The 72,089-nt window shown below is 38.5% G+C and overlaps 4 protein-coding genes and 4 pseudogenes across 5 annotated transcripts; 6 read left to right on the top strand and 2 right to left on the bottom strand.

Moving 5' to 3' along the window:
- Positions 1-5,158: 5,158 nt before the first annotated feature.
- Positions 5,159-7,655, top strand: LOC149042980 (uncharacterized). The gene is made up of 2 exons (XM_089211397.1): positions 5,159-5,509; positions 6,090-7,655. The coding sequence occupies exons 1-2, from the start codon at positions 5,159-5,161 to the stop codon at positions 6,909-6,911; spliced, it is 1,173 nt and encodes a 390-aa protein (XP_089067523.1). The 3' UTR covers positions 6,912-7,655.
- A 7,893-nt stretch (positions 7,656-15,548) lies between these two features.
- Positions 15,549-20,076, top strand: LOC149042979 (uncharacterized). Its single transcript, XM_089211584.1, has 2 exons — positions 15,549-15,922; positions 17,567-20,076. Exons 1-2 carry the CDS (start codon positions 15,572-15,574, stop codon positions 18,386-18,388), a joined length of 1,173 nt encoding a protein of 390 aa, XP_089067710.1. The 5' UTR covers positions 15,549-15,571; the 3' UTR covers positions 18,389-20,076.
- A 6,830-nt stretch (positions 20,077-26,906) lies between these two features.
- On the top strand, positions 26,907-30,030 carry LOC149042978 (uncharacterized). Its single transcript, XM_089211392.1, has 2 exons — positions 26,907-27,582; positions 28,163-30,030. The coding sequence occupies exons 1-2, from the start codon at positions 27,121-27,123 to the stop codon at positions 28,982-28,984; spliced, it is 1,284 nt and encodes a 427-aa protein (XP_089067518.1). The 5' UTR covers positions 26,907-27,120; the 3' UTR covers positions 28,985-30,030.
- Positions 30,031-33,842: 3,812 nt separating this feature from the next.
- Positions 33,843-36,001, bottom strand: LOC149042977 (uncharacterized). Its single transcript, XM_089211074.1, has 2 exons — positions 35,711-36,001; positions 33,843-34,470 (listed from the first exon to the last, which is right to left on the bottom strand). The coding sequence occupies exons 1-2, from the start codon at positions 35,849-35,851 to the stop codon at positions 33,946-33,948; spliced, it is 666 nt and encodes a 221-aa protein (XP_089067200.1). The 5' UTR covers positions 35,852-36,001; the 3' UTR covers positions 33,843-33,945.
- Positions 36,002-39,240: 3,239 nt separating this feature from the next.
- Positions 39,241-41,352, top strand: LOC149042976 (uncharacterized; annotated as a pseudogene).
- A 4,140-nt stretch (positions 41,353-45,492) lies between these two features.
- On the top strand, positions 45,493-48,428 carry LOC149042975 (protocadherin-like wing polarity protein stan; annotated as a pseudogene). The gene is made up of 2 exons (XR_016188853.1): positions 45,493-45,843; positions 46,423-48,428. The product of XR_016188853.1 is annotated as a protocadherin-like wing polarity protein stan (transcript).
- Positions 48,429-55,700: 7,272 nt separating this feature from the next.
- LOC149042974 (uncharacterized) lies at positions 55,701-59,076 on the top strand (annotated as a pseudogene).
- A 3,455-nt stretch (positions 59,077-62,531) lies between these two features.
- LOC149042973 (uncharacterized) lies at positions 62,532-63,559 on the bottom strand (annotated as a pseudogene).
- Positions 63,560-72,089: the final 8,530 nt, after the last annotated feature.

The raw sequence follows: 72,089 nt of genomic DNA, 5'->3' as shown, positions 1-72,089 counted from the left end.
CGCTGTTTACACTGCGTTCTACCATAATACGATCACGTACCTATTCATGATTTTTTACCTTTTCCCTACGTGTACTCTGATTGCTACGAACTCAGTTTTAAATGTCTAAGTATAATTGTTAAGATACCCAACTAATTTGTACGTTTTTAAGGTCCACCATGAGTGTTCTTCGCTACATGTGATGTTGCTAGTATCTCAGCTTACTCACACCAAAGAGGCGCGGCCAACAGTAAATTGTCAAAAGTTCAAGTTTGTTATTGATGAAGATGTCGTCCATAATCATATTCTTGAGGGTCACGTGTTTCAAAGATAGACAGTCCACAGCGCCATCCAGTGTCAAGTGAAGTACAAAGATGACTATCTGTGTGTATCCATGAATTATTTCCCTCTGTCCAAAGAAAATAACTGTGAGCTCAACGACGCTAACAAAGACGCGGAACAAGCCGCAATGAAATGGAGTCAAGGAGGAAATTATTATGATTTGGTGAGAAGCTACACTGTGAAGGTGAGAGATAGAATCGTTTGCTATTGATAGAGTTAACTTATTTATTTATTTTTTTACTTACATTTTTATCATAACATGGCGCGTGCGCAAGGCCTACCTATCTCCTAAGGGAGCTATCATGATAAAAATCCATTATCTTACGTTTTGCTCCGTTTTTTGAATAGTTGATATCAGTTTTAAGTGTTCATATATATCCTAAAAGTATCGTTAAATAGCAGATTTTAATTTTAAAAACCATACAATTTCACAATCTTCAAAATCTGCAACATAAACCTACGCAATTTCTGGCTTTGAATTCTGGAAAACAACGATTCAAGCATATTGAATCTATTACACGCTCTCGTACATGCTGAAATTTGGTGGTTTTTTCAGAATCTGGCTCTGTATGGGCATTGATACAGTCGTTATCCTTTGCCAATAAGGCCACATAAAAGGATAATGGGGTTTGGTACGGATTTTCCTGTAAATGACAATAACAATGAACCGGACTGGAACTCTTACCGCTTTTCCTTATCACATATGCAGTCTCTCTCAAACCACTTCACATATCTAAGAGTAACATGCAACTTACCTGCAGATGGCCTGTAGTGTACGGACTACGTATGCGCTGTTCTGGCAGGTCAGGACATACTCGGTGACTGGGGTGGAGACCGCAAACTGTTTGATTATATTAACATCCGTGGAATTAACTGTTCTGATTGCACCGCCTACACAAGAATGGATCTTAATAGTGCTTAGTTCGTTAACAGTTTAAAAAGCAAGGAGAAAGAATGCGACTTGATGGATCAGTAGGAGCAGTTGATAGCTATTGGAAGGGGCAGCATCATACTTTATTTAATTGCCTGAATGCTGTTTCGTCAATTTACATACTCTCAAATTTGCTGTTTTTATTTAGAGAGAAGGAGACATTTGTGGTAATATAACTCGAAAACCGATCTTTTCTCCAGCCTTGTAGATACGCCTTAGGAGTCAGCAAGATGACAGAAGTCCGCTTTCATTTTTTTGCACAAAGAAATCTTTACATCTTTGGAGTCGAAAACGGCTCGCTTTGTATCTGTTGTCAAGAGGTCGAAGGATTTGAAGAGTGGTTTAATAATAAAAATGCCCTCTCTTTCTCGCCAACCGGCTTCAGCCAAAATTTTCATTTAGGAAAGCCCCTTTTGAGACTGATCTAATTACAAAAACTTTGAATTTCTCCTTCTTCTTTGGCTAATTACTATCAAGCCAAGCTTGACCGTCCAGTTTTGTGTAACATTAGTGTACAGGTTTGCTTGTGAATATTATGAAAATAAAGGAAACTTCATATAACGAAACTATAAAGGATTACTCAGTTATTAGATGATTTCGAAATTTTTACTTTGTCATTGTGAGTTTGTACGTTTTGTTTTTGTCAAAACTTGAAGTTATAGGAAGTTATTTTATTATTTCTTTGGTATTTTTAGGATAAAATAAGTTGCTATCCGCCTTCGAATGTACAATGGTAACTTATCTAAGATAATTATAATTTTTGTTGGGGAAACAACCATTGTTTTCGCTACAATTTTGAAACTTTCCTAATTATCAACCAGAAGGCCCCCTTAAAGCTAAAAAATGACACAGTCTCTATCATTTTCTGTTAATGAAGTGGCTACATCCCTCACCGACAAAAAATTGATCTAATTCAACTATTTACGATTATTTCTGGCCTCTAAATCAAGCATACTTACATAATAAGTTAGAGAGAAGCAACGAAAATTAACAATTTAACCACGTAACATTTGTGAAGGTTTTTCATTGCAAAACGATCCCATTACACTAATTTCCATAACAAATTACGATGTTTGATTCACACTGTTGAATTTCTGCCTTATATAGATTATTTTTCATGAAGTTTTTCAAACGGGTAAGTACTGGTTATTATCGGTTTGGCACAGACGATCATTTTAAGGCCTGGGGTGAATGACTACAGAAAAAAAAAAAAGACATCAACAATAATGCCTGGAGAAACAGTAAAATTGCTTCGGGTTGTATTCTATTTCAGCGTTATTATTATTATTACTTCTAGTTTTGATCCCTAGTAGACTCCTCAATGGTGAAGTCTGACCTTAATCTCTCCTTCTCTAGTTGACGCTTTTAAACTGTGAATGGATGACATGCGTTCTTGGATAATTCATATCATTCGGCTCTTGTTCAAAATATACATAATGTGAAGGAGTATCAGTGATAACAAGTGTCTAATGTTATCATCTATGTTTCTTATTTGAACATCTTTCTAGAGAAGGGTCAGCGTTTGAGAAAGATTTTGTGATATTTTACCATTTTTTCATGCAAATTTTTAAATTTAAGAGTGAAACTTTACACATCGTTGGGCCATTGAAACTTCGAATGAAATGTCCGCGGCAAACTGTGTTGATTAAAACAAGTTGGACAAATAACAACCGGGTCAATTATTCGTTCTTGCTTGAAAATATAGATAAGTTGAGTGTGTAACGAACGTAAAACTTTCCATCACTTATCAATTACAAGGCGGAAAAATAGCCTCGGGGGCCCATTTCCACATGCAAGCTTGCGTTCTGGGCGTTAACTTATCTTAGGTTTTTCCAAGCAGCAGTTAACTGATGCAACAATTATGTTAGTGTATTCACCTCGGGTTAACTCGAACTGGCACCTTAATAACTTCAACAGCTTTCCCTGGTTAAACTCTGATTCATGGCCAAGAGATAATTGTGTAGATAATTATGACAATTACAGATAATTAGGGAGCTATGCGCCTTATTTTGCTACCATTCGTTTGTTACATGTGATGTGTAAGGATGACTGCTTGTTGATATAGTTATATTTCCCTCGGTTCAAATCAAGCAACTGAGAGCTCAATGATGCCAATCAAGATATGAAGCCGTTAGGGATGAAATTAAGAGAAGGAAGAAATTACCATAATCAGGTGAGGAGCTACACTGTGCCAAAGATGTGGTAAACTTAAGTTGTTTAGTCTATTTTATTCAATTTACTGGGCAGACGAATATCCTGAAGTGATCTAATCTGTCAAAAGTGGAATGCCTATCATGAAAACCAAATAAAAAAGGCTACAGTAAATTGCTGCCCCTCGCTTTCAAGCTCTTTTATGTAGGTAGCTTTTCTTCTTAACTCGTCAAAATATCGGTTCTCTTAGCAAAATGAGGCAAAAATTGACGCCCTCTTACCATTAATTTTAAAAATTAAAAAGTTTCGGAACATTACACATTAATAGTCACCGCGACAGAAGGGCTGCCACGTTCGAAAGTCGAACTTGACGGGGGGTCTTCATATTTTGAAAAACATTGCGATTCTTATTTAAAACATCTTATAAAGCTGCACTTATGAACCTAAATAATTCATTTCAGTTTTTCTAGTTTTTTGGTTTATTGACTGCAATATATAAATTTTTTCCACTTCGGTAAATAATTACTAACTGGCTCTACAGACAGAACTTATGTGTTTTTACAGTCTACGGATACAGCATAAGATCAGAGTTTGTTAGCTGACTGGTCTGTATTCTATTCCTTTTATTAAAGCTGGAAAAGAAACCAGCCACACGGTTGCGAAATTTATAGGTGTGGTGAAACTCGAGATATTATCATTCATCGATGGAAGGAAAGCTTACATTAATATTTTATATCCTATACTCCTATGGTAAAAAAATAAAATGGGACCCTTTTTAAATATGTAAGTGTGAATAATACATTCCAAATCGTTCTTAGAGTTGACTTTGTAGAGCACAGAGATTCATAAGTGCATCGCTGAAAGAGGATCTTTTAACAACTGATGGTGGGTAGAGTTTCCCTTTTTTGGTTTTGTAACACAAAACGTTCTGAGACGTCTCTTATTTTCAAAACGCTTTTTTTAATATATGACACACACGAAACTTTTGAAATTCTACGTTTCAAGAAACACTCCTTAAACTTGGGCGATTTGATACATTAACGTCAGTCTTTGATAAAGTTCATCGCAGCGGCTGTTTCACTGAGATTTCATATACTTCGACATTTAGATTTGCACTCAACTAACTGTAACCGACATACTTTTAATCAGCAATTACTTGTTGGTATTTTTTTTATATCAGTTCCATTTGCCAATATATCTCCCTCCATTGCAACCTGGGCAATGAAGAGAAATCAGCTTAGCATTTGAGCTGACAATCAGTTATTTGTAAACTGTGTTCAGCTTAGGCTAAACTGCAGGGAACGTTTACGACTCCTTTTGTAGAGCATTCCCAACAAAAATCGTCGAGGAGCAATTTCGTTTGGGCTTTGGTCTTCTTTTAAAAATTCCGCAAATAAGTGATTCTGTAGTGAAGATCGACTTCACAGCGAGAGGAATACACTCTTAACAGTCTTTCAAAACGTTTACTGACTCAGAAGAAAGTCTCAATATGGTAATCACTCTTACGGCTAACGACTAAAATTTTGGCAATTTTACTGCTAACGATTATTTTTTTTCCGTCGCAATTAAGATAAATGTTACGGTTCTTGATTTAAGGAAAACAATTTCGTAGTTAATTTAAAAAAAATGCGTCAATATAGGTCGCTTTTAAGCAAGAGACCCAAATATCTATATGTTTCGTCCTTGATTACCCAATGCTTGTCCGATGAAATAATCATGTATCTTTTTTTTCTTCACATTAGTAGTGCTATTGCTATGGGCATCGTACAATATCTCCAAGTCGTGCTGTTTGTATTCAATTTGACCCTCTCCACTGAGGCACAGAAAAAAGTAACTTGTCAAAACTTCAAGTTTGCTATCGATGACGATGTCATCCGTAACCAAATTCTTGAGGGTCACGTGTTTGAAAGATTGACAGTCCCAAACGCCATCCAGTGTCACTTGAAGTGCAAAGATGACTGCCTGTGTGTATCCATGAACTATTTCCCTCTTTCCAAAGAAAACAATTGTGAGCTAAACGACGCTAACAAAGACATGGAGCCAGCGGCGATGAAATGGAGGCAAGGGGGAAATTATTATGATTTGGTGAGAAGCTACACGGTGAAGGTGAGATAAGATTATTTATCTAATTCCTTATTCATTTATTTTTGAACTTTCTTAAATAAAGTAAATATCCCAAGATGTTCAAGTTCGTAAATAAAATAAATATTTCTACATGATCAAGTTTTGCGGTACTCCTTAAAAAACAGTTGTATTATATGTCAGTCCGGGCCAAAGACAATTTTGTGCATACCGATCATTCTGCGATATGATTGATCTAGACAAAACTAAAACAAACTGATTTGGCTAAGAGAGGATTGGGTTCATTCTCTTCCTCGCAAATTTTTCTCTCACAGGCCGTGTTGTAATGCGAAGGGAACGGCAGAATAGATGTGACTACAAATTTCATAAAGACATCATTGACTTAATCATTGTTGTATTACTGCATTTCAAATCTAATTTTGATGGACATTTCATCTCCATTCTGGCGCCCCGCTATGTGTTGTAGGCACACGTACTTTTCTCGCACTGTTTGTTATCGATTTGATTCGTTTCCGATGAGATTTGTCGATGGTTGCTAAAACGCACATGCCAACCCAATTCTATGAGCATGGTGAGCTAAAACATCCTTTGAATGTTGCTGTAGGGTGGAGATAAATACGCGCCAGAGAAGCATCATTGCATCAACAGATGCTGCCGCACCAATCCTTGTCTCAATGGAGGGGTATGTCAGGAGATTTGTGACACTCACAGCATCAGGTTTAACTGTACCTGTCCCAATACATACTCTGGTCAGCGGTGTGAGAAGATGAAACATTCGAGAAGCTGCAAAGACGTAGCTAAGAACGGTGCCTCGACGTCAGGAAAATACGACATCTCAAATTCAGACAATGAACGGTTTTCTGTTTACTGTGACTTGCAGTCTGAACCTGGCTTTGTATGGACGTTAATACAATCGTTTTCCTTTTCCAAGAAAAAAGCCTTCAATTCTGCAGGGTTTGGCAAAAACGTTGAGATTGATATTGAAGAGGGGGAAGTAAATTGGAACCAGTTCCGACTATCCTTATCACAGATGCAGTATCTTGCTAATCACTCCACGCATCTGAGAGCAACTTGTAACTTTTCTACGGATGGTCTGCAGTATACGGACTACGCACGCGCTAAGCTGGCAGGTCATGGCATTTTTGGTACCTGGAACACCTGCAAGATGTACGAATATGTCAATATCCGAGGAATCAATTGTTCTGATTGCACCGCCCTGACAAAACAGCAGGAAGATGTGTCCTGGCACATAAGGAGTTACAATAGCACAGGAGAGGGATGTGAATTTGATGGAAAACCAGGTGGAGTCCCCGGTGAAAAAAATTTCGGACAATTTAGCAAGCTTTTTATGAGTCAGGATCACCGGTGCTCGTTTTCTCCTGCTTCTACAACGCAGCATTGGTTTGGAGCTAAATGTGACGTGTAACTTTTTGCGAATTCATTTCCTTTCACAGAAAAGGAAACGCAGCCAACTGAAAGCAAGAGAACATCTCAGGAAGGCTAAGAACTAACAATGACATCATGTGCCTCCAAGTTTGGCCCAATTAGGAGTTGAACTTGAACTAAACGTTTAATATCTCAGATGGTTACACTGACCCTTTATCACAGAAGAATGTAGACATGCACAAGAGCGACGTCATAAGCAACCTTAGCAACCTCATATTTTAATAGTTGAAGTAAGTAGGCGGTCTCTGTACAAACACTTTTTACCCGCACTTTCATCTTATGTAATGTTCAATAGATAGCACACTTACATCTTAAAAGTCAAAGGTCGATAAAATTGGCCTTTTTTCGTATTCGTCTTTGAAAACGCATTCAGAGATCACCATTAGTTGATTTATGCAAATTCTTTTCGAGAAAGTGACTAATCGTAAGTTGAAATGCTTGTGTTTAGATTCAGAGATGTTTAAATAACTCCGTATGCTGTTAATCTACATTTAATCGACATTTTCTTGACTCGGTCAATCAACCGTTTTCTCTTTACTGATAATTGAAAATTAGCTTCAGCCTCGTTAGTTTGATCATTAGTAAAACTAAGCTTTAAGTTTAGGTTTCTTGATTTCGCTTTAAAAAATCCTTACTGTGAGGAGAAATGATATTTACTTAGTGGCAGGGGGATGTTAGCAATTTCTCCTAAGTGATAAATATGTACAGCTTTGCTAGATTTTAATATTAGGAACTCGATGCATAACTGTGAGAAGCCCTCAACAGCCTCTCTTTCACAAGGACTAAGGTACTTAAGTGCTTCGTTAGGATCACTGCTTACTTTATAACATTGCACGTTTGTTCTTAAAACAATTTTCGAAATGTTCAAAATGTAGGAGATGAAGTAGGTATAGTAGTTGGAGCAGGTGTTTGTCAAGAAAAGCACCAGTGAAGTGTAAAGGTCATTCAGGATTGTTGTACATAATGTGAGACATCATCTTATTATATTATCATATTAGTTGTGAACGATTGTTGCTCATCGTAATGTTACGAACTTGTGTTCGTCTTTTTCAAAGTCGCATTCCAGACTTTTACTTTAAGCTTGTGGATTTACAGAGACATTACACTGTTGGACGCGCTGTCAATACGTTATTAAATACAAATCCAAGTGACCATGAAGTTATATTGTAGTTATGAAGTTTATCATTTGAAATCTACTTTTCCGAAGTTTGAAAGTTCAAAGATAAAATTGACAATTTTGGAAGCTTTTAAAGTTATGCCACTTTCCCCTCAAAAATGGTATTCGCATTGCGCAGCCAAAGTACCATTTGACCAAAAACCGCTGACGTCACTTTCGTGACATTAAATCGAATTCAGTATGGCGAATAGTTTGAAAGATACGCGACAACGAGGGCGATATTGTGTTGCTGGTGCCCCGGCTCTGACCAGCAAAGCTGTCAGAATAGATCGTTCCGGCACCGGGCATACAATGCTTCAGTTCCCGAACGATCCCGACTGTGAGAGGAAAATGGGTGAAATTTGTCCGCAGACAAAGACACGATTTTAATATTCCAACTAGGCAGTAAACGTCGCTTCGTTGGGCAAATTTTGAAAAATTATGTTATGAGCGAAACTTGTCCATATTAAACAGCATGGTGAGGCCCAAGGGATGAAGATGAAGCGCTTTTTGAGAAATGACACTGTGCCAACCAGGGACATTAGTTTTGTGGTGTGGTGTTAGTGTTTCTGCACCGTATCCTTAAATTGTTTTCTATTTTTTCTCTTTGCATACTAATACTTTTTTAAAAAGTCATTGCAAACATTCAGCTCCTTTAATGTACGAATAACTTAAAAGAAACCCAATTGAAATATCATCAAAGGCGGCAGATACAAAAGTAAGGAGGGTTGAGTGAGGTAATTTCCAATTAGACTGTTTCTCAGTTTTTGAACCTTTGCTTTTGTGGATCCCTTTACAAAGAGCTCAGCCAAAAATAAAGAACTGGAGCCGGATCGACCATCATTCATAATTCATGTTAATTTTTTAACTGCATCTTTTAACTGTTACAAAGTCAATTCCTCTATGGAAACGAAGGAAACTGTGGTTTATTTCATTCCTTTCAATAGGGAGACAAGGAGTTTTGACACCCAGCTGTAAGTATCTATTTTTCTGAATGAAAGACAGTTGAAAGATTAAAAGGTATTGGCGATCTTCTTTGTCTGTCGCTGGTGTCTACCGCTACTTGTTGTGAAATTACTTGATTTGTTTGTGATCACTCTTCCAAAGATAATTTAAAGACACATTGCGACGTATATCCTCCCACGAATGTAAAAAAAAAAAAAGAAAAAAGAAAAAAAAATTGAAACTCCTTTTTTTAGCTATTAAGACACTTCTGTGAAGGACTAAAAGAAAAAAAGGGCTATTCAACTGAATCACACTCAACTCCTCTTTGGAAACGTATCAAAATACAATTTTTTACCCTTCTAATTGTGGAGACAACAAGTTTTGACACCCAGCTGTAAGTATTGATTTTTCTTGATGAAAAACAAATTATGGCGAGCTCTTTTCATTGTTTCTGGTCTCTTCCAGTTTAATTGCTTTTAGTGATATTGAAGAGCAAGGAAAACATTGGAAATGTCGGAGGAGGCATCCTGGCACATATGGAGTTACAATAGCATTGAGAGGGGATTTAAATTTGATAGAAGACCAGGAGGACTCATCAACAAGGAAGACAATTTCGGAGAATATAGCTGCAACGATATAAATCAGGATCACAGTTGCTCGTTCTCAACTGCTTCCACAACCCAGCACTGGTTTGGAGCTAAATATGACGTGTAACTTTTTGTGGATTCATTTTCTTCTTAAAAAAGGAAACTCAGCCAACAAAATACGACTCTGAGAAACCATTGGAGCAAGGCTAAGAACAAGCAATGACATCATATGTATGCTTTCAAGTGTGGTCCACCTTAGGGGTTGAACTTGAACTAAACGTTTAACATTTCAGATAGTTACACTGACTCTTTATCAAAGAGCAATGTAGACAAACACGAGAGCTACGTCGTAGGCAACCTTAAATACTCAGCATCCATATTTTAATAGTTGAATTTTGCGTTTTTAGGCGGTCTTTCCACAAACACTTTTACTTTGACTTTCACTATTCATGTGTTCCATAGATAATACGCTTACAATTTAAAAGTCAAAAGCTCGATAAAATCGTCTTTTTCACATTCTTCGTTTAAAAGTCGTTTACTTCCAATCTTTGAAATTTTTTGTTCAGTGAGAAAAAAATCTAAGTAAGAATGAAATAAAAACTTCATATCATGGAAAACGCGATTCATCGAAAAACTTTTTTGTTCGCTGCGCTCACTGGTTTTTTTTTTATGGTTTATCGCAACCCGTGAATAAAAATCGTTCGTACGCACTTTCCAAGGAATCATCTCTATGTATCTGAGATAGTTCTCGTTTTCAAAGCTTAATTCAACGTGCTAGTAATCATTGGAACGAAACCTTTTAACTTAGACTCGCATTTAATTCATTTTTGCATTTTAGCGGTGACAATGTAATAATGACCATGAATTTCTATAGTAATTGTAGTCTTGAAAGCAACTGAGACAATCAGACGTTTGTACTGCTTGGATCAAATCAACTCGGGGACATGTGTTCTCTGGTAGAGCACTTTTAATGAAGACTTTCGTTGATATGCATTGACTGAAGTTGGTGCAAGTTAAAATTGACGGTCATTGATATTTAACGCCATTTTTTCCGTTATGTGGTTGGAAAGACAAAACACTGTGGATCTTGTCACATATCCTTTTACAACATTGCTCACTGATCGCCCTCCTGGGCTTTCTTCAAGTATAATTTGTTCCTGTTTTGTGTGTTCATAAAAACACCCCGTGATAGAAGAAGGTGTTGTATGACATACACTCTCGGGAAATAGACAAGAGGAGAGATTCAAACTGCCGTGTTAGTTAAACCAATGTCGAAATTCTGCACAAACCCTAATAAAATCTTTTGTTATATTGTAAATTCTATGAGTGACATCTACAATCATACACCAGTTTGCTGTTAATGTAACCAAAAGACTAATTAACTCGTGGGTGAACATGCACAATCGTAATCCTATTCTGACTCGTATTGTTCTCTATTGAAGAAGAGCTGCCAGATTTCGGTCTAAAAACACGGTAACTCCATATTCTGAATGGCTACATTGTACATGAATAAAGGGGGTAAGTTTCTGAGGAAACTGTGGTGCTGCGTCGGTGGGAGAGTATAACAGGTAATTTAGAATTAACAATTGAGTTGAAAACGTTAATTAGCCACCATAAAGGGTAAAAAAGCTGACGTTTCGAGCATTAGCCCTTCGTCAGAGCGATCGGAGGAATTGTGGGTTGTGTGTGGGTTTATATGCAAGTGAAGCTACGCCATTGGTGGGAATTTCCTCACCATATTCCCACCAATGAACAACTCAGTAGTTAACACTAAATTACATTGTACATGTGTGGGTGGCCGATTAAAATGCACAGAATTATTTGGTATCCAGTTCAAACGCACGCAACGTTGACATGTTACGCATCAATAATGGCGAAATAGAAGATGAAAGTCTCTGAATTGGCTGAAAACCTTAATAAACGTAGGGCTCGACAGGTTGACGTGAACCAATCCGCAAATAAGGACTTTAGGGACGACGACGGATGTCTACGACGGCGAGCGGAAGTTTAAAATATTTGCCTGCGCATTTCCGGTAGCCGGCGCGCTAAGTTTCCCGCCGTAACTGTGTTGTCTGCGACGTCAAAACGAAGTGTTTGTCTTTTGTCTAAAACGTAAGTAAGTAAACATAAGTAACTTATCGTATATTTTCAATATATGATGAACTGTCAACATTTTTCCATACGTGTGACAAAAGTAAATGGTTCTAGAGCTAATTTTAAGGCGAAAACTGACCGAAGTTTCTTTCTCCCTCTAAACAGCTTCAAAAGTTCGTGACTGAAATAGGCCTAAATGGAGACGAGTTCAAATAAGACAGTTCAGCAAGTTGTTTTCAGTTCATATTGTTAATGAATATTAAAACTAAACCAGGAATCTAATCTAGATAATTTACCCGAGTTTGTTTAAGGAAAAAATTGCTGAAGCTAGATATTATTGTGGTTTTTCAGATCAAACAGGGAGTGGACCAAGGGACATGACAACTGCTTGTGACAAGAAATTCTAGAACTTGAACCCTTTAAGTACAAAAAAGGAAGCATTTCTAAAGGCAAAATCAGGGAAAAGATTGCAAACAATCTGAACGGCCTCAAGCTTCCCCGATTCAAAGTCAGTAGGCGTGCTGTTAGAGAAAGATACATACTGCTGAGCGAAAATTTAAAACAAAGATGAAAGACGAAGAGAGGCAAGTGTGAATGTCATTTGAGTGAGTTGGAAAAGGCTCTGGAATAAATAGTCGCAGCTGCAGTTGAAGACACCGTAGAAAACGATCATACAACGGAAAACGAAAAAGCAGCGGAAATGAGAAACAGAGGCTATAGAAAACCTGAGAAGAACTCAGAAAAGGCAGCGGAATGAAGAGGAGGAGGAAGTGAATCCAAAGCAAAAAAAGTTGTAGAAGTGGGGGTGACACAATTGCATATTTGCGTGAAAAAAAATGATCACGTTCAGAAGTGGAAAGAAGGAGAATTGCAGCTGCAAAAGCAACGAGTTGAAGTTGAGGGTAAACAGGAAGATCAACCAAGAAAACATCATCAGGATATGCTAAAGGTATTGGTGGAACAAACTAAGCAGCAACTTGAGCAGATGCAAAGTTTTCAGCAGATGTTTACCTCAGAAAAATAAGATTAACTCGGCTTAATTTTGCATAAATATATTCATAATATCTTTGATTTTGCTATGAATGCTTGTTTCAGCATTTAAATCATTTATCAGGCAAGTTTATATTTGACGTTGTTGTTTGTTTTTATACCTAAAATCTTACATTGTATAACAAACTTTTAGACTCTTTGTTGTACAACTCTATTTGTGGTGCTATTTTGGCACCTCTTTAAGGGACCTGGAGGTGGACACGTAGGAGATAGGCGGAGTCACCATACGCGGCCATTGGTTCTCTTGTTGTAGAGAAGCCATGCCGCCCCAGATCGTGAGGAACCCTCTTAAAGAGGAAAAAAATTAGTGTTTTAGTTAGCCGAGGGTAGGGTGTACAGTTTAAAATCTCAACCTCAAGAAAAAAAAAAAAAAAGGAAGAGCAACGAATCAGATTAAATCAATTACATACTGGGCCGTACATGTTGGTTATCATACCATTAGATAAGACAACAGAATGGCACTTGAGACTATGCACTTGTTATGTCTATTATAAACGACCCCCTGATTTTCATCGGGTCGACAAATGGGCTTTATTGCTCCGTCTATAAAACCAAAGCAATTGAGTAATGCACTTCCTTTAAATTTATCGCACGGGCATAGTTTTCAAGAAGTGGAGGGTTCAGCAGTGTATTGTTCCACTGAGTTATTATGTGATTGTGTTCTTGATAGAATGTATCGATCACTAGGTTGGAAATTTCTATATTTTCACTTATAAACCAAAGCCTGTTATGGAACAGACTGCGCCTTCCATGAGTATTCTTAATGTTATTTTTCGCGCCTTACGACGGCGACCTCTCTCCATTCCCCCCAGTTCACGACCTCGCCGTCGTCGGATCTTATGGTCCCTTATAAAAAAACCACGACGGCGACGGAAACGAGGACGAAGTGCAACATAAGATCTAGTGAGCAAAACAATAGCGAAACACGTGCGTTTTAAAACTTTGTACATTTCTTAGCCGTCCCATACAGAACAAAAGGGACCTTAAGCAGTCAGGACGGCAACGCCGAGGAAAACATCGATTAAAAAATGAATTTTTGCCTTTAATTAGAATTTCAAAAATGGCTGCATGTGTTTACTGCCTCATACGGCGCCACACGTCAACTTCAGCAAAACAGAAACAGTTAACGCATCGAGCTATTGGTGAGAAACTTAAAAGAAAATAAATAAGGTTTTCTTCAGGAACGTTTTACCACACGTCGCCGTACTGACATCTTAAACTCCCGAATAGCCTTTCGCCATGCAGTTGCATGATTCTGCCACATTTTCCAAGAACATTGCTTCTAATAAGACTCGAATAAATACAGGAAACAATTTTATTGTAGAATCTTTTTTTGTCGTGGTCCTGCCGGTCAAATGATGAAATACGTATTGACTCATTGAGTCTGATGGGGTCGGACGAGAAAAAATATAATTTGAATGAAAACGAACTCGATATCGAAGAAAGATTGCTTTGGTTATGGATACTCTGCGAAGAATAAATTTGTAACGGAGAAAAATGATCGCGATTATCACACAGTTTCGTTTTTTCATTAAGCATGCAAACCAGCTGTGCGATGGTTTGACGGCAGTTTTAGTTTCAGTTATGTCTTTCTGAACTTACGCCACTACTGCTGTCTTAGTTATTGTTGTCTGTATCAATAAGTGTTTTTGCGGTACGTTTAAGCTCAGGAGGTCACTGGTAGTTTGAATTGTTTCTACAATTTGATGTTGGACAGCTCTCATTTCTACTTGTTTAGGAAACGGTGGATGGCAATAAACAACCTTTGTTCCACCAACATTGTTTTTTATGGCTTGCTGTGGTGGTCCTCGTGTGTGGTTAATGACTTCAGAAAACAAACATTGTTAATATGAGCCGAAAGAAAGCTAATGTTGAGAGGGACACTGTGTTGACTTTTCCAGAAAAGTTGGGGTCTTTTGACATAAAAAATGTTAAAAGATCCCGACATTTAAAAAGGGAAATCAGATTTTGATCACCGCTGTAAATGTGACGGATTTCAGTTATTAGATGCAAATTTTTAGTTGTGAGGCACTCTGTGTCAACAGTATTGCAATATCGTATCCATTGTTTATTTCGGGTGTCTTCTAGATAACATCGTAAACAGAGCCAATGATCTTAATTGATTCATTATTGTGTTTTTTTTTATTATTTTTCAAGTATAAAGGTGCATCGATATTACCAGACATACATAAAGTTTCAACAACATCTGTTCGCCTGCAAACCTTTCTCGAAGGATTTTACTGAAGCCATAAAACGAATCGACATTTTGAGGTAAGTGCAGAGAGATGGTACTCAGTTAAAACCGAAAGTTTGTTACTGAACTACTGAAGGGAGACAACATGTAATCTATTTCTACTCCGTTGATTGAATAAAATTAAACTCATGCGGCATGACCTTTTCGATAAGTTTAAAGTTAATTTTTTCTACTATCGACACAGCAAAATATATCTAGTGCGCCATGCACACTGTACCTCAGATTCTCATTTCAATTTCGGCTAATTTTCAATATTAGTTACTTAATCAGTCACCGAGATATTCGATCCCGGAGAACGATGCTCCCTTTCTCAATAAGCATTACCTAATCGCTTATGCGTCAAAAGAAGAGACAACTTTAAGGCGCTTGTTAAGATCTTGATCGTAACCTGAGGTCGAGTCGCGTTTACACCATAGTACGATCACGTACCTATTTACTATTTTTTGCCTTTTTTTTCTTAGTAGACTCTGCTTGCTACTAACTAAATTTTAAATGCCTCGGTATAATTATGGAATGAAGATATCCATCTCATTTGTACGTTTCTAAGGTTCACCATGAGTGTTCTTCGCTATCTACATGCGATGTTGTTGATATCTCAGCTCACTCACACCAAAGAGGCGCAGCCAACAGTAAGTTGTCAAAACTTCAAGTTTGTTATCGATGAGGATGTCGTCTATAATCACATTCTTGAGGGTCAAGTCTTTCAAAGATTGACAGTCCACAGCGCCACCCAGTGTCACATGAAGTGCAAAGATGACTGCCTGTGTGTATCCATGAATTATTTCCCTCTGTCCAAAGAAAATAACTGCGAGCTCAACGATGCTAACAAAGACATGGAGGCAGCGGCGATGAAATGGAGTGAAAGAGGAAATTATTATGATTTGATGAGAAGCTACACGGTGAAGGTGGGAGATAGAATCGTTTGTTGTTGATAGAATTGTCTTAGTTTTTCTTCTCACTTACATTTTTATCACAACATAGCACGCGTGCAAGGCCTACCTATATCCTAAGGGAGGTACCGTAATAAAAATCCTTGTTATCTACCTAGACTTTCACTCAACAAACGAGGACTGTAATTGGTTAATTCTTAGTCACATGCCCCTGATAAAATTCAAATGTATCCCGACCGGGATACAATTGCGCAGTTGTTGCCCGCGCGCCGAATACAACAGCATGTTTTTGCCAAATGATTGTCTGATGGAAAGTCTAATTATATAACAAAATACTTAATGTATATTTAGTGCTCGTCATTGCATCCATAACATGAAGTGTGAAGTTTCACTTCGGCTAAAAATCCCGTCTAGTTTAGCCCTGGCGAGAATTCAAAACTATCACTGAAGATTGTTTTTCCGTTCTATCCCGATTGAGATAGACCTTTGTAGCTCAAAAGGAAAACAAAATATGCTGAATAAGACTCGTTTCGAAAAAAACAATGAGCAAGTAGCTCTTCGAGCGACGTAATTAGTTTCAGAGTTGACAATATTTTATTTACAAACGCGATGAGAATTATGGCTGGAAGCAGAACTGAGTTTTCTGACTTCAACTGAGACTTTGCGACGCTGGGGACTCTTCTTTAGAGCGGAAAATATTATTGTGAAGCATTGACATGTACCAAAGTTTTGTTCAATGGAATATTTTGTTTTAGAAATCGTACGATTTTCAGAGTTTTTAGTTCAAAGCTAAGCAATTTTCGGGTAGTAAATTTTAGTAAACAGCGGCATCTCAAGCAGCGTAAATCTACCACACGTATCTCGTAAATTCGAGAAATTTAAAGGCTTTTACTTCGTGTTTTGAACGGTTGATATCAGTTGTAAGTGTTGATATATCCTAAAAGTATTGTTAAATAGCAGATTTTAATTTTAAAACCGTACAATTTCAGAATTTTCAAAATCTCTAACAGAAACATGCGCAAATTTCTGGCGTTGAATTCTAGTAAACAACGATTGAAGCATGTTGAATGCAAGAAATTCGTTCGTTTCTGCTTTTGAGCAGAAAATTTACAATTCTTTGAATAAAGATTTGGTCTCAAAATATTTCTTGGTCCATGACAGGACGGAAAACGCGTGCACTGTAAGTACCTCCCGCTGTCCCATACAAAGCCTTAGAAAACTCTTCTAAGGCTTTGTATGGGACAACGAGAGGTACTTACAGTGCACGCATTATCCGTCCTGTCATGTTTTTACCTTGTCATTTATTCATAGTTTTTGGGTAGAAAACGATTACAAAGTTAATCAGACAAAGTTGTAATGAACTCTTTTTTTTCGAGCACAACTTGCATGCTATGTTATAACCAAATTTGTTCACGCTTTAACTATACCTCGAGTTTTGGATGCACTTGGGAGTTTGAAGAGCACTCAAGCAACCCTTACGCTTCTCTCGTGCTCTTAAAACTTAGTTCCCGCGTGCATCCATAATTTGATATACGCAAACTAAGACCAATTCTTTTTTGTACGTCCCCCTCCCATATATTTATTTCCGAATATCTGCACCACTTGACTTTACCTTAAGCAAGGAATAGTTTGAGGGAAAAAAGGTTCATTTTTAATTAGGGTGGAGGAAGCTACATTCCAGGGATACATCGCTGCGTTAATAGATGCTGCAACCAGAATCCCTGCCTCAACGGGGGGGTATGTCAGGAGATTTGTGACAATCGCAGCCCCAGGTTTAACTGCACCTGTTCTTACAAATACACCGGTAAGCGTTGTGGTCAGACTACACATCCAAGAAACTGCAAAGACATCGCTGACAACGGAGCCTCACAATCAGGAAAATACAATATTTTTGATTCAGCCAATAAACCGTTTTCTGTTTACTGTGACTTGCAGTCAGAACCTGGCTTTGTATGGGCATTGATACAGTCGTTCTCCATCGCCAATAAGGCCACATATAAGGATAAGGGGTTTGGTACGGATTTTCCTGTGAATGACAATAACAATGAACCGGAATGGAACTCTTATCGCCTTTCCTTATCACATATGCAGTCTCTCTCAAATCACTCCACACATCTGAGAGTAACATGCAACTTACCTGCAGATGGCCTGCAGTATACGGACTACGCACGCGCAGCTCTGGCAGGTCATGACGTATTCGGTGACTGGGGTGGAGATTGCATACTGTTTGAGTATATTAACATCCGTGGAATTAACTGTTCTGGTTGCACCGCCTACACGAGAATGGATCTTAATGGTGCTTGGTTCGTGAACAGTTTCAAAAGCAAGGAAAACGGATGCGATTTTGATGGGTCACCAGGAGCAGTTGACAACGAAAATAATTTTGGACGGTATCGTTCCGGAGCAATAAATACGAATCACCGCTGCTCCTCTTCGGATCCTTCTACAACGCAATACTGGTTTGGGGTTAAACATGAATAGTTTATTCGAAGTTCCAATAATCTGCTAAAACTAGAATGAGTTCTGAGTAATAGATAAGGTTTTTTTTTTCTTTTCTTTAAGGATTCTGTCTTTTATTGGTTGTGATTGCTTTTTGATTTGTTTTATTTTTATCAACATAGACCTTTGGTTTCTCGGAAACCTTTTTTTTGAAATCGAAGAAATTGATTTTGAGTCTCGTTACAGCCGCTTCCTATAAGATGTTTGATTGTATGACGTTGATAGAACGATTTTTCAACGAGTATTGTCAAACCGAAACAATATAGACAGCTAATCAGAACAAAATATGATATCACAGGAACTATTAAGAAATCAAAGAGAAACAAGCAAACCGTTGTAATCTGAGATTGTCTTTAGCTATGCATTGCTTAAGTAGGAGATTAGCCCGAATTCTCTATACCAAAAATGCAAAGCTAATGCAATCTTGGCTCCCTTTTGAAAACAGGAACAAAATTGCTCTGTAGTAGTAGTTTAGTAATGATTCATGGCTTGTATGCGTAAGCTATCATACGAATATGTTCAAATACGCCTTACGAACCTTTATATAAACTTATATCTGTAACATACACATGCAATTGATATAACATGATTCTAACTTCAACTAAAAAGGCTAAAAAATTTAAATATATTATCTTCAGGGGTTAGAACAACCAAGGTTATAGACCAACTGGGGTCTTAGTTGCTATGCAACTAGGCTGCATAGCTTAAGACGAAGACTGAATTGCATAGTTGCACTAAGTTTGTTTGTAGACAACTTGATAACTATAGGAAGGGGCAGCATCACATTTCATTTAATCGCCTGAATGCTGTTTCATCAACTTACGTGATCTCAGATACTAGTTTGGTATTTGTATTGAGGGCGAAAGAGACATCTGCAGTTAAATGACTCGAAAACCTATCTCTTCTCCAGCCTTGTAAATACATCTCAGGAGTCAGCAGGATGATAGAAGTCCACTTTCATATTTTTGCACAAAGAAATATTTACATCTTTGGAGCTGAAAACGGCTCACTTTGTATCTGTTGCTTAGAGGACGAGTCCACCATGTACCTGGTCGAAGGATTTGAAAAGAGGTTTAATCATAAAAATGCTCTCTCTTTCTCGCCAACCGGCTTCAGTCAAAATTGTCATTTAAGAAAGCTCCCTTTCGAGACAGATCTTACCACAAACGTACATGTCTAATACATCCAAACCGTTGCGTTGCGATTCGTCAACGGTCATTGACGAATCGTCACACTGGAAGTCGAATCGTGCCTCAACATACCCGAAGTCGAGGGGCGCGCATGTAAGCAATGAGTGAAAATGAGTGGCATGTTACGAGAACGTGACAACATGAACCTTCCACGTTCTTAAAGCGTGAGACGACCGGAAGTCTATCGTCAGAATATTATAAACTATACAGTGTAGCAAATGTTGACGATTCGACACGATTCGACTCAAATCGAACGACTCGTCATAGCAAATGACAATCCGTCATACCGGATGCAAATTACATCCAGTATGACGGGTCGTCATTTGTGGTGACAAGTCGTTCGAATCAAGTTGAATCGTGTCGATTTGACAACAATTTTCTAAGTCTCTTACAAATTGACTTCCGGTATGCGTTTCCAAGTGTCTTGCAAATCGACATCCGGTATGACGGGTCTTCGATTCGGGTCGATTCGACAACATCTTCAACCCCCTATCGCAGACACTTGCGGAATATTTTCTAAGCCTCTTACAAATTGACTGCCGGTATGCGTTTCCATGTTTTAAGAGATGGTTTCTCAGAACTCCGGTATCACAACACCACTTAGCCGCGAATCGATTTCAGGTTTGACGATTCGCAGCGGTTTGGGTGTATTGCACAACCCTCTTCAGTTAATAAATGATTTAGAAATTTTTACTCTCCTATTGTGGGCCTGTTCGTTTTGCTTTTGTCAAAGCTTGAAGTTATAGGAAGTTATTTTATTATTTCTTTAGTATTTTTTAGGATGAATATATCTTATTAGACGTTTTGGTTTGTAGCTGAGTATTTTTACGAGTTGTGCCCCGTATTTTGATGCACAAACAACTTCACGGACGATCATTTCAAGGCCTAGCTGTGAGTGTTCGTGTGGGGTGAATGACTACAGGAAGAAAAAAACAACAACTTTACATCAACAATAATGCCTGGAGAAATAGTAAAATTGCTTCGGGTTATATTCTATTTCGATGTTATTATTACTTCCAGTTTTGATGACTAGTAGACCCTCCAAATGTGAAGTCTGACCTAAGTCTCTCATACTCTAGTTGACGCTTTTAAGCTGTGAATGGATGGCGTGCGGTCTTGGATAATTCATATCATTCGGTTCCTGTTTTAAATAATGACAACTTTACATAATTTAAAGAAGTATCAATGATGACATGTGTCCCATATTATCATCTTTGTTCTTTATTAGCACATCTTTTTGGAAAAGAGTCAGAGTTTGAGAACGACTTTGTGATATCTTACCATTTTTTCCTGCATTTTTCTAAATTTATGAGTGAAACTTTATACGTCGTTGGGCGATTGAAACTCTTAGTGAAATATCAATAGCAAACTGGGATGATTAAAACAAGTTGGAAAAATAATAACCTAACCAGACCAATTATTCGTTCCAGTTTGAAAACATGGATAAGTTGAACGAGTAACGGACATAAAACTTTCCATCTCTTATCAATTACAACGTGGCGCTGATAAAAGAAAAATAGCCTTCGGTGCCCATTTCCACATGCAAGCTTAGAAGGTTCTGGGCGTTGACTCATCTTCCGAGCAGCAGTTGACTGATGCAATAATCACGCTAATGTAGAACTTAAATAACTGCGACAATCTTGATAAGTCAATTTAACCTTGACTGGAATATATTCGAAACACCTGATTGTAAAGAAGTCTCACCTATCGCTGCTACTACGGCCCACAGGCTATCGATTTTCATTCACACCGCAGATATTTGCTTTTGATTTTGTACACAGAATCGTCACAGTGACTTTCAAAACATGGATAGAAATTATTACGGGCTGTAAAAATATTTACTTAATACTAAATACAAAAAGAATAAAAAATAAAATAAAAAAGGCTAAAAAATACTATATGTGTATATTAAAATTTGCATCACACATGATAAAGCCATTAGGAAATAGCCGCGTTGTACATGATAAAACTATTCTTCAGTCTATTTGTTCTGCAAAAAAGTACGTTAAAAGCGCGCTTTCTCCTTAAGGTTACGGTAGTAAGATAACATGACGGCAAAAGGCCATGTAATTTGTGGCAGGTGTTGTCTTTGATCTCACTGAAAAGGCGCTCCGTCAGCAATTGGCGCCGTTGGTAGAGGGTGGCAATATTGCACTCTTTAAGAGCTTCTTGGTAGCTTAAGACTGGGAAAATTATTGCACGGCGCTGAATATTCTCTAGCTCTTCAGAGAGATACTCAAGTAGACCATTGTGGAAAACTTGGCAAGCATATTCAGACACGGGCCGGATACACGCAGGATATCCTTTTGCACGCTATCTAATAAAATGCTAATGAAACACTTTAAGAGCTTTCATTAATATTCTCCATCCTATACTCCTACGGTAAATAATAAAATGCGACCCTCTTCAAATATTAAAGTGTGAATAACACATTCCAAATCATTCTTTGAGTTGATTTTGTAGAGTGCAGAGACTCATAAGTGCGGTTGCTGAAGGAGGATCTCTAACAATGGATGCTGGGTAGAGTTTCTTTTGTTTTGGTTTTGTAACACATAAACACTACTTTTGTTATTAAGGACACAAAGGAAACTCTTGAAAGTTTTACGTTTCAAGTAACACTCCTCAAAGTTGATACATGAACGTCAGTTTTTGATAAAGTTCATCGCAGTGGCTGTTTCACTGAGATTTGATATACTTCGATATTTAGCTTTGCATTTAAGTAACTGTAACTGATATACTTTTAATCAGCAATTACCCGATTCGTTTACGTTTTATATCAGTTCCATTTGCCGATATATTTCCCTCCATTGAAACCTGGGCAAGGAAGAGAAATCAGCTTTACATTTGAGCTAACAATCAACTATTTGAAATTAAAAGATCCTCGCAGCTAAGAACACTACTGAAACTAGTAGTTGTAAATTGTAAAATAAGTAGTTGTTATTTGTAAACTCTGTTCAGCTTGGGCTAAACTGCAGGGTACGTCAGTTACGCCGGGCTCCTTCTGTGGAGCATTCCTAACAGAAAAATTGTCGAGGAGTAATTTCGTTTGGGTTTGAATGTTTGCCCAATCTTCTTTTCGAAATTCCGCAAATAAGTGATTCTGTAGAGAAGAGCGACTTCACAGCGAGACGAACACACTCCTCACTTCTTCCAAAACGTTTACTGACTCAGAAGGTCTCAACATGGTGATGGCTCTTACGGCCAATGACTAAAATTTGGCAATTTTTCTCTTTCCGTTGCAATTGGAAAAAATGTTACGTTAGTGCTTTAAGGAAAACAACTTCCTTGATAATTTAAAAAAATGCATCAATGTATTTTCCACAAATGAGCAAATGTTCCATCTCAAGAAATTTTATGAATGGAGGTCGCTTTAAGGTAAGAGACCCAAACATCTACTCATTTCGTTTCAAATTACCCAATGCTTATCTGATGAAATAATTATGTATCTTTTTTTCTTCACGTTAATATAGTGCCATTGCTATAGGCATCTTACAATATCTCCAAGTCATGCTGTTTGTATTAAATTACCTTCTCCACTGTGCCGCAAAAAGCAGTAAATTCTCAAATCTTCAAGTCTGCAATCGATGACGATGTCGTCCCTTACCACATTCTTGAGGGTCACGTGTTTCAATGATTGACAGCCCACAGCGCCACCCAGTGTCACGTGAAGTGCAGAGATGACTGCCTGTGTGTATCCATGGACTGTTTCCCTCACTCCACAGAGAATAATTGTGAGCTTAACGTCGCTGACGAAGACATGGATCCAGCGGCAATGAAATGGAGGTAAGGATGAAATTATTATGATTTGGTGAGAAGCTACACGGTGAAGGTGAGATAACATTGTTCATTTAATTCCTTATTCATTTATTTATGAACTTTCGTAAATGAAGTAAGTATCCCAAGCTGTTCAAGTGTTCCAGTACTCCTTCAAAACAGTTTCTAAAAAAGTTATGTGAGCAACCTGTTATATTCCTGTAGGGTGGAGATAAATTCAGCGCGAAAGAGGATTGCTATGTTAATAGATGCTGCCTCTCTAATCCTTGTCTCAATGGAGGGGTTTATCAGGAGATTCTTTTTCCACTCCACTTATGAACATAAATATTTAATTTTCTTAGACCAGACAATAAAGTTGGTTTGGTTACCATTAACTTCCCCTGAAGACACCACGTTCCATTTGATTTCAAGAGATAGTCTTCTTGATCATATTTGCGTGTTTTTAATATTAACGGATGCTAGAGATAAATATGTAAATTTTTCATTACGAGGCATGTGCTACCCATACATGTTTCCAAAGCTGAAATGAAAAGTGATAATAGCTTATGAAGTTCGGATGATGTTCTAGGTTTTGGCAAATCCACGACATTTCCATTTATCCGTAAAAATTTAAAAATTGAGAGGAAAAGTTTTGATAAATAGCAAAAGAACATTATGGGATGGAGAAGGAGGCTCCTTGTCCAGGCCGTGGGAAATGTCAAATTCACTTACAATACAATGAATAGACAGTCTCTCGAACGGAAGTATTATTCCCAAGACGAATACTGCATGGAATGGCTACCTATTAATGAATATATTTTCTCTTATTTAATTTAGGGTGCATTTGCCTTGTATCGATTAAAAGTTATTTACTGCATCATGATACCTCAGAAGGCAAAAAGTAGACGCTAAAAACTAGAGAAAAAGAATGAGGCCAACCAACAGCAAAATTTGAACAATTATTGGCAAGCATTTCTTCGAAAAGGTTTTTAGCCTTGTTTTTCCCCGGTGAGTCTTTCAAAACCTCATTTTCACCTGTGTGTCTCTAGGCAATTGCTGCATGAATCTTGGTTATTTGAAAATTTACCTCAATCTCTTTTAAGTTACGAGGCGCAGTTTGATTTGATTTCTGTGGGAACACGGCAGCTGGCATTTCAATAATATAGGCACAACAGTACAGTCTGCATTTGAAGAACTTCAAATGCCATAAAAACAAAAACCCATACAAGATGAACATATTTTCATAATATTACGAATATCTAGCTTTGCATTTATGCAAACTTTTGCACGGTCTTTGTAAAGGTGGCTTGCATAGGGATATTTCTTCGAAGAACACCATGTTTTGTACAGTTACCTTGATTTGTTTAGTCTGGACCAAAGTTTATTAATAACACATTTAGTTATTCGAATAGTACCCTGAAGTGACCTACTCTATAAAAAACAGTATCTATTTTATCATTAAAACCAAATAAAACAGGCTATAGTAAATTCTAGGCTTTTAATTTCCAGCACGTTTATGTACGTAGTTCTTCTTCGTTACTTATAAAAAAAAAAATACGCTCTTCATTTCTCCGAATAAGGCTCAAAATTTATTTTTCTACGAAAAACGGAGCTGAAATCGACCAATTCAAAATTTAGCTCAAAAATTACAATTTTTTTGGAAACATTTAACATCAATAGTCACCGAAACAAAGGGTTGCTAAATGTTCCCCAATGGAACACGACGAGAGCTCATAATATTTTGAAAAACATTGCGATTCTCTTTTAAAACATCCTATAAGGCTGTAGTCATGAACGTAAGTAATTCATTTTAGTTTTCCCCACACGGGAAAATAGTGCTTTTCGTACACGTTGATTGGCTAGCTAGGAAGTAATAAATCAGCTCCACTCAGCCGTAGAGACAAATATCACGTCTAGAGTTTAATTTCAGACTCCTCTTCAGTTTATTGACTGAAATAAATAACTTTGTTTTTTTTCTGTCAGGCATATACTAAAATAATTGTTTACCTGGGGTGAGTGTCGGTGAAAATGATAGAGATAATCTCCATCAATATCCACCTCTACTTTGGTAAATAATTATTAACTGCCCCATACAGAGAGAACTTTCCAGTGAGTATAAATGGTTATTTTGCTTACTCAAGTTTAAGTGCTTTTTTAAGTCTACGGATATTATAAGAGTTTGTTAGGTTTGTTTGATTTGTAGCCGACTGGTGTGTACTTGATACTTTTTCTTAAAACTAGAAAAGAAACCAGCCATAAGTTTGAGCCATTAGCAGGTGTGGCAAGACTTGACATATTTTCATTCGCCGATGGAAAGAAAGCTTACATTAATACGTTCATCAATGTTTCAAATATTGTGGTAAACAGTAAATTGCGATCCGCTTTAAATATTAATGTAGGAAAAATACATTGCAAATCATTCTTAGAGAATATTCCGTCGAGGATACATACTCATCAAGTGCCTTGTTTAAAAAGGATCTTTTAACAATTGATGGTAGGTAGAGTTTCTCTTTTTGTCGTTTTGTAACACAAAACCTTCTGACATCTCTCCTTAATTTCAAACGCTTTTTCTTAGGTCACACACGAAAGTCTTGAAAGTTTTACATTTCAAGAAAAACTCCTCAAACTTAGGCGATTCTTTTTAATACATGAAAGTCAAACAGAAACATGCTATCATGAAACACTTTTTGATAACGTTCATCGCAGCGGCTGTTTAACTGAGATTGACATACTTCGGCATTAGCTTTGCATTCAACTAATTGTAACCGACATACTTTTAATCGGCAATTACTGCAGTAGAGAAATTGAAACTGGTTCGTTTATTTTTCATATCAATTCCATTTGCCAATCTTAAAATGAAATCAAGACTGAATAGTCCAGAATATCTCCCTTTATTGCAACCTACGCGGTGAAGAGAAATCAGCTTGGTATTTAAACTGAGTGTTTAGCTTAAGCTAAACTACCGTGCATTTTTACGGCTTATTTTGTGAAGCATTCCTAACATAAACTGTTCAGGAGCAATTTCTTTTGTGCTTAAGTTTTTGTCTAACATATTTTCGGATTACGGCAGATTGGTGATTCTGTACAGTGAGACAACTACACTCCTTACTGTCTTTTAAAACGTTTACTGACTTAGAAGAAGGTCTCACCATGGTAATGGCTCTTACGGCTAACGATTAAAATTTTGGCTCATAACAGCGGCTGTTTCACTGAGATTTGATATATTTCGACATTTAGCTTTGTATTCAACCAACTGGAACCGACATACTTTTAATCAGCAATTACTGGTTCGTGTATTTTTTTATATCAGTTCCATTGGCAAATATATCTCCCTCCATTTCAACCTGAGCAATGAAGAGAAATCAGCTTAGTATTAGAGCTGACAATCAATTCTTTATAAACTGTGTTCAGCTTAGGCTAAACTGCAGGGAACGTTTACTGTTCCTTTTGAAGAGTATTCCTAACAGAAACCGTCGAGGAGCAATTTCGTTTGGGCTTGAATGTTTGCCAGGTCTCCTTTTCAAAATTCCGCAAATAAGTGATTCTGTAGTGAAGATCGAGTTCCCAGCGAGACGAATTAATTCTTTTCAGTCTTTTAAAACGTTTACTGACTCAGAAGGTCTCAATATGGTAATGGCTCTTACGGCTAACGACTAAAATTTTGGCAATTTTAGTGCTAACGATTATTTTCTTTTCGTTGCAATTAAGATAAATGTTACGGTTCATGCTTTAAGGAAAATAATTTCATAGTTAATTTTGAAAAATCCATCAATGTTGGTCGCTTTTAAGCAGGAAACCCAAACATCTATTTATTTCGTTCCAGATTACCCCAGATTAAATAATCATGTATATTTTTTTCTTCACATCAATAGTGCTATTGCTATGGGCATCGTACAATATCTCGAAGTCGTGCTGTTTGTATTCAGTTTGACCCTCTCCACTGAGGCACAGGAAAAAGTTACTTGTCAAAACTTTAAGTTTGCTATCGATCGCGATGTCATCCATAACCAAATTCTTGAGGGTCACGTGTTTGAAAGATTGACAGTTCCAAACGCCATTGACTGTTACTTGAAGTGCAAAGATGACTGCTTGTGTGTATCCATGAATTATTTCCCTCTGTCCAAAGAAAACAATTGTGAGCTCAACGACGCTAACAAAGACATGGAGCCAGCGGCGATGAAATTGAGGCAAGGGGGAAATTATTATGATTTGGTGAGAAGCTACACGGTGAAGGTGAGATAAGATTATTTATTTAATTCCTTACTCATTTATTTATCAACTTCCGTAAACAAAGTAAATATCCCAAGATGTTCAAGTTCGTAAATAAAATAAGTATTTCCACACGATCAAGTTTTGCGGTACTCCTTAAAAAAAAGATGTGTTATATGTTAGTCCGAGCCCAAGACAATTTTGTGCATGCCGTTTTGTCTGCGATATGATTGGTCTAGACAAAACCAAAACAAACTGATTTGGCTGAGAGAGGATTGGATCCGTTCCCTTTCTCACAAACTATTTTCTTAACGGCCATGTCGTAATGCGAAGGGAACGGCAGGACAGATATGACTACAAATTTCATAAAGACATCATCGGCTTACCCATTGCTGTATTACTGCATTTCAAATCTACTTGCAATGGAAATTTCATCTCCATTCTGGCACCCCGTTATGTGTTGTACGCACACGTACTTTGCTCGCACTGTTTGTTATCGATTCGATCAGATTCCGGTGAGATTTTTCGATGGGTGCTAAAAAGTATATGCTACCCTAATTCTATGAGCATGCTGAGCTAAAACATCCTTTGAATGTTGCTGTAGGGTGGAGGCAAATACGCACCAGAGAAGCATCATTGCATCAACAGATGCTGCCGCACCAATCCTTGTCTCAATAGAGGAGTATGTCAGGAGATTTGTGACACTCATAGCACCAGATTTAACTGTACCTGTCCTAACACATACTCTGGTCAGCGGTGTGAGAAGATGAAACATCCGAGAAGCTGCAAAGACATAGCTAAGAACGGTGCCTCGACATCAGGAAAATACGACATCTACGATTCAAGCAATGAACGGTTTTCTGTTTACTGTGACTTGCAGTCTGAACCTGACTTTGTATGGACGTTAATACAATCGTTATCCTTGTCCAAGAGAAATGCCTTCAATTATACTGGGTTTGGCAAAAACTTTGAGATTGATATTAAAGTGGGGGAAGTTAATTGGAACGAGTTCCGACTATCCTTATCACAGATGCAGTATCTTGCTAATCACTCCACACATCTGAGAGCAACTTGTAACTTTTCTACGGATGGTCTGCAGTATACGGACTACGCACGCGCTAAGCTGGCAGGTCATGACATTTTTGGTACCTGGGACACCTGCCAGATGTACGAATATGTTAATATCCGAGGAATCAATTGTTCTGATTGCACCGCCCTGACAAAACAGCAGGAAGATGTGTCCTGGCACATAAGGAGTTACAATAGCACACAATTCGGATGTAAATTTAATGGAAAACCAGGTGGAGTCCCCGATGAAAAAAATTTCGGAAAATTTCACAACAAGTATATAAATCCGGATCACCGCTGCTCGTTTTCTCCTGCTTCTACAACGCAGCATTGGTTTGGAGCTAAATGTGACGTGTGACTTTTTGCGAGTGCATTTCCTTTCATAGAAAAGGAAACACAGCCAACTGAAAGCAAGAAAACATCGGAGCAAGGCTAACAACTAACAATGACATCATGTGCCTCCAAGTTTGGCCCATTTAGGAGCTGAACTTGAACTAAACGTTTAATATCTCAGACAGTTACACTGATCTTTATCACAGAAGAATTTAGACATGCACAAGAGCGACGTCATAAGCAACCTTAGATACGTAGCGTCCATATTTGAATAGTTGAAATAAGTAGGCGGTCTCTGTACAAACACTTTTTACCTGCACATTCATCTTTTCATGTAATGTTCAATAGATAGTAAACTTACATCTTAAAAGCCAAAGGTCGATAAAATTGGCCTTTTTTCGTATTCGTCTTTGAAAACGCATTCAGAGCTCACCATTAGTTGATTCATGCAAATTACTTTGAAGCAAGTGACTAATCGTAAGTTAAAATGCTTGTGTTTAGATTCAGAGATGTTTAAATAACTCTGTACGCTATTAATCTAATTATGACATGTTTTGTCGTCGTAGGGCGATATTTTCTTGACTCAGTCAATCAACCGTTTTCTCTTTACTGATAATTGAAAATTAGCTTCGGCTTCGTTAGTTTGATCATTAGTAAAACCAAGCTTTAAGTTTAGGTTTCTTGATTTCGCTTTAAAAAATCCGTACAGTGAGGAGAAATGGTATTTACTTAGTGGCAGGGAGATGTTAGCAATTTCTCCTAAGTGATAAATATGTACAGCTTTGCTTGATTTTAATATTAGGGACTCGATACATAACTGTGAGAAGCCCTCAACAGCCTCTCTTTCACAAGGACTAAGGTACTTAAATGCTTCGTTAGGATCAGTGCTTACTTTATAACATTGCAAATTTGTTCATAAAACAATTTTTGAAATGTTCAAAATGTAGGAGATGAAGTAGGTATAGTAGTTGGAGCAGGTGTTTGTCAAGAGAAGCACCAGTGAAGTGTAAAGGTCATTCAGGATTGTTGTACATAATGTGAGACATCATCTTATTATAGCATCATTCCAGACTTTTCCTTAAAGCTTGTGGATTTACAGCGACATTACACTGTTGGACGTGCTGGCAATACATTATTAAATACAAATCCAAGTGACGATGAAGTTATATTCTAGCTATAAAGTTCATTATTTGAAATCTACGTTTCCGAAGTTTGAAACGTTTAATGATAAAATTGACGATTTTAGAAGCTTTTAAAGTTATGCCATTTTCCCCTCAAAAGTGGTATTCGAATTGCGCGAAAAAACCGCTGACGTCACTTTGGTAACATAAAATCGAATTCAGTATGGCGAATAGTATGAAAGATACGCGGCAACGAGGGCGATATTGTGTTGCTGGTACCCCGGCTCTGATCAGCAAAGCTCTCAGAATATATCGTTCCGCCACCGGGCATAGAATGTTTCAGTTCCCGAACGATCCCGACTGTGAGAGGAAAATTGGTTAAAATTTGTCCGCAGACAAAGACACGATCTTAACGATCCAACTTGGCCGTAAACGTCGCTTTGTTGGGCAAATTTTGAAGAATTATGCTATGAGTGAAACTTTTCCATATTAAACAGCATGATGAAGGCCCATGACATGAAGATGAGGCGCTTTTTGAGAAACGACACTGTGCCAACCAGGGACACTAGTTTTGTGTTTCTGTACCGTTTCCTTAAATTGTGTAATATTCCTCCCTAGGAATTGTTATTCATGAGATGGTAATAAGGTATGGAGAATCGCTCTGGCCGGGAAAGCCCAAGCCAGGCGAAGGGGTGATGGTGAGACGGATCAATCCGACCGGTGGTGGGTGGGTGGGAAAACGCTTCGATGCGCAGAACACAGCCCAAGGCCTCAAGTGAAGTGACAAGGAGTGATACAAAACAATCTACTATATCCAAAATCCCTAGGGACTAATTACCAATGCTAATTGAGTTAGCATAGTGTAATATTCCTCCCTAGGAATTGTTATTCATGAGATGGTAATAAGGTATGGAGAATCGCTCTGGCCTTCCCTAGCCTACACCCACACTCATATGAAATGAACAATCACACACCCTAAGAAAAGAAACACAAAGAACTCTTTAATCCTCTTTCCAATCCTTACTTAATACATACTATATCTAATCATTAACAATAACCTATACTATAATAGTTCAAAACTTCAATAAAATAAATTCATGAAAAAGCTTGGGAGAATCCCACAAGATGATCCTGATGTTTGTAGTCCTGCCCCGCTTGTAAAGGGAGATCCGCTAGTTTAGCCGCCGCGCCTGCTGGATTCACTACTTGCTTAAGCTTGATATAGTGAAGCGCCGTCTTACCGGATTTCCAGCCAATGTGGTCCATGATTTCACTGAGACTTACGCTTCGCAATGCTAAAGATACAGCCGCCCCACTGCGAAACCCATGAACTGTTAAATGACTACTAGATAACTTCCCAACTAGCGCGGAAACATAAATACTCAATCGCGCTTGAGCCGCCGAAGACTCCAAATGGCTGAAACAAACTCCGCCAGATTTTGAAATAGAGCGAAAAAAGGAAACCTGGCGCAAGGTTAATATGTAACAGCTTACACACATCAAAATACATTTCCAAACCCCGGACAGGACAAATCAAAGGATTAGATCCCCGCTTAAAGGCAAACACATTTGCGTCACCTGACCTGAGAGACTTTGTCCAAACATGATTGAACAACAAACCAAAATTATCCGAGAAACGTAAAACATCAGATACTTTTACTTGTAACAAATCAGCTGCTCTATCACCAGCAAAAAATAATGCCTTAAATAAAGCCTGATCGCGGGCATACATAAAAATCCGAATTGCGCGCAAAGTCGAAGAATGCAACAAAAGGGCTCTAATGTATTCAGAGATAACCAACAAATCGTTCACTAAGATAGGCTCTGCCTGGCGTGGAGTTACCCTAGCCTTTAGTTGTTCTTCCCGCACATTACTCAAATAAGTCTTAACTGACCTACAAGAAGCTGGATTACCTACACCTAACAAAAACTGCCATTCTGCGCCTCGACCACTCTCTGCAAATATAGCACGCAACTTGCCAATCAGTGAATCTATAGTCCCAAATACCAAACGTTTAGGGCACTCACAATCTAGCCCCGCATTACCTCCCCAGGTGTGACAATCCTGTCTATGAACTCGTGTCCTTCCCCCAAAAATCTCGAAAAATCTGATCATCCGAAGGTGAAGGAACCGCACAACCCCACCCATAACCGGACGCATCGGTAGAAATCGCAATACGCACATGCTTCTCGTCTCTCCACGGAAGAGTGTCCTTCCAGTCGTCAAGGTAACACCAACGCGAAATTTCCTCCCTCAAAGCGTCGGTCATAGACACTTGCCCATCATCCAAGCCAGAAGCGATCGCTCTACTCATTTCTCTAATGAACAATTTCGCGGCTGGAACAGCCAAAGAGAAAGATATGCATTTCCCCTGAAATCGTTGTAAAGTTTTGATCCAAACAGTTTTCTTGCAGGCAAGAATTTTCTCCCTAATTAAGGCCCAGGACTCAATCTTACGGCGCGGCACCAAAAACGATTGTCGAACGGAATCCACGATCAGACCCAAATACCCCAGGGATGGGACCGGCACAAGAACCGACTTCTTGATACCAGTGGTATAACCGAAATCAACCAACACAGAAAGGACAACGAATATGGCACCTGTAGCCGCCAGCAACCTGAACTGCAAAGATCTGTCCGCTGGTAATATGGACCAAGACCCAGTCGGTCGCAAAAGCTCTCCATTTAAGCGATCGTCTATATAGAGAGAACAAGGAATCCCTTGAGCTCTCAAGAAACCTGTGGCGGCCAGACCAATGGTATGATAAACATAAGGGGAGATTTTCCATCCGAACGGAAGAGTCGTACAAACAAACCACAGGCCACCAAAACTAAACCCAAAGTATGATTGCGAGGACTCTGTCAACATCACGTGATCATACCCGGACTTGTCGTCGCACTTGGTCATGAACGATCCGGGATAAACATACCTAGTCACTTCACTCAGTTTGTCCAGGGAAAACGGCATATCTTTCATCCAAAGGTTTAGAAACCTCGCGTCAATACAAAGTCGAGGCTTCGTAGGTTCGACCGTGAGTGGCAACACAAGATGGGGGGGATCATCGACACCCACTACCCCCCAGACTCTAACCGCGCCGGTTAAAATACGATTCCGAATCTCCTTGGATATAAATTCCGTAAAATTTACAGTTTACATGATTCGGGAAAATCTTCTTAGATGGAACAGTAGACGAATATTTAGCTCTCTTGAAAACTCCCGCAAAAGGTCTTGAAAAACTTAAGATGTCGACTTTATTTTAATCCAATCTAGAATACAGTTCCTCAACGGATGACTCTCAAGTACCAGCTCCCATGCGGCTGAATTACGGTGAAGACCACCTGCCACAAAGGAATTCGGATCCCTTAAATGTGAAGTCCCCAGATCCGGAACCTTAACAGATGAGATAACACTTTCCCAACACACAGCTGCACCCCCCTGAACGGGAACCCCAGTCATATCCACCCATAGGGTCTCGTTTCTTGGTTTAATTACCGTTGTCTGTAGTTGAAATTCCGTAAGAACGTAAAAGTTATCCACAGCAGCTTTACGCTTAGTACCACCCAAAATCTAAGGAACAGATGGCAAAAAGAGAGATCACCTATGGGAAGACCTGGGGTTCCCGATCAGGAGGGAGCAGCCTCAATTCGCCTGAAAACAGGTCGTCTGGTGGTCACCATATGTGATGAACCAGCAGGAGCTACTCTACCCCGATCCAGAACTTACAAAAATGAATTAAAATTGAAACAACAACAGACAACGATTGACACAATGAAAAGGGAGCCTTTAATACCGGGAAACACACGGCATAAATACTGGAAACTGATCAAAAACATTGGGAAAACGCCTTAATCCTGTCAATACATTCATTGTTTTTGAGGTGCCTCAACTCCTTGATTATAAAGGCGAGGCCTCTTAGACTGAGGACCTGGCTGTGGACGCGAGGAACAGAACCTCTGATAATGCCCATATAGGCCACACTGAAAACACTGGACTTGTGATCTATCCCTGCCTCTCCCCCTTGGCATGAAACGATTTGCACCAACTCCAGGCACTCGCAACGCTTTATCTACGGCAGCAATCCGCTTGAGTACCACTTCATCCTCCTTATCTCCTAAGAGGGCTTCAAGATAGCGCTTAAATTGCATGTTTGAGGCCCACATTTTATTTTGCATTGCTGTTAGCACTGCAGAATAAAATCCAGCTTTCGCGTGTTTTGTTTCCTTGGCCACAATCTTCAGATTCACTAGGTAATCAATTGCCTGGTCCTTCTGGAACAACGGAGAACGTATTAGGTGCTGTAAATCCTCCAACACCGATTCAACAGATTGCTTTTGGGAATCTTCCAACTTCTTAAGTCTCTCTAAGACACAAGCAAGATCACCCTCCTCCTATATAACAGATTTCAAAAGGTAAGATAAAAAATCACTGATCCATTCATTCCCTTTCTTTCCATTACTCAATCTCATAACTGATCGAGCACAGTATAATACAGGCTGAAAAAGAACAACACCGATTAGATTACAAGTTATGAAATATTACATTACATTAGGTTAGATTAAATTAAATAAAAATTAAATTAAATTATCAAAACCTCAAACTTCCAGCAAAAACGATGAACGCTCCTAGCCTCACAGGCCAAAAACTGTTTTAAAAACACACAACGGCAGAGCAGTCTCTCGTTTTTCTTTTTTTTTTTTTTCTTTTTACATACCGTACAACTAAAAGCTACTACACGTAAGCTTGCACAAGCAAATGAACGGCGACTGATGCTCAGGCATCACACTCCAACGAAGCAAAGCACGGCAACAGAACTTTCTACATCAGCAAGCAATTTCTTAAACGAGGGGCTACAAAGTAAAATTCAAGCCACAAAAACAAAAAAGGCTAAAGGAGAAAAAATTTATTCCTGCGCGCCAGCATCACACTACCTCAACCGAAGGTGAACATAAAGCATTTCATTCCAAAAAGCAAAACACCGAAACTATTTTCGACCCCAGAAGCACAAACAAAAAATTTAAATGACAGTGCAGACAAAGAAACTTTCACGGCCTCGCAAGCAAAGAAAAAAAAAAAAAAAAAAAAAAAAAAAAACTTTGATCCCCGCAGACAAAGAAAACTTTAACAGCCCCGCAGACAAAACAACTTTCGCGGCTACGAAGACAAAGAAAATTTCTCGGCCTCCTAAGCAAAGGAAACTTCCACGGCCCCGCAGGCAAATAAATCCAAACGGCCTCGCAGGCAAAGGAAAACTTTCAGCACAGCCCCACAGGCAAAGAAACTTTCACGGCCACGCAGACAAAGAAAACTTTCACGGCCCCGCAGGCAAAGAAAACTTCACAACCCCGCAGGCAAAGAAAAACTTTCACAGCCCCGCAGGCATAGAAAACTCTCACGGCCTCGCAGGCAAAGAAAAAACTTTCACGGCCCCGCAGGCAAAGAAAACTCTCACGGCCTCGCAGGCAAGTAACTTTAACGGCCCCGCAGGCAAAGAAAAAACTTTCACGGCCCCGCAGGCCTGACACAATTTCACATCTACAGAAAGTAAACCAAATCTAAACTCTAACGATAAAAATTAGCCACTGAAATATAATCAACCACATGGTATCCGAAACAGAAAAAGATGCATACCTCTCGATTCTGAGCTTGTTGTGCCAAAGGTTGGTCCTGAGCTTGCTGCGCCACGGCAGGTTCGCCTTGAGCAGGTTGAGGATTTTGAACAACTTGAGCTATCGCTCCACCGGCAACGGCTTGGGGAACTTGTTCCGCCATGTCGGATTGATCCGTCGAAAAAAGTTATAGAACGCTTCAAGCAGTACACAGCCCAAGGCCTCAAGTGAAGTGACAAGGAGTGATACAAAACAATCTACTATATCCAAAATCCCTAGGGACTAATTACCAATGCTAATTGAGTTAGCATAGTTTTTCTATTTTTTCTCTTTGCATACTATTACTGCTTAGAAAAGTCATTCCAAAAATTCAGCTCCTTTAATGTACAAATAACTTAAAAGAAACCCAGTTGAAATATCATCAAAGGTGGCGGATGCAAAAGTAAGGATAAGTGAGGTAATTTCCAATTGGACATAGCATAATATATCTGGATCGCCATGTACACTGTACCTTAGATTCTCATTTTAATCTCGGTCAATTTATTTATATCAGATATTTAACCTGTCATCGAGATATTCGACCCCGGAGAACGATGGCCCCTTTGTCAATAAGTATTACGTAATCGCTTTCGCGTCAAAAGAAGAGAACACTTTAAGGCGCTGGTTAAGATCTTGCCGAATGTCTTAAGCGCCGTTTATACCGCGTTCCACCATAGTACGATCACGTACCTATTCATGATTTTTTGCCTTTTCCCTACGTGTACTCTGATTGCTACGAACTCATTTTTAAATGTCTTAGTATAATTATTAAGATATTCAACTAATTTGTAGGTTTTTTAAGGTCCACCATGAGTGTTCTTCGCTATCTACGCGCGATGTTGTTGGTATCTCAGCTCACTCAGACCAATAAGGCGCAGCCAACAGTAAATTGTCAAAACTCATAATCACATTCTTGAGGGTCACGTGTTTCAAAGATTGACAGTCCACAGCGCCACCCAGTGTCACGTGAAGTGCTAAGATGACTGCCTGTGGGTATCTATGAATTATTTCCCTCTGTTCAAAGAAAATAACTGTGAGCTCAACGACGCTAGCAAAGACGCAGAAAAAGCCGCAATGATATGGAGGAAATTATTATGATTTGGTGAGAAGCTAGACGGTGAAGGAGAGGGATAGAATCGTTTGCTGTTGATAGAATTCCCTTATTTATTTATTTTTTTGTTACTTACATTTTTATCACAACATAGCGCGCGCGCAAGGCCTAACTATATCCTAAGGGAGCTACCATGATAAAAATCATTATTTATCATGTGAAGTTTATATGAAATAATTCATATTTGTACTGCGGTTGTAGATGAAAGTGAAATGTGATCATCGCAGTAAATTTTCCAATTTAAGCAATTGGAAAGAAGAAGCCTGAAAAAAATCAGGGCTTCAACGGGATTCGAACCCGTGACCTCCGCGATACCGGTGCGATGCTCTACCAACTGAGCTATGAAGCCACACATTGGGAGCGAGGTCAATTTTTATTGAGTTCATATCTTCCCGTGCAGTGAAATGATGTGAAGTTTATATGAAATAATTCATATTTGTACTGCGGTTGTAGATGAAAGTGAAATGTGATCATCGCAGTAAATTTTCCAATTTAAGCAATTGGAAAGAAGAAGCCTGAAAATTTACTGCGATGATCACATTTCACTTTCATCTACAACCGCAGTACAAATATGAATTATTTCATATAAACTTCACATCATTTCACTGCACGGGAAGATATGAACTCAATAAAAATTGACCTCGCTCCCAATGTGTGGCTTCATAGCTCAGTTGGTAGAGCATCGCACCGGTATCGCGGAGGTCACGGGTTCGAATCCCGTTGAAGCCCTGATTTTTTTCAGGCTTCTTCTTTCCAATTGCTTAAATTGGAAAATTTACTGCGATGATCACATTTCACTTTCATTATTTATCATATAAACTACGATGTTATACAAGGATCTGCAGCTCTGACAAAAGCCGTAACAACACACGTGAAAGAATACGATATTTTTTCACGTGTGTTTGATAACGCCAATCAGCTGCTGACACCTCACTCGCCTTTCGCGTCACTCGGCCAGGTTGATAAATGAACGGCAAAGCCCTGAACATTCTCAATACAAGGTAGTTTGTCCGCGGAACTTTCTCGGATTATGGCGGCTAAAACATTTAATAATTTCGTACCGCTGACAGGGAGTGACGTTCAAACTTTCCTAGAAGGGAAAGAAAAACAATATATGAAAAGAAAAACCCAAAGTTACGTATTCAGTGACTTTGGTAATGGCCTTTGTCGTGGCTGAGAACGGAAATCGACAACTGGAAGATTTGTCACAGGCCGATTTTGGCTGTTTACTTGAAAGACTTCTTCTGTCGGTAAGTAAAAAATTCAAGAAATGAGAATTTTGTAAATTTAAAATTCCGCCCATTGTTGTTTTTGTAATCATGATTCAAAGCATTTTTCCATCTTGAGCCTTAGTGCCAACGCACTGTACGATTGTCGATGCTTCAATTTATTTTCTTTCATTGTTGATGTCAGCTTTTCTCGTCACTAATGCGCTATTGTGTTTATATGATAAACAAAATAATACAAGGTCACTTTTTGAGTGTTCAACTCGACATTTCATATCTACGCGCGCCCATGCATTATTCTCTAAAAATAGTGCACGTCTGTGCATTCATAACATGACTTGTGCAGTATCACTTCGGCTAAAAGTCCTGTCGAGTTTAGCGGCGAGAATTCAAAACTATCAGTTAAGACTATCTTTCCGTTCTATCCCTATTTAGAAAGACCTTTGTAGCTCAAAATGAAAACAAAATATGCTGAATAAGACTGGTTTCGAGAAACAATGAGCATTTCTTTTTCCCTTCAAGCGACGAAATTAGTTTCGGAGTTGACAATACTTTATTCACAAACGCGATGGGAATTATGGCTGAAAACAGAACTGAGTATTCTGACTTCAACTGAGGCTTTGCGACGCTGGGGACTCTTCATTACAACGGAAAATATTATTTTGAAGCGTTGTTATGTACCCAAAGTTTTGTTCAACAGAAGACTTTGTTTTGAAATCGTACAATTTTCAGAATTTTTAACTCAAAGTTAAACAATATTCAGGTTGCAAATTTTGGTAAACAACAATTCAAGCAGCGTAAATCTATCACAAGTGTCTCGTAGATGCAAGAGATTTGTAAGTTTTTGCTCAGCTTTTTGAATAGTTGATATCAGTTTTGAGGGTTCATATATATCCTAAAAGTATTGTTAAATAGCGGATTTTAATTTTAAAAACCTTACAATTATTTCAGAATTTTCAAAATCTTCAACATAAACCTACGCAATTTCTGGCCTTGAATTCTAGTATACAACGATTCAAGCACATTGAATCTACTACGCGCTCTCGTAAATGCAAGAAATTCGTTCGTTTTTTGCCTCTGAGCAGAAAATGTTCAATTCTTTGAATAAAGATTTGGTCTAGAAATATTTCTTGGTCGTTTTTACCTTTTCATTTATTCATAGTTTTCGGGTAGAACATGATTACCTGGTAAATCGGACAAAGTTGTAATAAACTCTATTTTAGTAAAGTAAATGGTTTGAACCCAGGAGTATAAGAAAACCGACGCATACCGACAGACTTCTTGACGAATCATCCTACAACCCGACTTCCCACAAAGCTACGACTATCAAGACATTGACAAGACGAGCGCAACTTGTTTGCAACACACCGGACAGTTTATCTGACGAAAACAAGTACCTTGACCGTGTTTTTGACAAAAACAACTACAACACTGACTTCATTAGACGAAACACTCACAGAGTGACCGACACTACAGAAACTAACAGGGACTCCACATCTATCACGACTACGGCTGCTATACCCTACATCAAAGGCACTTCTGAGGCTATCGCGCGGATCCTACAACCTACAAAAGACAAAGACGAACCCAACAACAGACAGGGAGCGATTTATAAGATCGAATGCTCCGACTGCCAGGCCTCCTACATTGGTGAGACTGGTAGAAACCTTAACACGCGACTAACTGAACACAAACGAGCAACTAGAAATGGCGATGTAAACAATCACATTTCTGAACATCCCCGACAAACTAATCACAGAATCGACTGGGACTCTGCTAAATGCTTAACCTACAGTACAAACTATTTTCAACGACTGACTCTGGAAAGCTGGTTCACTAACTTAGAACAGACGCCTCTCAACAGATGTCAACAATTACCAGCACCTTACAAACGACTCATTAACGACGTGAACAAACCGACAAACAGACCGACAAACAACAGACGGATCGAAACCGACCAATGACTGTTAACAAACTCTACACGAATCTTCCAGCCAATCACATCACGGCTAAACAGACCAATCACGTTCAACAGACCAGACTTTATAACATCATCGACTGACAACTACTCTCCACTTGACTCTGAAGATGACTATCGCACAGATAGTCGAAACGTCAGTCACCAACAACAGTTCTTTTCACAACTACACTCACCCGGACGATCACACTACACGAACTAAACTCTATTTTATCGAGCACAACTTGTGTCTGCATGCTATGTTATATAGAAATTTTTTCAGTTCATACTTTAGCTGTGCGTGTATCGAGTTATGAATCCACTTGGGAAGTTTGAAGAGCACTCAGGCAACTCTTACGCTTCTCTCGTGCTCTTAAAACTTATATCCTGCGTGCATCTTTAACTTGAAATACTCACGTTAAGCATGTAGCAATTCTTTATTGTACGTCCCCCGGCCCCCCCCCCTCCCCCCTCAAATTCACTTATGGATATCTGCACCGCTGGACTTTACTTTAATCAAAAAATAGTTTAAGAAAAATGTTCATTTTCAATTAGGGTGAGGAAGCTACATTCTAGAGAACATCGCGGCGTTAATAGATGTTGCAGTCAGAATCCCTGCCTCAATGGGGGAGTATGTTAGGAGATTTGTGACAATCACAGCCCCAGGTTTAACTGTACCTGTTCTTACAAATACACTGGTAAGCGTTGTGGTCAGATTACACATCCAAGAAGCTGCACAGCTAACAACGGGGCCTCGCAATCAGGAAAATACGATGTTTTTGATTCAGCCAATAAACCGTTTTCTGTTTACTATGACTTGCAGTCATAACCTGGCTTTGTATGGGCATTGATACAGTCGTTATCCTTTGCCAATGAGGCCACATATAAGGATAAGGGGTTTGGCACGGATTTCCCCGTGAATGACAATAGCAATGAACCGGACTGGAACTGTTACCGCTTTTCCTTATCACTTATGCAGTCTCTCTCAAACCACTTCACACATCTGAGAGTAACATGCACGCGCTGTTCTGGCAGGTCATTATATATTCGGTGACTGAGGTGGAGGTTGCAAACTGTTTAAGTATATTAACATCCGTCGTATTAACTGTTCTGATTGCACCGCCTACACAAGAATGAATCTTAATGGTGCTTAGTTCGTTAACAGTTTGAAAAGCAAGGAGAAAGAATGCGACTTTGATGGATCTGTAGGAGCCGTTGACAACGCAAATAATTTTGGACGGTATCATTCCGGAGTGATAAATAGGAATCACCGCTGCTCCTCTTCGGATTCTTCTTCAACGCAATACTGGTTTGGGGTTAGACATGAATAGTTTATTCTAAGTTCCAATAATTTACTAAAGCTAGAATGAGTTGTGAGTATTAGATAAGGTTTTTGTTTTCTTTAAGTATTCTGACCTTTTCTGGTTGTGGTTGCTTTTTGTTTTTCTTTGTTTTGTTTCTTTTTTTCACAAAAGGCCTTTGGTTTCTCGAAAATTGTCTGTTTTGAAATCGAAGAAATTGATTTGAATCTCGTTACCGTTCCACTTCCGTTACCGTTACCGTCAAACCGAAACAATAAAGACAGCCAATCAGAACAAAATATGATATCACGGGAACATTCAGAATTCAAAGACTAACAAGCAAACCGTTGTAATCTGTGATTTTTTTTAGCTTTGCATTGCTTAGGTAGAAGATTAGCCCGAGCTTTGTATACCAAAAATGCAAAGCTAATTCAATCCTGGCTCCCTTTTGAAGCATAAAAACAAGAACAAAATTGCGCTGTGATAGTAGTTTAAAAATAATTTATGGCTAGTATACGTAAGCTAAAATACGAATATGTTCAAATACGCCCTAGGAACCTTAAAAAAAAAACTTCTATCTGTAACATACACAATATAATATAACATAACATTAAAAAGCCTAAACAAATTTAAATATGTTATCTTCTGGAGTTAGAACAACCAAGGGTAAAGACCAACTAGGGTCTTAGTTACTATTCAACTAAGTTGCATAGCTTAAGACGAGGACTGAATTGCATAGTTGCACTAAGTTTGTTTGTATAGGATTTGATATCTATAGGAAGGGGCAACATCACATTTTATTTAATCGCCTGAATGCTGTTTCATCAATTTACATACCCTCAGGTATTACTTTGTTATTTTTATTTAGAGAGAAAGAGACATTTGTTGTAAAATAACTCGAAAACCGATCTCTTCTGCAGCCTTGTAGATACATCTCAGGAGTCAGCAGGATGATAGAAGTCCACTGTCATAAATTTGCACAAAGAAATCTTTACATCTTTGAAGTCGAAAACGACTCACTTTGTATCTGTTGTCAAGAGGAAGAGTTTACCATGTACCTGGTCGAAGGATTTGGAAATTGGTTTAATGATAAAAATGCCCTCTCTTTCTCACCAACCGGCTTCAGTCAAAATTGTCATTTAGGAAAGCCCCTTTTGAGACTGATCTAATTACAAAAACTTCGAATTTCTCCTTCTTCTTTGGCTAATTACTATCAAGCCTAGCTTGACCGTCCAGTTTTGTGTAACATTAGTGTACAGGTTTGCTTGTGAATATTATGAAAATAAAGGAAACTTCATATAACGAAACTATAAAGGATTACTCAGTTATTAGATGATTTCGAAATTTTTACTTTGTTATTGTGAGTTTGTTTGTTTTGTTTTTGTTAAAGCTTGAAGTTATAGGAAGTTATTTTATTATTTCTTTTGTATTTTTAGGACAAAATAAGTTGCCACCCGCAACCGAGTGTAAAATGGTAGCTTATCTAAGATAATTATAATTTTTATTGGGGAAACCAGAAGGCCCCCTTAAAGCTAAAAAAATAATGACACAATCTCTATCGTTTTCTGTTAATGAAGCGGCTACATCCCTCACCGACAAAACATTGATCTAATTCAACTATTTACGATTATTTCTGGCTTCTGAGAGAAGCAACGAAAACTAAAAATTTAACGACGTAACATTTGTGAAGGTTTTTCATTGCAAAATGATCTCATTACACTAATTTCCATAACAAATTACGATGTTCGATTTACAGTACTCGTGTTTATTTTGAATTTCTGCCATATACAGATTCTTTTTCATGAAGTTTTTCAAACGAGTAAGTACTGTTTATTATCGGTTTGGCACGGACGATCATTTTACGGCCTGGGTGCGTGTCTTTCGTCTGGGGTGGATGACTGCAGAAAAAACAAAAAGACATCAACAATAATGCCTGGAGAAACAATAAAATTGCTTCGGGTTGTATTCTATTTCAGCGTTATTATTATTATTACTTCTAGTTTTGATCCCTAGTAGACTCCTCAATGGTGAATTCTGACCTTAATCTCTCCTTCTCTAGTTGACGCTTTTAAACTGTGAATGGATGGCATGCGTTCTTGGATAATTCATATCATTCGGCTCTTATTCAAAATTTACATAATGTGAAGAAGTATCAATGATAACAAGTGTCTAATATTATCATCTATGTTCCTTATTTGCACATCTTTCTAGAGAAGGGTCAGCGTTTGAGAAAGATTTTGTGATATTTTATCATTTTTTCATGCAAATTTTTAAATTCATGAGTGAAACTTTGCACATCGTTGGGCCATTGAAACTTCGAATGAAATATCACTGGCAAAGTGTGTTGATCAAAACAAGTTGGACAAATAACAACCGGGTCAATTATTCGTTCTTGCTTGAAAATATAAATAAGTTGTGTGTGTAACGAACGTAAAACTTTCCATCACTTATCAATTACAACGTGGAAAAATAGCCTCGGGGGCCCATTTCCACATGCAAGCTTACGTTCAGGGCGTTAACTCATCTTAGGTTTTTCTAAGCAGCAGTTAACTGATGCAACAATCATGTTAGTGTAGTCACCTCGGGTTAACTCGAACAGGCACCTCAATGACTTCAACAGCTTTCCCTCGTTCATCTCTGATTCATGGCCAAGAGATAATTGTGTAGGTGATTATGACAATTATAGATAATTAGGGAGCAATGTGCCTTATTTTGCTACCATTCGTTTGTTACATGTGATGTGTAAGGATGACTGCTTGTATATATAATCATTATTCCCTCGGTTCAAATCAAGCAACTGAGAGCTCAATGATGCCAATCAAGATATGAAGCAATTGGCGATGAAATTTAGAGAAGGAAGAAATTACCATAATCAGGTGAGGAGCTACACTGTGCCAAAGATGTGGTAAACTTAAGTTGTTTAGTCTATTTTATTTAATTTACTGGACAGACGAATATCCTGAAGTGATCTAATCTGTCAAAAGTGGAATTCTTATCATGAAAATCAAATAAAACAGGCTACAGTAAATTTCTGCCCTTGCTTTCAAGCTCTTTTATGTGGGTAGCTTTTCTTCTTAACTCGTCAAAATATCGGTTCTTTTAGCAAAATGAGGCCAAAATTGACGCCCTTTTACAATTAATTTTAAAAATTAAAAAGTTTCGGAACATTATACATTAATAGTCACCGCGACAGAAGGGCTGCCATGTTCGAAAGTCGAACTTGACGGGGGGTCTTCATATTTTGAAAAACATTGCGATTCTTATTTAAAACATCTTTTAAAGCTGCACTTATGAACCTAAATAATTCACTTAAGTTTTTCTAGTTTTTCGGTTTATTGACTACAATATTTAATTTTTTCCACTTCGGTGAATAATTACTAACTGGCTCTACAGACAGAACTTATGTGTTTTTACAGTCTACGGATACAACATAAGATCAGAGTTTGTTAGCTGACTGGTCTGTATTCTATTTCTTTTCTTAAAGCTGGAAAAGAAACCAGCAATACGGTTGCGAAATTTATAGGTGTAGCGAAACTCGAGATATCATCATTCATCGATGGAAGGAAAGCTTACTTTAAGAGCTTTCATTAATATTGTATATCCCATACTCCTATGGTAAAAAAATAAAATGCAACCCTTTTTAAATATTCAATTGTGAATAATACATTCCAAATCGTTCTTAGAGTTGACTTTGTAGAGCACAGAGATTCATAAGTGCATCGCTGAAAGAGGATCTTTTAACAACTGATGGTGGGTAGAGTTTCCCTTCTTGGTTTTGTAACGCAAAACATTTTGAGACGTCTCCTTTTGTAGAGCATTCCTAACACAAACCGTCGAGGAGCAATTTCGTTTGGGCTTGAATGTTTGCCTAGTCTTCTTTTCAAAATTCCGCAAATATGTGATTCTGTAGTGAAGATCGACTTTAAAGCGAGACGGATACACTCTTTTCAGTCTTTCAAAACGTTTACTGACTCAGAAGAAGGTCTCAATATGGTAATGGCTCTTTCGGCTAACGACTAAAATTTTGGCAATTTACTGCTAACTATTATTTTCTTTCCGTCGCAATTAAGCAAGAGACCCAAATATCTATATGTTTCGTTCCAAATTACCCCATGCTTATCAGAAATAATCATGTATCTTTTTTTTCTTCACATTAGTAGTGCTATTGCTATGGGCATCGTACAATATTTCCAAGTCGTGCTGTTTGTATTCAATTTGACCCTCTCTACTGAGGCCCAGAAAAAAGTAACTTCTCAAAACTTCAAGTTTGCTATCGATGACGATGTCATCCATAACCAAATTCTTGAGGGTCACGTGTTTGAAAGATTGACAGTCCCAAACGCCATCCAGTGTCACTTGAAGTGCAAAGATGACTGCCTGTGTGTATCCATGAACTATTTCCCTCTTTCCAAAGAAAACAATTGTGAGCTTAACGATGCTAACAAAGAGATGGAGCCAGCGGCGATGAAATGGAGGCAAGGTGGAAATTATTATGATTTGGTGAGAAGCTACACGGTCAAGGTGAGATAAGATTACTTATATAATCCTTATTCATTTATTTATGAACTTTCTTAAATAAAGTAAATATCCCAAGATGTTCAAGTTCGTAAATTAAATAAATATTTCCACATGATCAAGTTTTGCGGTACTCCTTAAAAAACAGTTGTGTTATATGTCAGTCCGGGCCAAAGCCATTTTGGTGCATACTGATCATTCTGCGATATGATTGATCTAGACAAAACTAAAACAAACTGATTTGGCTAAGAGAGGATTGGGTTCATTCTCTTCCTCGCAAATTTTTCTCTTAAAGGCCGTGTTGTAATGCGAAGGGAACAGCAGAACAGAAGTGACTACAAATTTCATAAAGACATCATTGACTTTACCATTGTTGTATTACTGCATTTCAAATCTAATTTTGATGGATATTTCATCTCCTTTCTGGTGCCCCGCTATGTGTTGTAGGCACTCGTACTTTGCTCGCACTGTTTGTTATCGATTCGATCCGTTTCCGGTGAGATTTGTCGACGGTTGCTAAAGTGCACGTGCTAACCCAATTCGATGAGCATGGTAAGCTAAAAAATCCTTCGAATGTTGCTGTAGGGTGGAGACAAATACACACCAGAGAAGCATCATTGCATCGACAGATGCTGCCGCACCAATCCTTGTCTCAATGGAGGTGTATGTCAAGAGATTTGTGACGCTCACAGCACCAGGTTTAACTGTACCTGTCCTATCACATACTCTGGTCAGCGGTGTGAGAAGATGAAACATCCGAGAAGCTGCAAAGACGTAGCTAAGAACGGTGCCTCGACATCAGGAAAATACGACATCTATAATTCAGACAATGAACGGTTTTCTGTTTACTGTGACTTGCAGTCTGAACCTGGCTTTGTATGGACGTTAATACAGTCGTTATCCTTGTCCAAGAGAAATGCCTTCAGTTATGCAGAGTTTGGCAAAAACGTTTAGATTGATATTGAAGAGGGGGAAGTGAATTGGAGCGAGTTCCGACTATCCTTATCACAGATGCAGTCTCTTGCTATTTCCTCCACACATCTGAGAGCAACTTGTAACTTTCCTACGGATGGTCTGCAGTATACGGACTACGCACTCGCTAAGCTGGCAGGTCATAACATTTTTGGTGCCTGGGACACCTGCCAGATGTACGAGTATGTTAATATCCGGGGAAACTCTTGTTCTAATTGCACCGCCCTGACAAAACAGCAGGAAAATTTGTCCTGGCACATAAGGAGTTACAATAGCATAGAAGAGGGATGTGAATTTGATGGAAAACCAGGTGGAGTCCCCGATGAAAAAAATTTCGGAAAATTTCACAACATGTATATAAATACGGATCACTGCTGCCCGTTCTCTCCTGCTTCTACAACGCAGCATTGGTTTGGAGCTAAATGTGACGTGTGACTTTTTGCGAGTGCATTTCCTTTCTCAGAAAAGGAAACACAGCCAACTGAATGCAAGAAAACATCGGAGCAAGGCTAAGAACTAACAATAACATCATGTGTTTCCAAGTTTGGTCCAATTAGGAGTTGAACTTGAACTAAACGTTTAATATTTCAGTTAGTTACATTGAGTCTATATCACAGAAGAATGCAGACGTGCACAAGAGCGACGTCATAAGCAACCTTAGGTACACAGCGTCCACATTTTAATAGTTGAAGTAAGTAGGTGGCCTCTCTACAAACACTTTTTACCTGCACTTTCTTCTTTTCATGGAATGTTCAATAGATAGTAAACTTATATCTTAAAAGTCAAAGGTCGATAAAATTGGCCTTTTTCATATTCGTCTTTTAAAACGCATTCAGGGCTCACCATTAGTTGATTTATGCAAATAATTTTCAAGCCAGTGACTAATCGTAAGTTGAAATGTTTGTGTTTAGATTCAGAGATGTTTAAATAACTTCGTACGCTATTAATCTAATTATGACATGTTTTCTCGTCGTAGGGCGACATTTTCTTGACTCGGTCAATCAACCGTTTTCTCTTTACTGATAATTGAAAATTAGCTTCGGCTTCGTTAGTTTGATCATTAGTAAAACCAAGCTTTAAGTTTAGGTTTCTTGATTTCGCTTTAAAAATTCCGTACAGTGAGGAGAAATGGTATTTACTTAGTGGCAGGGAGATGTTAGTAATTTCTCCTAAGTGATAAATATGTACAGCTTTGCTTGATTTTAATATTAGGGACTCGATACATAACTGCGAGAAGCTCCCAACAGCCTCACTTTCACAAGGACTAAGGTACTTAAATGCTTCGGTAGGATCACTGCTTACATTAAAACATTACACATTTGTTCATGAAACAATTTTTGAAATGTTCAAAATGTAGGAGATGAAGTAAGTATAGTAGTTGGAGCAGGTGTTTGTCAAGAGAAGCACCAGGTATTGTTGTACATAATGTGAGACATCATCTTATTATATTATCATATTAGTTTGAACGATTGTTGCTCATCGTAATGTTACGAACTTGTGTTCGTCTTTTTCAAAGTCGCATTCCAAACTTTTACTTTAAGCTTGTGGATTTACAGCGACATTACACTGTTGGATGCGCTGTCAATACATTATTAAATACAAATCCAAGTGACCATGAAGGTATATTGTAGTTATAAAGTTTATCATTTGAAATCTACGTTTCCGAAGTTTGAAACGTTCAATGATAGAATTGACAATTTTGAAAGCTTTTAAAGTTATGCCATTTTCCCCTTACAAATGGTATTCGAATTGCGTAGCCAAAGTACCATTTGACCAAAAACCACTGACGTCACTTTGGTGACATTAAATCGAATTCAGTATGGCGAATAGTATGAAAGATACGCGACAACGAGGGCGATATTGTGTCGCTGGTGCCCCGGCTCTGACCAGCAAAACTGTCAGAATAGATCGTTCCGGCACCGGGCATAGAATGTTTCAGTTCCCGAACGATCCCGACTGTGAGAGGAAAATGGGTGAAATTTGTCTGCAGACAAAGACACGATCTTAACGATCCAACTTGGCCTTAAACGTCGCTTTGTTGGGCAAATTTTGAAGAATTATGCTATGAGCGAAACTTGTCCATATTAAACAGCATGATGGAGGCTCAAGGGATGAAGATGAAGCGCTTTTTGAGAAATGACACTGTGCCAACCAGGGACATTAGTTTTGTGCGTGGTGTAAACTAAATTTTAGTGTTTCTGCACCGTATCCTTAAATTGTTTTCTATTTTTCTCTTTGCATACTAATACTTTTTTAAAAAGTCATTGCAAACATTCAGCTCCTTTAATGTACGAATAACTTAAAAGAAACCCAATTGAAATATCATCAAAGGCGGCAGATACAAAAGTAAGGAGGGTTGAGTGAGGTAATTTCCAATTACGCTGTTTCTCAGTTTTTGAACCTTTGCTTTTGTGGATCCCTTTACAAAGAGCTCAGCCAAAAATATAGAGCTGGAGCCGGATCGACCATCATTCATAATTCATGTTAATTTTTTAACTGCATCTTTTAACTGTAACAAAGTCAATTCCTCTATGGAAACGAAGGAAACTGTGGTTTATTTCATTCCTTTCAATAGGGAGACAAGGAGTTTTGACACCCAGCTGTAAGTATCTATTTTTCTGAATGAAAGACAGTTGAAAGATTAAAAGGTATTGGCGATCTTCTTTGTCTGTCGCTGGTGTCTACCGCTACTTGTTGTGAAATTACTTGATTTGTTTGTGATCACTCTTCCAAAGATAATTAAAAGACACATTGCGACGTATATCCTCCCACGAATGTAAAAAAAAAAAAAAAGAAAGAAAAAAGAAAAAAAAATTGAAACTCCTTTTTTAGCTATTAAGACACTTCTGTGAAGGACTAAAAGAAAAAAAAGGGCTCTTCAACTGAATCACAATCAACTCCTCTTTGGAAACGTATCAAAATACAATTTTTTACCCTTCTAATTGTGGAGACAACAAGTTTTGACACCCATTGTTTCTGGTCTCTTCCAGTTTAATTGCTTTTAGTGATATTGAAGAGCAAGGAAAAAATTGGAAATGTCAGAGGAGGCATCCTGGCACATATGGAGTTACAATAGCATTGAGAGGGGATTTAAATTTGATAGAAGACCAGGAGGACTCATCAATAAGGAAGACAATTTCGGAGAGTATAGCTGCAACGATATAAATCAGGATCACAGTTGCTCGTTCTCAACTGCTTCCACAACCCAGCACTGGTTTGGAGCTAAATATGACGTGCAACTTTTTGTGGATTCATTTTCTTCTTAAAAAAGGAAACTCAGCCAACAAAATACGACTCTGAGAAACCATTGGAGCAAGGCTAAGAACAAACAATGACATCATATGTATGCTTTCAAGTGTGGTCCACCTTAGGGGTTGAACTTGAACTAAACGTTTAACATTTCAGATAGTTACACTGACTCTTTATCAAAAGAGGGCAACCTTAAATACTCAGCATCCATATTTTAATAGTTGAATTTTGCGTTTTTAGGCGGTCTTTCCACAAACACTTTTACTTTGACTTTCACTATTCATGTGTTCCATAGATAATACGCTTACAATTTAAAAGTCAAAAGCTCGATAAAATCGTCTTTTCACATTCTTCGTTTAAAAGTCGTTTACTTCCAATCTTTGAAATTTTTTGTACAGTGAGAAAAAAAATCTAAGTATGAATGAAATAAAAACTTCATATCATGGAAAACGCGATTCATCCAAAAACGTTTTTGTTCGCTGCGCTCACTGGTTTTTTTTTTATGGTTTATTGCAACCCGTGAATAAAAATCGTTCGTACGCACTTTCCAAGGAATCATCTCTATATATCTGAGATAGTTCTCGTTTTCAAAGCTTAATTCAACGTGCTAGTAATCATTGGAACGAAACCTTTTAACTTAGACTCGCATTTCATTTTTGCATTTTAGCGGTGACAATGTAATAATGACCATGAATTTCTATAGTAATTGTAGTCTTGAAAGCAACTGAGACAATCAGACGTTTGTACTGCTTGGATCAAATCAACTCGGGGACATGTGTTCTCTGGTAGAGCACTTTTAATGAAGACTTTCGTTGATATGCATTGACTGAAGTTGGTGCAAGTTAAGATTGACGGTCATTGATATTTAACGCCATTTTTTCCGTTATGTAGTTGGAAAGACAAAACACTGCGGATCTTGTCACATATCCTTTTACGGCATTGCTCACTGATCGCCCTCCTGGGCTTTCTTCAAGTGTAATTTGTTCCTGTTTTGTGTGTTGGTAAAAACACCCCGTGATAGAAGAAGGTGTTGTATGACATACACTCTCGGGAAATAGACAAGAAGAGAGATTCAAACTGCCGTCTTAGTTAAATTCTGCACAAACCCTAATAAAATCTTTTGTAATTTTTTAAATTCTATGAGTGACATCTACAATCATACACCAGTTTGCTGTTAATGTAACCAAAAGACTAATTAACTCGGGGGTGAACATGCACAATCGTAATCCTATTCTGACTCGTATTGTTCTCTATTGAAGAAGAGCTGCCAGATTTCGGTCTAAAAACACGGTAACTCCATATTCTGAATGGCTAAATTGTACATGAATAAAGGGGGTAAGTTTCTGAGGAAACTGTGGTGCTGCGTCGGTGGGAGAGTATAACAGGTAATTTAGAGTTAACAATTGAGTTAAAAACGTAAATTAGCCACCATAAAGGGTAAAAAAGCTGACGTTTCGAGCATTAGCCCTTCGTCTGAGCGATCGGAGGAATTGCGGGTTGTGTGTGGGTTTATATGCAAGTGAAGCTACGCCATTGGTGGGAATTTCCTCACCATATTCCCACCGATGAACAACTCAGTAGTTAACACTACATGTGTGGGTGGCCGATTAAAATGCACAGAATTATTTGGTATCCAGTTCAAACGCACGCAACGTTGACATGTTACGCATCAATAATGGCGAAATAGAAGATGAAAGTCTCTAAATTGGCTGAAAACCTTAATAAACGTAGGGCTCGACAGGTTGACGTGAATCGATCCGCAAATAAGGACTTTAGGGACGACGACGGACGTCTACGACGGCGAGCGGAAGTTTAAAATATTTGCCTGCGCATTTCCGGTAGCCGGCGCGCTAAGTTTCCCGCAGTAACTGTGTTGTCTGCGACGTCAAAACGAAGTGTTTGTCTTTTGTCTAAAACGTAAGTAAGTAAACATAAGTAACTTATCGTATATTTTCAATATATGATGAACTGTCAACATTTTTCCAAACTTTAAAAAAAAAGCAAATGGTTCTAGAACTCATTTTAAGGCGAAAACTGACCGAAGTTTCTTTCTCCCTCTAAACAGCTTCAAAAGTTCGTGACTGAAATAGGCCTAAATGGAGACGAGTTCAAATAAGACAGTTCAGCAAGTTGTTTTCAGTTCATATTGTTAATGAATATTAAAACTAAACCAGGAATCTAGTCTAGATAATTTACCCGAGTTTGTTTAAGGAAAAAATTGCTGAAGCTAGATATTATTGTGGTTTTTCAGATCAAACAGGGAGTGGACCAAGGGACATGACAACTGCTTGTGTCAAGAAATTCTAGAACTTGAACCCTTTAAGTACAACAAAAGGAAGCATTTCTAAAGGCAAAATCAGGGAAAAGATTGCAAACAATCTGAACGGCCTCAAGCTTCCCCGATTCAAAGTCAGTAGGCGTGCTGTTAGAGAAAGATACATACTGCTGAGCGAAAATTTAAAACAAAGATGAAAGACGAAGAGAGGCAAGTGTGAATGTCATTTGAGTGAGTTGGAAAAGGCTCTGGAATAAATAGTCGCAGCTGCAGCTGAAGCCACCGTAGGAAACGATCATACAACTGAAAACGAAAAAGCAGCGGAAAAGAGGCTATAGAAAACCTGAGAAGAACTCAGAAAAGGCAGCGGAATGAAGAGGAGGAGGAAGTGAAACCAAAGCAAAAAAAGTTGTAGAAGTGGAGGTGACACAATTGCATATTTGCGTGAAAAAAATGATCACGTTCAGAAGTGGAAAGAAGGAGAATTGCAGCTGCAAAAGCAACGAGTTGAAGTTGAGGGTAAACAGGAAGATCAACCAAGAAAACATCATCAGGATATACTAAAAGTATTGGTGGAACAAACTAAGCAGCAACTTGAGCAGATGCAAAGTTTTCAGCAGATGTTTACCTCAGAAAAATAAGATTAACTCGGCTTAATTTTGCTTAAATATATTCATAATATCTTTGATTTTGCTATGAATGCTTGTTTCAGCATTTAAATCATTTATCAGGCAAGTTTATATTTGACGTTGTTGTTTGTTCTTATACCTAAAATCTTACATTGTATAACAAACTTTTAGACTCTTTGTTGTACAACTCTATTTGTGGTGCTATCTTGGCACCTCTTTAAGGGACCTGGAGGTGGACACGTAGGAGATAGGCGGAGTCACCATACGCGGCCACTGGTTCTCTTGTTGTAGAGAAGCCATGCCGCCCCAGATCGTGAGGAACCCTCTTAAAGAGGAAAAAAAATTACTGTTTTAGTTAGCTGAGGGTAGGGTGTACAGTTTCAAATCTCAACCTAAAGAAAAAAAAAAAAAGGAAGAGCAACGAATCAGATTAAATCAAGTACATACTGGGCCGTACATGTTGGTTATCATACGATTGAGTAATGCACTTCCTTTAAATTTATCGCACGGGCATAGTTTTCAAGAAGTGGAGGGTTCAGCAGTGTATTGTTCCACTGAGTTATTATGTGATTGTGCTCTTGATAGAATGTATCGATCACGAGGTTGGAAATTTCTATATTTTCACTTATAAACCAAAAGCCTGTTATGGAACAGACTGCGCCTTCCATGAGTATTCTTAATGTTATTTTTCGCGCCGTACGACGGCGACCTCTCTCCCGGCGACCTCTCTCCATTCCCCCCAGTTCACGACCTCGCCGTCGTCGGATCTTATGGTCCCTTGTAAAAAAAACCACGACTGCGACGGAAACGAGGACGAAGTGCAACATAAGATCTAGTGAGCAAAACAATAGCGAAACACGTGCGTTTTAAAACTTTGTACATTTCTTAGCCGTCCCATACAGAACAAAAGGGACCTTAAGCAGTCAGGACGGCAACGCCGAGGAAGACATCGATTAAAAAATGAATTTCTGCCTTTAATTAGAATTTCAAAAATGGCTGCATTTGTTTACTGCCTCATACGGCGCCACACGTCAACTTCAGCAAAACAGAAACGGTTAACGCATCGAGCTATTGGTGAGAAACTTAAAAGAAAATAAATAAGGTTTTCTTCAGGAACGTTTTACCACACGTCGCCGTACTGACATCTTAAACTCCCGAATAGCCTTTCGCCTTGCAGTTGCATGATTCTGCCACATTTTCCAAGAACATTACTTCTAATAAGACTCGAATAAATACAGGAAACAATTTTATTGTAGAATCTTTTTTGTCGTGGTCCTGCCGGTCAAATGATGAAATACGTATTGACTCATTGAGTCTGATGGGGTCGGACGAGAAAAAAATATAATTTGAATGAAAACGAACTCGATATTGAAGAAAGATTGCTTTGGTTATGGATACTCTGCGAAGAATAAATTTGTAACGGAGAAAAATGATCGCGATTATCACACAGTTTCGTTTTTTCATTAAGCATGCAAACCAGCTGTGCGATGGTTTGACGGCAGTTTTAGTTTCAGTTATGTCTTTCTGAACTTACGCCACTACTGCTGTCTTAGTTATTGTTGTCTGTATCAATAAGTGTTTTTGCGGTACGTTTAAGCTCAGGAGGACACTGGTAGTATGAATTGTTTCTACAATTTGATATTGGACAGCTCTCATTTCTACTTATTTAGGAAACGGTGGATGGCAATAAACAACCTTTGTTCCACCAACATTGTTTTTTATGGCTTGCTGTGGTGGTCCTCGTGTGTGGTTAATGACTTCAGAAAACAAACATTGTTAATATGAGCCGAAAGAAAGCTTATGTTGAGAGGGACACTGTGTTGACTTTTCCAGAAAAGTTGGGGTCTTTTGACATAAAAAATGTTAAAAGATCCCGACATTTAAAAAGGGAGATCAGATTTTGATCACCGCTGTAAATGTGACGGATTTCAGTTATTAGATGCAAATTTTTAGTTGTGAAGCACTCTGTGTCAACAGTATTGCAATATCGTATCCATTGTTTGTTTCGGGTGTCTTCTAGATAACATCGTAAACAGAGCCAATGATCTTAATTGATTCATTATTGTGTTTTTCTATTATTTTTCAAGTATAAAGGTGCATCGATATTACCGGACATACATAAAGTTTTAACAACATCTGTTCGCCTGCAAACCTTTCTCAAAGGATTTTACTGAAGCCATAAAACGAATCGACATTTTGAGGTAAGTGCAGAGAGATGGTACTCAGTTAAAACCGAAAGTTTGTTACTGAACTACTGAAGGGAGACAACATGCAATCTGTTTCTACTCCGTTGATTGAATAAAATTAAACTCACGCGGCATGGCCTATTCGATAAGTTTAAAGTTACTTTTTTCTACTATCGACACAGCAAAATATATCTAGTGCGCCATGCACACTGTAGCTCAGATTCTCATTTCAACCTCGGCTAATTTTCAATATAAGTTATTTAATCTGTCACCGAGATATTCGATCCTGGAAAAAGATGGCCCCATTCTCAATAAGCATTACGTAATCACGTTCGCGTCAAAAGAAGAGACAACTTTTAAGGCGCTTATTAAGATCTTGATCGTAACCTGAGGTCGAGTCGCGTTTACACCATAGTACGATCACGTACCTATTCACGATTTTTTGCCTTTTTTTCTTAGTAGACTCCGCCTGCTACTAACTAAATTTTAAATGCCTCGGTATAATTATGGAATGAAGATATCCATCTCATTTGTACGTTTAGTAGGTCCACCATGAGTGTTCTTCGCCATCTACATGCGATGTTGTTGGTATCTCAGCTCACTCACACCGAAGGGGCGCAGCCAACAATAAATTGTCAAAACTTCAAGTTTGTTATCGATGAGGATGTCGTCTATAATCACATTCTTGAGAGTCACGTGTTTCAAAGATTGACAGTCCACAGCGCCACTCAGTGTCACATGAAGTGCAAAGATGACTGCCTGTGTGTATCCATGAATTATTTCCCTCTGTCCAAAGAAAATAACTGTGAGCTCAACAACGCTAACAAAGACATGGAGCCAGCGGCGATGAAATGGAGTCAAGGAGGAAATTATTATGATTTAGTGAGAAGCTACACGGTGAAGGTGAGAGATAGAATCGTTAGTTGTTGATAGAATTGCCTTTTTTATTATTTTTTTACTTACATATTTATCACAACATAGCGCACGTGCAAGGCCTACCTATATCTTAAGGAAGCTACTGTAATAAGAATCCATGTTATATACCTAGACTTTTCCTCAACAGAACGAGACTGTGATAGGTTAATTCTTGGTCACGTGCCCCTGATCAAATTCAAATGTATTCCGACCGGGATACAATTGCGCAGTTGTTGCCCACGCGCCGAATACAACAGCATGTTTTTGCCATATGATTGTTTAAGGGAAAGTCTTAATATATAACAAAGTACTTAATGTATATTTAGTGCACGTCCGTGCATCCATAACATGAAGTGTGCAGTTTCACTTCGGCTAAAAGTCCCGTCTTGTTTAGCCGCGAGAATTCAATACTATCACTGAAGATTGTTTTTCCGTTTTATCCCAACTGAGATAGACCTTTGTATCTCAAAATGAAAACAAAAAATGCTGAATAAAACTCGTTTCGAGAAACACAATGAGCGTGTAGCTCTTCGAGCGACGTAATTGGTTTCGGAGTTGACAACACTTTATTCACAAACGCGATGAGAATTATGGCTGAAAACAGAACTAAGTCTTCTGACTTCAACTGAGGCTTTGCCACGCTGAGAACTCTTCATTAGAACGGAAAATATTATTTTAAAGCGTTGACATGTACCAAAGTTTTGTTCAATCGAAGATTTTGTTCTCGAAATCGAACGATTTTCAGAATTTGTGGTTCAAAGCTAAGCAATTTTCGGGTAGTAAGTTCAAGTTAACAGCGGCATTTCAAACAGCGTAAATCTATCACAGGTGTCTCGTAAATGCGAGAAATTTATAGGCTATTGCTTCGTTTTTTGAACGGTTGATACCAGTTTTAAGTGTTGATATATCCTAAAATTATTGTTCATTAGCAGATTTTTATTTTAAAACCGTATAATTTCAGAATTCTCAAAATCTCCAACACAAATATAAGCAATTTTCTGGCCTTGAATTCTAGTAAACAACGATTCAAGCATGTTGAATCTACTACACGCCCTCGTGCATGCAAGAAATTCGTTCGTTTTTGCTTTGGAGCAGAAAATTTACAATTCTTTGAATAAAGATTTGGTCTCGAAATATTTCTTGGTCATTTTTACCCTGTCATTTATTCATAGTTTTCGGGTAGAACGCGATTACCTGGTAAATGGGACAAAGTTGTAACAAACTCTTTTTTTTCGAGCACAACTTGTGTCTGCATGCTATGTTATAATGAAATTTGTTCACGCTTTAGCTGTGCGCGTATCGAGTTTTTGATGCACTTGGGAAGTGTGAAGAGCACTCAGGCAACTCTTACGCTTCTCTCGTGCTCTTAAAACTTAGTTCCCGCGTGCATCCCTAACTTGATATACGCACGGCTAATTCTTTTTTGTACGTCCCTCAAACCCCCCCCCCCCCCCTAAATTTATTTCTTAACACCTGCATCGCCGGACTTTACTTTAATCAAGAAATAGTTTAAGGAAAAAAGGTTCATTTTCAATTAGGGTGGAGGAAGCTACATTCCAGGGATACATCGCTGCGTTAATAGATGCTGCAGCCAGAATCCCTGCCTCAACGGGGGAGTATGTCAGGAGATTTGTGACAATCACAGCCCCAGGTTTAATTGCACCTGTTCTTACAAATACACTGGTAAGCGTTGTGGTCAGACTACACATCCAAGAAACTGCAAAGACATCGCTAACAACGGAGCCTCACAATCAGGAAAATACGATATTTTTGATTCAGCCGATAAACCGTTCTCTGTTTACTGTGACTTGCAGTCAGAACCTGGCTTTGTATGGGCACTCATACAGTCGTTCTCCATCGCCAATAAGGCCACATACAAGGATAAGGGGTTTGGCACGGATTTCCCTGTGAATGACAATAACAATGAACCGGAATGGAACTCTTACCGCCTTTCCTTATCACATATGCAGTCTCTCTCAAATCACTCCACATATCTGAGAGTAACATGCAACTTACCTGCAGATGGCCTGCAGTATACGGACTACGCACGCGCAGTTCTGGCAGGTCATGACATATTCGGTGACTGGGGTGGAGATTGCAAACTGTTTGAGTACATTGACATCCGTGGAATTAACTGTTCTGATTGCACCTCCTACACAAGAATGGATCTTAATGGTGCTTGGTTCGTGAACAGTTTCAAAAGCAAGGAAAACGAATGCGATTTTGATGGGTCACTAGGAGCAATTGACAACGAAAATAATTTTGGACGGTATCGTTCCGGAGCGATTAATACGAATCACCGCTGCTCCTCTTCGGATCCTTCTACAACGCAATACTGGTTTGGGGTTTAACATGAATAGGTTATTCTAAGTTCCAATAATCTACTAAAACTAGAATGAGTTGTGAGTATTAGACAAGGTTTTTGTTTTTCTTTAAGGGTTCTGTCTTTTATTGGTTGTGGTTGCTTTTTGTTTTATTTTGTTTTGTTTTTTTTTTTTCAACATATGCCTTTAATTTCTCGGAATTTTTTTTTGAAATCGAAGAAATTGCTTTTGAACCTCGTTACAGCCGCTTCCCATAAGATGTTTGGTAGTATGACGTTGATAGAACGATTTTTCAATTAGTGTTGTCAAACCGAAACAATAAAAATAGCCAGTCAGAACAAAATACGACATCACAAGAATCATTAAGAATTCAAAGACTAACAAGCAAACCGTTGTAATCTGTGATTGTTTTAGCTATGCATTGCTTAGGTAGGAGATTAGCCCGCGTTTTCTATACCAAAAATGCAAAGCTAATGCAATCCTGGCTCCCTTTTGAAAACAGGAAGAAAATTGCTCTGTAGTAGTAGTTAAGTAATGATTCATGGCTTGTATGCGTAAGCTATCATACGAACATGTTCAAATACGCCTTACGAACTTTTATATAAACTTATATCGGTAACATACACATGCAACTGATATAACATGATCCTAAATTAAATAAAAAAGCATAAAAAATTGAAATATGTTATCTTCAGGTGTTAGAACAATCAAGGGTAAACACCAACTGTTGCATAGCTTAAGACGAAGACTAAATTGTATAGTTGCACTAAGTTTACTTGAATAGGACTTCACGGACGATCATCTTAACGCCTAGCTGCCTGTCTTCGTTTGAGGTGAATAACTACTATGTTCCTTATGTGCACATCTTTGTAGAAAAAGGTTAGAGTTTGAGAACTACTGTGATATTTTTACAATTTTTTTCATGCAATATTTTAATTTATGAACGAAACTTTACACATCGTTGAGCGATTGAAACTGTGAATGAAATATCAGTGGCAAACTGCGTTGATTAAAACAAGTTGGTCAAAAAACAACTGGTTCAACTATTCGTTCTCGCTTGAAAATATCGATAAGTTGAGTGAGTAACGTAAGTAAAACTTTCTATCACTTATCAATTACAACGTGGCGCTGATTAAGAAAAATTTTCACATGCAGGCTTACGTTCTGGGTGTTGGCTCATCTCAGGTTTTTCCAAGCAGCAGTTAACTGATGCAACAATCATATCAGTTTAGAACTAAATAATTGATTTGTCTACTTCCTTCTTTTTTGTTCGTCTTGGTCGTTCATGTTTTCAAATTTTCCCAAAGATCTGCTTTAGCGTTCCTGTCGCTATCATTTTTTTGTCCATTTACCTGATGTAAACAAAATATGCAATGCACGCATTCAAAACTGAATTATACCCCAGAAATCAGAAAGTAGCCGCTAAATACAAGAGAACAAGAACGAGGCCGTCCAACAACAAAATTGGAAAAAATTATTCGCAAGCATCTCCTCGAAAAGGTTTCAGCTCTGTCTGTCCTCGGTGAGTTACGATTATTTCTGGCTTCTAAATCAAGCATATTTACGTCACAAGTTAGAAAGAAGCAACGAAAACGAAAAATTTAACCGCGTAACATTTGTGAACATTGAAGATTTTCAATGCAAAATGATTCCATTACATTAACTTTCACAAAAAATTGAGGTGTTTGATTGATAATATCCGTGTTTATGTTGAATTTCTGCCACATATAGATTCTTTTTCATGACGTTTTTTCAAATGGGTAAGTATTAGTTATTATCTGTTGGCAAAAACAACTTCACGGACGATCATTTTAAGACCTGGCTGTGTGTCTTCGTTTGTGTTAAGTGTCATTGTCTGAGAAAGTGTTCCAGGGGCCAAAACTTGTGGTCAAACGATTTGGCTGAAACTTGGCACAGAAGTTGGTTGCCATGAGATATTTCAAAAGCCAATCTGGCTCACTTCTCTGACTTTAAGTTTTAGAGTTTCAGGGGGGGTCTCATTTTTTGCCCCTTGAGTACAAAAAAACCAGCCTTTCAGGGGTCATTTTGAAAGTGCCATAAAACCCAACTGGTAAATTGTGCTGCCAAATGAATTTGACTATGAATATTTCTATAATAGAGCTTTCATTTCATGCATGTAACTTTGCCTTCAAGGTATTGGACAGAGAGGAGCCTGGGGCTAGATTTTGGCTAGATTTTGGCCAAAATTACAACCTAAAATTGCCATTTTTAAAAAAATCAGTGTATCTACCTGCCTTCTTGCATAACATCCGTACCTATACCATTATTTACTTTATTGACCCAATTATCAAAATCACTTGAGAAAAATTTGGCTTATCACGGTTTGTTGAATTTTTGCCACAAACACTCCATGCCCCTCTAAGGCCCTGCAAAATGGAACTTTGAGCATAGTTAATGCCATAAACAAACCAAACTGTTAACATGAAGCCCTGATTCTGTATTTGGTAAGTGAAAATGAATTGTTAAAAAGCCAAACCAGTTTGATTGTTCAGAATTACCCCGACTCTTACCGTACAATTGCTCTTAAAAGGCCTTTCATTGGGCAAAAAAAGGGTGACTTTTTTCTTTGAAAACCTAGTACAGCCAACTTTCTCACAGCGAACTGGCTTTTCGTAAGCGATCACCCGGCATGATCACGTACGACTGTAAGAAAACCATTGCTCAAATATCACAAAAGTTCAGTTTCAAAAAGCGCTGACCAAGTGTGCTCGCAGATTATAACAGTTGACTAGCAAAAAAGGCTGTAATACGATCGATAGGTAAAATTGGATTGAGTCATTGATGAAAGATGTTATGTACAAATTTTCAACAGTTCTAAGCGCCATTCGGTTCGAGACATTGGCAGTTGTCTGTTTGCCTGAGTTTTTGCTTGTTAGGTAATAATTTTATGTAATCACGTTCAAATCACTTCGGTTTGAGCTTAATTTCTTTTTTTTTTCCCCGTAGATGACCACCTCTAAGCATAACCGACCACTTTGTCCTGCATCAAGGGTGGTCGCTTACGAGAGTGTTGACTGTACCAGTCATAGAGCACAAATGACAATGTTCTTACCTTCATATAAAAATACTTGAGTTTTTCTCTGACTTATATTTTTCAGGTTATATTTTCATGTATTGCCGCAAGCATGGAAAGTCCCCATAATTTTCCAAGCCATATTTTAAAAGATAAAGTAAGCTTACAAAACGATCGTTAACCGATAATCTTTGTCTGACGTTTTTTATAGCCTAAATAGCAACAGTAATGAATCGTGACCAAACGTAGATACAGTGTACATATATACGAGCCGCAATGATCGGCATCTAGGTGACCCACGATCTATCAGATTTCCCAAATACTTTAGCGCTCAGTAAGTGAAACCACAGAAGGGATCCACAGTTAGGAGAGCGGGATGATAAACTTTTTTCGTGTTGATGTTGATATGAAGCACCCCCATACAAAGTCATGAAACGCCTCGCGATGTGATTGTTACTGTATCATCTTGGACGCGAGAGTGCGATGAATGGACCAAGTCGACGAGTCGCGCAACCTTAACTGACTCATTGATTTTTAAGTAAGGCGGGTTTTAAGTCGAAGAATCTAAAAAAATTGTTTACTTGCGACAATCACAGGAATTTTCTAATTGTATAAGAGGTTCGTTATACGATGCTTTACGATTAGCACGACCAGAAATTTCCACGTCAAAATACTCGCAGAATGACTGAAGCTGACTGAGTTTTTGCTTTTCCAGAACCTTGGCTAATCTACCCCCGGCAGAGAGATCACAAAAATTGAAATCATCATATACAAGAGGGTGCTTGAGGCCAATCTCTTGTTCAGCCACCCCGACTAGTTGCTCCATGTAATCCTCTTTCTCCAGCGCTTCGTCTTCACCCTCCTCTTCGCTAACTGGAAGTCCATTCTGCTGCGAAGCCAAACGAGAAAAGTATCCTTTGACAGTCTGTACTTCAACCCACTCTGAAACTGGGAAAGTTTCCTTTATTTGCTCCACCACGTCTGCTGGCATAGCTTTTTGGTGAAGATCCTTAGCTCCCTTGTTGAATAAATTTGTTAAAAATTCTTTGACACCCGAAGATATTCTCACCGGCGCTTTCGTCTTCTTTAAGGCCCATCCTTTGCTCAGTCTTAAGTTCGCCACAGGAACATAATCTGTCCTGCCAATTTTCTGGCCCGCACCTTTTACTGATGTCGTTACAGCTGCCCACTGCTTACGTACGTTGTCGTATATGGACTCCTTCTCTGGAGTCATAATATAATGACCTGTATCCATGTGCTCATCCGCCTCTTCGATCGTCTTGAAAGTGGCAATACAAGCAGGTTCAAGGCAGCTAAAAGTATTGACAGACTCAGTAACATCGTGTTTTCCCTTTGCCTGGTATTTCTTTTGTGTAACACGCGGTATCTTTTTCGTCCACTCCCCAATCCTTTCGAGCCCAGAAACATCTTGTTCATGCCAAGACCCCTTTATATCCACGCCCTCTCCAACATTGTAAGCTTGCCAGACGCGCATGCTTTTAGAAGTCAGAGAGAAATTATTGTATTTCGTTATTCCCGGAATCTTGTTATTAGCAGCGCCTGTTGACATCGCTGATTGGTCAATCTTGCATTCCGCAATGCTCGTTCCTGCAATTCCTGGTGGGGACTCCAAGCCTTTCTTTATGTCTTTCGCACTTTCCACGTTGTGATTTTCAGCAACATAATGTCGAAGGCGCGGTTTGCAAGGGGCGATCTTTCTGTCACAAGTCCTTACCCGACTGAGGGTCAGAGAAATCATAGCGGATTACTTCGATGCCTGACCTTCTGCTAGTGGAATTGATGGTTGACAAAAGCGCACTACAGTGGTAGCATCCAGCATTATCACTTCTTAGGATCGCTCTGCATACTGATTGATGCGATTCTTTGACACAGACAAGCTTAAGGACCTCTTCAAGTATACAAGAAACGGAAAACTAGTCCTGTTTGCAGCTGTCAATGGCAACCACATATGTGTGGATTGTGTGTTCACTTGCCGATACTACTGGACAGTCAGGATGATTTGATTTGTGAACAACAGCAGAAAAGTGCCAACTAATTCCTCGCTTGGCGAACCATTGGGACTGCGTTTCTCTGAAACGCATGGGAAGTAATTTCATGGCCCAGTCATTAATGACCATGATGGTCTGGTCATTTAACCTATTGAGTGTGTCTTGTCTCGCTTGATCTTGTTGAAAAGTCCTCAATAAATGAGCTTTCCAAGCATCGATGCTGGAAACGGCGTGATCTAAGTCCCACCTTGCTCTCTCCTTTTGCTTCTCACTCAAGTCCAGATCTCCATTTCTGAGAGTATCTTCGATAGCTTCCAGAACATCAACAATACCCTTGCATTCGGGACACGCCTGGTTGTGATCGTGGCAACATTCACCTGAAAATCTCTCTTCGAATGGATCCGATAGTGCAAACACAGTACAGTGATCAGCACAAGCCTCTTCCGGTCCTAGATGACTCTTGTATACGCTTTTGAGATAATTCTTTCCAGCGCTTAAAGATCGAAGTGTGTCTCGGGTCCATGTTGCACCCGCACCGTGTTGACCTAGATTCTCAACGAGTGAGGCTATCGTCTCGAATGCCTCTTCACCAGTCGTAGACGTGTTGTCCAACCCTTGCAAGGACTTTTGCTTTGATGCACTACAAACCTCTAGCAGACGGAAACAGGTACGCTCCTTGAGCGGCTCCACATCATGTTCACGACACTCTTCATGGTAAAGGTAGATGATTTTCGACGCAGTCATTGTACGAACCACTGAAGGGATGGGGATTCTCTCACCTGAAGAAAGTTTCAATGTTTTTGTTCCAAAGGCTACATCTTGGAGGAATGTGGATCTCGAAAAGAACTCAATAAAATCCCTAACTTTCTCCATGTTCAACCTGCATCGGAAAATCTCGTTCCTTGTCTTTGGTTCTCCGCGTCCTTGTTCTAACGCGTGCTTTCTAGCATTCTTTACTTGGCGTAATGAGATTCCTGGGAGAAGCTGTTGGAGTTCCGACTGAGAGAACCTGTCACTTATGAGTGATAATATCTGAGTTTTTGTTAACCGATTTGAACATTCATTGTAAGCCAGCAAAATTGCTTCGAGTCCCACATCGATTGTGATGTTGTTAATTTTGTCCTCAACAGAACGGCGACGTTTGACCACTCCTTCCCAAAGTTGCTCCTGCTGTGAAGGAGCAATGGTGTTTAGTACGTAAGAAACCACTTCGTCGGCTCTTATTATGAATTCTTCCTTCGACGCCCCAGACAGTTCTTCCCACTTGCAGTCAACATAGTAGGGTAATGAGGCGAAGTTACCATCAGTTATGACAGCCATAAAATTGTTTAGTGTCTCAAGGTTTCTTCTCTCCCGTTCGCCTCTGGTAAGTACATGCTTACTTGTTCTTCCTGCGAAGAGCTGCTAGGGACAGAAAAAGCTGATCCAACGGATAAACGATAGTGTGTCGAAATGCGTGGTGGACGTAATTGCCTAGGTAAGGACTTTGGTGTTGAAGCGAATGCAGCTAGTTTCGTCACTTGCTCTTCATGTCTCTCAATAGCTGGGGTGGCTGGAGCATCAACAATCAGAGTTCGGCATGAGCTGCAAATGGCTGAAATGGTACAAGGAAAAGGATGATCAGAACACACGGAATGAAGCAAATGATACCTGTTCAAGCAAATAGTCCTTCAGTTCGCTTTACAGAAAACCTTCTAGTGCGCTTACAAATTATGATCGGTTTTCGGGCTTGAAAACAATTTAAAAAAGTAACTTTATTTTCTCGGTGAAAGAGCTGGTTGTTCATAAAAAATAGTGTTTTAGTATATGCGTTAATTGGGGTAGCGAATGCAAGGTACATCCCCCTGTCGTTAAGTTTTGATTACTAGTCGTATAAGAATGGCAATAAAAGTTAGTTAATATGTCATTAGAATGATCTTCCTTACCAGTTAGAGTTTTTTTCTTTAAAAAAGAAGGGGGAAAGTAAAAGAATTTTCTTGGAAGAACAGTGCCACCCCTGGGTATCATGGACAGAAATAAGAAAACATAGATACAGTATATATTTACCAGAGCCTATAGCAACGACAACGCCAGTGTTCCTGTAGATTCTCTCCGCCATGAATTTGCTCACACGCCTCTTGCGGGTGAATGCTTTAGACACTTTTTTTTACACGCGATGATGCTTTTTCTTCATGGCATGGATGACAACATTTATCCTACAGCACAATTCGCAAGTTAACAACATACCGTGTCTAACAAATGTAATTCAGGATTGAGGGGTGTAACGATTTCACTAGCATGTGTCCCCCTCCACCCACTACCCCCTCCCACATACACACACAGGTAGAGAGCTAGAAATCTACTATCTAGGGAAAAGCTTGAGTGAAGAAAGTGTTAGGTGAGTAATGCATTAGCATCACTAGGGAAGAGATGTTTCATTACGAGCCTGCAACTAAAAAAAACCAACAACAACCAAACGTAATTTGCGCGATAAAGAACAATCAGCTCTGCTCGGAAATGATAGGGTTGTAACCTGGGATTTTTAGCTGTATTTCTATGAACTGAACCCTCAAAGGGCCTGCCTAAAAAGGTGGGTGTCCTGTGGTATGTTATAATGCCAGATAAGACTCACGCATCGATCAATCCTTTAAAAATCTCTATTCATTACCTTTGCTTTATAAAGCGTAGTAAATTGAAACCGATGTTTTGGGCACACGGTCATCCTTCCAACATCTACTTGGTCAATTGCTCTTCCGGAACGATTCAGGATCAGTTCCCATTCAAGGACACACGTGAACTCATTGCCTATGCATTAGCACGCAGTTTAATTAGTGTAGATCTTCCAAGCAAATCCCATAACACAAACTAATTCGGCAGATTTTGAGACAATATAAGGACTTCTTAACGTTGCGAAGCAGAGAGTCCATATACGGGAAAACATTCTCTACGTATACCATGGTGTCATTATCAAGTCGTAATACCGTCTCAAAATCACATGTAGTTTCTTTTTATCGTGATTCATCTATTTTTGTAGAAAAAAACGTTTAATCGATTAGTCGAGATTCAGAATACAACGATATATCTGAGATAGGTTTTAAACTGGGTTTAAGATTCCTAAAATTATACCGCCTCTATTTACATACTAAAATAACTAATTATAAGTAATTAAAAAATGTATCCGAATAATTTTTGTTACCAAGAAAGTTATCCGTGAAACAAGACATTTTCTCGCTCAAAATGTGAATTTCATCGAAAAGCTTCGATGCAGTATGTTTGCAAAGATTTTTCAAGTTCACTTATCTTAGACGAAACTGGCAAATATAGGAAACCGGTAGAGTTTCACACTCGAATTGCGATTGCGTGATAAGCGTCTGCACAGGTAAAGCTGAATGTAAACAAACAGAGCGAGCAGACGAAAAACAGCCTTCAACTTCAAGTTATTCTTATCGTTGTTTTTGGTTATAGAGATTGCTGCAATAAAATAACTGCGCTCTTACCTTTCAAAGTTAGAATTTGTGCGCGTGTATGATCCCTAACAGATATTTTGAATCACCTGTACGTTTGGTATGACCAGGTCTTCCTCTTGTCCCGGACGCACTTGACCCCTTGTACTTTTGCTTCAACCATTCAGTCATATCATTCTCGCAGGATAATAAAGGAACCATTCCTGTTTCGTGCGGAGCCCATGCGGTGGCACCGCACTGATCACTTACCCCTACAAAGGAACAAAGTGCCATCGTGAAATTACCCTTGAATTTCTTACACCTGATAAAACATACCCGCGAAACGGAAGAAGAACGTGACCTCGGTCCAGTCCCACTCTCTCCTATGTCCAAAATGGCGGGCCAGTTGATTTTGCATCATCTCAATGCCCTGGCCTCGTTTGGTTATTGTATTTAGCAACACAAGTTTTTTGTTTCACTATCCAGCTCTCCTAACTGTGCGTTCCTTCTTGACGGATGGTTTCATTTACTCCGCTCTAGAGGACTCTGAAATAACGGGTCACATCGACACTGCTATAAACTGAAGCTCGCATATCTCTACGTATATATCTATGTATGCATGGTCATGCTCCTTTACTGGTGGGTATTTACAGGAAATGTTCAGGCAATTAACAGACTTAGATTATATGCTAACGAATGCTTTCGTTAAGCTAACTTTATCTTGTAATCATAATAAAAATCAGGCCTGACAAAATATAGAGACTTTCCATAATTGGAGCAACGGAGAAGAATTATGACTTGAAACTGAATATTAATCAATGAAAAATTCAAGCATCGTTTAGAAAGGTCGTTATATCGAGGTAAGGCCTTCATAATTTGTGGTATTTAATGGGTACTAGGTTTTCAAAGTACAAATTAACACTTGTTTTGCTAAATCAGGGTATTTTTTGTGCTAATCAAAGGCCTTTAAGAGCAATTGTAAGGTAAGAATCAGAGTATTTCTAAACAATTAAACTGATTTGGCTTTAACAATTCATTTTCACTGACCAAATACAGAATCAGGGCTTCATGTCAACAATTTGGTTTATTTATGGCATGAATTATGCTCAAAGTTCCATTTTGCATGACCTTATAGAGGCATGGAGTGTTTGTGACAAAAATTCAACAAACCGTGATAAGCCAAATTTTTCTCAAGTGATTTTGATAATTGGGTCAATAAAGTAAATAATGGTATAGGTACGGATGTTATGCAAGAAGGCAGGTAGATACACTGATTTTTTTGAAAAATGGCAATTTTGGGTTGTAATTTTGACATTAATTTTGGCCAAACTCTAGCCCCAGGCTCCTCTCTGTCCAATTCCTTGAGGGCAAAGTTACATGCATGAAATGAAAGCTCTATTATAGTAATGTTCATAGTCAAATTCATTTGGCAGCACAATTTACCAGTTGGGTTTTATGGCACTTTCAAAATGACCCCTGAAAGGATGGATTTTTTGTGCTCAAAGAGCAAAAAATGAGACCCCCCCTGAAACTCTAAAACTTAAAGTCAGAGAAGTGAGCCATATTGGCTTTTGAAATATCTCATAGCAACCAACTTCTGTGCCAAGTTTCAGCCAAATCGGTTGACCACAAGTTTTGGCCCCTGGAACACTTTCTCAGACAATGACACTTAAATGACTACAGAAAAATAGTAAAACAACTTAACATCAACAACGATGTCTGGAGAAACAGTAAAATTGCTTCGGGTGATATTTTATTTCAGTGTTATTACTATTATTTCCAGTTTTGATCACTAGTAGACTACTCAATGGTGAATGCTGACCTTAATCTCTCCTTCTCTAGTTGACGCTTTTAAACTGTGAATGGATGGCATGCGGTTTTGATTAATTCGTATCATCCGGCTCCTGTTCAAAATATACACAATGTGAAGGAGTATCAATGATAACAAGTGTCCAATATTATCATCTATGTTCCTTATTTGCACATCTTTCTATAGAAGGGTTAGAGTCTGAGAAAGATTTTGTGATATTTTTCCATTTTTTCATTTCAGGTTTTTCCAAGCAGCAGTTGACTGATACAGCAATCATGTAAGTGTATTCACCTCGGGTTAACTCGAAATGGCACCTTAATGACTTCAACAGCCTTCCCTTCATGGTTCAACTCTGATTCATGGCCAAGAAATAATTGTGTAGATAATTATGACAATTACAGATAATTAGGGAACTATGCGCCTTATTTTGCGACCATTCGTTTGTTACATGTGATGTGTAAGTATGACTGCTTGTATATATAATCATATTTCCCTCAGTCCAAATAAAGCAACTGAGAGCTCAATAATGCCAATCAAGATATGAAGCCATTAGCGATGAGATTTAGAGAAGAAAAGAAATTGCCATGATCAGGTAAGGAGCTACACTGTGCCAAAGTTGTAGTAAACTTAAATTTTTTAATCTATTTTATTCAATTTACTAGGCAGACAAATTTCCTGAAGGGATCTACTCCTTCAAAAGTGAAATTCCTATCATGAAAACCAAAGAAAACAGTCTAAAGTAAATTCCTTGTAAGGCAATTGTCCTGTAAATTAAAAAGTTTTGGAACATTACACATCATTATGATAAAGTTCGGATATAACGCCTGCTGAAATTGGTTAAAAGAGCGTGCTCTAGGAGAGTATAGAGCGTGGAGCTGAGCTGAAGCTGTCACGCCATCTGCCAAATTGTACTATGTCCGACCTTTCCGGGACTTCTCTCTAGCTTTTTTTCGATAATTGAAAGTGAAATTTCGGAACAAGCGAGACGGCAAGTAGCAACGGAGGAACCAGACCGAGGTTTGTAAACATGCCAGGCGCCATGATTTACTTTACTGAAACGTGAGCAGAGTCGAAAATCCTCAAAGAGAAAACAAAATGGACAGACCGAGTTCGAAAGGGTTTCACGCTCAGTTAGATTGCAAGCTTATGTGTGGTAACAAAGATCAAACACAAAACAGGAAAAAAATATGACCAAACTGGCCTAATTGTTAAAATTCATACGACTCATGACGATGTCAGAGCGACTGCGATCATCATGGCGATCTCCGGTCATCGCAATGAAGCAAACCTCAGAAACTACATCGGTCGCCCTTCGAGTGAAAAAATAAGAGCTTGCTCTGATATCTTTTCTGATGCGTCGAGTGGAGGGCCACATCAGTCATTGTAGCCTAGTTTTACGGTGTTGTCATCACGAGCGATGTTCATGTTCCGGTGAATTCGGCTATCGTTCATTCCCAAAACTTTTGCCTTATACACTTTGTTTTCTACTTGTCATGTGAAAAAACTCGCTTGTTTTTATAAGCCACAATTCGGCAGAAGTTCACTGAACATTTCACTTTCAGATTCTGTAGAAGAGACTAAAAATCTTCAGGCAAAAGTGTTAAACTCGACCTGCCGAGCTATTTAAGTTTGTGAACTTTGATGGTTTGACATTTTTGCCAGCTTTAGTCTTGTACAGCCAATCAGATTATTTGAACCATTCTAACAGGGATTCTGATTGGCTTATTGCTGCGTGCTTTATGAGAGTATAGAGCATGCTGACGACACTGATGTCCGCTTTGGAAATAAAGTTTGTTTTTAAAATTGAAATTAATGCTTGGGGAACTTAACCGATTCTTTCATTATAAAACAAACAGTGAAGCCTTGACTGTGCACATACTGTTCTGTTGTAAAGCACTAAGGAAGCAGCTAGAGCACTTAAGAAGTGAGGAGAAACACTTCTTTCGTGCTCTAGCCGCTTCCTATGTGCTTCATAACAGAACAGAGCACAGTCCAGGCTTCTCTATTAGTTAAATAGTCACCGCCATAGAAGAGCTCTTATGTTTGACAATCGAACTTGACGGGGGGTCTTACTGCTTTGAAAAACATCACGATTCTTATTTAAAACATTCTTTAAAGCTGCACTTATGAACATAAATAATTCATTTTAGTTCTTCAAGTTTTTACTGATTGCAGTAAATAAATTTGTCGGTAAAAGTAATAGAGATAATGTCTACCACTATTCACCTCAACTTCAGTGAATAATTACTAACTGACTCTACAGACAGAACTTATGTGTTTTTCCAGTCTACGAATAGAAAATAAGATCAAAGTTTGTTATCCGACTGGTTTTTACTTTATTCCTTTTCTTAAAGCTGGAAAAGAAACCAGCCATACGGTTGTGAAATTTATAGGTGTGACGAAACTTGAGATATTTTCATTCATCGATAGAAAGAAAGCTTACTTTAAGAGCTTTTATTAATATTCTATATCCTATGATCCTATGGTAAATAATAAAATACGACCCTTTTTAAATATTAAAATGTGAATAATACAGTCCAATTCGTCCTTAGAGTTGAATTCGTAGAGTACAGAGACTCATAAGTGCATCGCTGAAGGAGGATCTTTTAACAATTGATGGTGGGTAGAGTTTCCCTTTTTTCGGTTTTGTAACACAAAACGTTTTGAGTTCTCTCTTATTTTCAAAACGCTTTTGAAACTTTAACATTTCAAGAAACACTCCTCAACGATGGGCGATTTGATACATGAAGTTTTTGATCAAGTTCTGTGTGGTTGCCATTCGCCTGTCAGTATTTGATAAAGTTCATCGCAGCGGCTGTTTCACTGATATTTGATATACTTCGACATTTAGCTTTGCATTCAACTAAAAGCAACCGAAATCAGCAATTACTGGTTCGTGTATTTTTTATATCAGTTCTATTTGCCAATATATCTCCCTCCATTGCAACCTGAGCAATGAAGAGAAATCAGCTTAGCATACCCAGTGTGGCTTTATCTCTACTAAGGCAGTCTTCATGCCACCATAACTTAAAAACTCTATGATATGTCACAATAACCCTTCGGTGTTTTGTTACTTTTATTCAATTTACTTCGCATACGAAATATATGTCAATAGCGCGTTCAAATGTTTGATAAATATTTAAAAGTGACCTACTCTCTCAAAAACTTTCTAACTTGAAAACCTGGCCACTATCGGATGTAGTGAAATCCCTGACCTTTTCTTACAAACGCATTTACGTCGTCGCTCCTCTTTACAAATAGAAAAACAGGAACTTCTCAAGTTTCTCCACTTATGAGCATAAATGTTTAATTTTCTCAGACCAGACAGTAAAGTTGATTTGGTTACTATTAACTTCCTCTGAAGAAACAACGTTACAGTTGATTTCAAGAAATAGTCTTCTTGCGTGTTTTTAATATTAACGGATGC

This window comes from Pocillopora damicornis, chromosome 7 (assembly GCF_964200805.1).
Source record: "Pocillopora damicornis chromosome 7, jaPocDami1.2, whole genome shotgun sequence".
Taxonomy (NCBI): Eukaryota; Metazoa; Cnidaria; class Anthozoa; order Scleractinia; family Pocilloporidae; genus Pocillopora; species Pocillopora damicornis.
The sequence above is the reverse complement of the archived record's forward strand: the minus strand, read 5'-3'. Positions and strand labels throughout refer to the sequence as shown.

Bases quoted from the DNA above. Each gene is read 5' to 3' on its own strand.
- LOC149042980 (XM_089211397.1), top strand. From the start codon at position 5,159: ATGGGCATCGTACAATATCTCCAAGTCGTGCTGTTTGTATTCAATTTG. The intron at 5,510-6,089 runs GTGAGATAAGAT...ATGTTGCTGTAG, and splicing joins TGAGAAGCTACACGGTGAAG to GGTGGAGATAAATACGCGCC.
- LOC149042979 (XM_089211584.1), top strand. From the start codon at position 15,572: ATGAGTGTTCTTCGCTATCTACATGCGATGTTGTTGATATCTCAGCTC. The intron at 15,923-17,566 runs GTGGGAGATAGA...ATTTTTAATTAG, and splicing joins TGAGAAGCTACACGGTGAAG to GGTGGAGGAAGCTACATTCC.
- LOC149042978 (XM_089211392.1), top strand. From the start codon at position 27,121: ATGTTGGTCGCTTTTAAGCAGGAAACCCAAACATCTATTTATTTCGTT. The intron at 27,583-28,162 runs GTGAGATAAGAT...ATGTTGCTGTAG, and splicing joins TGAGAAGCTACACGGTGAAG to GGTGGAGGCAAATACGCACC.
- LOC149042977 (XM_089211074.1), bottom strand. From the start codon at position 35,851: ATGGCGGAACAAGTTCCCCAAGCCGTTGCCGGTGGAGCGATAGCTCAA. The intron at 34,471-35,710 runs GTATGCATCTTT...TCTGTTATATAG, and splicing joins AACAAGCTCAGAATCGAGAG to GAGGAGGGTGATCTTGCTTG.